Source organism: Salmo trutta, chromosome 25, assembly GCF_901001165.1.
Source record: "Salmo trutta chromosome 25, fSalTru1.1, whole genome shotgun sequence".
Classification (NCBI taxonomy): domain Eukaryota; kingdom Metazoa; phylum Chordata; class Actinopteri; order Salmoniformes; family Salmonidae; genus Salmo; species Salmo trutta.
The window spans coordinates 40,168,843-40,227,639 of record NC_042981.1 but is presented as its reverse complement, the minus strand read 5'-3'; the positions used below and the strand labels follow the sequence as shown (position 1 = coordinate 40,227,639).

Genomic DNA, 58,797 nt, shown 5'->3' with positions numbered 1-58,797 from the left:
CAATGCTACAAAAGTACCAGCAATGAGATTGGAACTAAGGTTGGAACTGGTCTGTGTGTCTGTCTGTATCAAACCTGTAGTCCCCAATACTAAGCGACAAAGTGTAAACTAATACATACAGACACAACAATCCAGCAGGCAAACAAATCTTCAAAATAAGTCAGTGTTGGTGGAGCGTTCACAGAGTTCAACCGTGGCTCTACAAACATTTGACATTTTGGTAGAGGACCTACAATACCTCCTCTCAGTGAGAGCTTATTACGACTAGAATGTCTTCTACTGACTTGAACATTCAAACACTGAACCCTGCATGTGTGTTCACAAAGACATGAAAGCTAGAGAAGCTACGATCGCAGTGCATTCCCCAATGGAAAGATCTTTGTTGGATATTTCCCACTTGGTAAGGTGAGGACAAAGATATTTAGATCTATTAATATTTTGAAGATGAGCTTTTTGTTTTGGGTCTGTGATTCATTTCTCTCTTTCTCTCGTATCTGTGCATCCTTCCCATTGCTATTTTCATCATAATGATGCCACATATTTTTATTATTGATTTAGTTCACCAGTTTACATGTTCTTTGCCATGACCTTTGAATTACAGCAGTTGACTTATCACTAAGGAAGATAGTTCATTTTACCTCAGATTCATCATCACAGGGTTCCTCTGGTGCATTCATTGTTGAGATGCTGGGTTATAGGTCTTTGAAAAACAGTATAAATAAAACATGGTCTGGTGACGAGGGATTTGAGCACAGGTGGTTGGTGGCACCTTAATTGGGGAGGATGGGTTCATAATAATGGCTGGAACGGAGCTAACGGATTAGTATCAAACACATCAAAAACATGGTTTCCACGTGTTTGATACCGTTCCACTCACTCCATTCCAGCCACTATTAAGAGCCGTCCTCCCCTCACCAGCCTCCTGTGGACTGGAGTGCACCTGTCGAGTATAAAAACCTATCGATATCACAAATGTTGCGTTGTCACACTCTGAATACTAAGAAGGCTGGTGTATTCCTCCTCACAGTGGTTCAATTCAAAAAGGTGAAACTGTAGCTCAAAAGTCAAGCTGTTGCTATGAAATGGATCTACTGTGATTTAGCGTAGCAGGCATGAGGTGGGGTGGGTGGGGTGGGTGGGGATCAGATAGGAGTGTAATTGTCCTCAGGTGAACTCTCTCTCTCTCTCTGGAACACCTGCAGTCACAAACGGTAATATCCACTACCTCAGTGTGGACTGGTCACAGCCACTTGGAGGATACGAGTAGATGTGAGTCATAAACAGGGTTGCTCAGAGGTAACATTAGGTTTTGTTTTTGTCCAAGTTATATGTCGAACATGTTATCTAAGAAGGTTTAAAGAAACAAATCAAATCTGACCATCTGGGGATTTCAAACTTCTTTCTTTCATTTTTGGTTGGATCTCTAACTTCACAGTTACAAACGTGCATACATGCACGTTTGTAACTGCATACATGCACGTTTGTAACTCACTCACTCCAACACATCAGCCAGAGAGCTAGAGTAATTGGTAACTCTCCTATGGGAACTCTGGGGCATCTTCCTTGTCCTTGGTGTTTATGAGCTAATGTGATTGGCCACGGCTTCCTTGGATTCACACTCCTTGAATAATGCACATACTTAATATTCACTCTTAAAGAAAGGGTTTTATCATGACCTGTTCTCCATAGAAAATAGAAGAGGGTGTTTAAATCAAGACCTGACACATTTTGAATATGTATTGTTACACACTAGAGACCATGTCCACAGGGTTACATATTAGTGTATGATTAGATTTATTGCAAGTGTTTACTGATGCATTTACTTTGTCCATTCCCTGGCTGTTAGTGTGATAAATGTTGTTAAGTAATGTTTCTATAGTATGAAAAAGTATGAGTATCCTAAAAATATTTACTTTGATTCAATTACTACGTATACTACTGAAATGTCCCGCAGAACTAATTCTATTTAATGAATGTCATGTGCTTGATCATTTACAATTTAACCTCCAGTGATGACGCAATTCATTTTCTGACTGAAGGATAATGTTGTCTCTACATTGTTTGTCTTCTGCTCATGGACACAGTCATACAAGAATGATACCATAATATCATGAATATGAAATTAAAAGGAGCCACTCATTATTAATAGCAACTGAACCAGAGTCATGCTTAAATTACTTGATGGATTTGACTGTATTGATCAGCCAAACATCAGCATTCACATCACAAAATGCACATACATTTTGGATGATTTCATGCACACTGCATCATACCCATTAGGTCACATTTGGCCCTTCAACAGTATAATATTTACATAATAAGTAGGGTGTGATTACATTTCATATTCAACTCTTTTTTCCACTAGTTACCACAGCCACAAAGTCCAAATTGGCCTATCATAAAAATGTATTGAAAAAAATAACATTGTTTTTTTTGGTCTTAATTTAAGGTTAGGGTTAGGCATAAAGTTAGAAATTAGGTGAAGTGTCACGACCGTCGTATGAATAATTGGACCAAGGCGCAGCGTGAGTAGAGTTCCACATTTTAAGGATAGTGAAACTTCCAACACAACAAAGATATAACGATCGTGAAATACGTAGCGCACATAGGCACTCATACAAAACAATATCCCACATCGCTGGTGGGAAAAAGGACACACTAAGTACGATCCCCAATTAGAGGTAACGATATTCAGCTGCCTCTAATTGGGAACCATACACACACACCAACATAGAAATAGAATACCTAGAAACCCCCCTAGTCACGCCCTGACCTAACACACCATAGAGAACCCCGAGGGCTCTCTATGGTCAGGGCGTGACATGAAGGCTAAGGTTAATGTTAGGGTTAGGTTTAAAATCACATTTTAAGAAGAGAAGTTGCAGAAATAGACAGGTTTTATGACTTTGTGGTTGTGGTAACTAGTGGCGACCAGATTATTGTAATTTATAAACTGGGTGGTTCCAGCCCTGGATGTTGATTGGCTGACAGCCGTAGTATATCAGACCTGATACCATGTGTAACAGTATAGGTTCCGTCCCTCTCTTTGCCCAACCTGGGCTCGAACCAGGGACCCTTGCACACATCAACAACTGACACCCACGAAGCATCGTTACCCATCGTGCCACAAAAGCCACGGCCCTTGCAACGCAAGGGGAAACCCTACTTCAAGTCTCAGAGCGAGTGACGTCACTGATTGAAACACTATTAGTGCGCACCACCGCTAACTAACTAGCCATTTCACATTGGTTACACTCACCCCCCTTTTGACCTCCTCCTTTTCCGCAGCAACCAATGATCCGGGTCAACAGCATCAATGTAACAGTGTAGGTTCCGTCCCTCTCTTCGCCCCAACCTGGGCTCGAACCAGGGACCCTTGCACACATCAACAATTGACACCCACGAAGCATCGTTACCCATCGCGCCACAAAAGCCGCGGCCCTTGCAACGCAAGGGGAAACCCTACTTCAAGTCTCAGAGCGAGTGACGTCACTGATTGTAACGCTATTAGCGCGCACCACCGCTAACTAACTAGCCATGGGTATGAGGACGTCGGGCGAGGGGCCTTCAGTACCTCGTGGACTGGGAGGGGTACGGTCCGGAGGAAAAAAGCTGGGTTCCGGTGGAGTACGTGTTGGACCCTTCAATGCTGCGGGAGTTCCACCGTCTCTGTCCGGATCGCCCTGCACCTCGCCCTCCGGGTCGTCCCCGGTGTCGGTGCGCAGCTCAGGGGAGGTACTGTCACGACTTCCACCAAAGTCGTTTCCTCTCCTTGTTCGGGCAGCGGTCGGCGTCACCGGTCTTCTAGCCATCGTCGATCCACTTTTCATTTTCCATTTGTTTTGTCTTGTTTTCCTACTCATTATTTGTTGTGTATTTAACCCTCTGTTCCCCCCATTGTCTTTGTGTGGGGATTGTTTTGTTGTAAGTGCTTGTGCACTTGTTTACTGGTGCGCGTCGGGTTTTTGAACCCATATTCTGTTGTATTTTTATGCCGTTGGTTTTTGGATTAAACTGCTCCGGCTATTACCTAGTTCTGCTCTCCTGCGTCTGACTTCCCTGCCACCAGTTACGTACCCCTTTACAGTGTGTGTGTTGAGAGAGCAGCACAGCTATTGGCTGAGTCATGTGAGCGAGAGGAGATTAGGCTACAGGTAAAACAAATTCTACAAAATAAACACTGGCTGTTGTTGACAAGCATATTTAGTTCATATACATATGTTTTATATTTAATTCAGTGACCCCATCCTCAGTAGCCTATTCCAGCAGGCTATTGGGAAACACTTCCTACCTCTTAATAGCCTCGCTATTCATGTTGAATAGATTAGTCTATTCATTTAAAATATGCAAGTTGCTAAATCGTTCAGTTTACATCTTGCCTACATCTTGTCTAGGCTACTGTATACCATCGGAAATGAGATGTAGGCCTATCAGGGGCAATAGAATACTTGCCTTTATCCAAGAAAACCATGGCAAATTTGAATTACAATCATAAACCCAGATTTTAGTCTGCAGCCTGCCTATTGAAATGGGCCATTTGTAGTCTTAATATTTGGCATATAATAACAGCACAATTGCCAGAAAATAGCCTAACATTAGTTTTTATGTTGATCCAAGTTTTTTTTGCTCATAGATTTCGAGATCCTCTGTCCAATTCTCATCACTCAAACTCTCCTGTCGGGTTTATCTATAGTTATGCACATGCGCAAAGGGATTTATTTACAATTATTAACCTGGTTCGAGCCCTGAATGCTGATTGGCTGAAAGCCGTGGTATATCAGACCATATACCACGGGTATGACAAGACTACTTTTTACTGTTGTAATTACGTTGGTAACCAGTTTATAATAGCAATAAGGCACCCTAAAAAACTAATTGGGATAGTTTTCAGGCCTTTTGGGCGGGTTTTGAGTGGTCATTAGACTATCAATTTGTTTGACCTGGCAACCCTGCTTTCGAGACATTTTAGTGGGAGGACCACACAACATGTCATCGAATAACTCCCAAGTTTATTTTGATCCAATGGTTATTGGATCAATATTTGTGCATAAATGCGTTTCCACCAACATTTGTCACATAATTAATTTTATTGACAGAAAAATATATTGTCTAGCGTATTTTATTTAGTCGACATTTGTAAAGTTTGCAGACAAATGTTATTTTTCCATTAGGCTTGTCATTACATTTTTTACAGTAATACAAGTGTTCTCACAGGATTGTTCATGAAGTACTGGTGGAGGGGAATTTGTGAATATGAAGACAAAGAAATTGGGAAAATGTAAATATCTGCCATGGTTGCTTTACAAAGACTCATTTTCTTCCGCATGGAGATCCAATTAGGTCAGATTTGATTACTATTATAAAATGTATACTGTCACAAAATCTGAAAAAAAATTCACAGGAAATGATAACGAGCATCTTCACTTTCTGCAATCAGTGATTACTAAAAGAAAGCTTAATGATGGCTTCACTCCATGCTGTGACTAAAGGGATGCAAAATATTGACTTCACCCCTACTATAATCAACAGTAGTATTTCCAATCAGAAACATGTTAGTAGATGAGATGTTTGCCAAAGAAATTGCCATCCATGATAGTACAGACACAAATTGGTCAGAAGAACCTACTATTTCCCCTTCCTCTTCTATAATGGTTCTGTTCAACATGACCAGATAATATTGGTTCCTAATACACTATTTCGGAGCATGGCATCGTTGATGGAATGGCATCATCCCAAATTAAATGTCAATACTGAATCCAAACAGTATATCACTGCACCCATACTCAGAGATGTTGGTTAGCTTTAGAACATCTTGTATCAGTATTCTAAACATGGGAAGATTGTGTTTCTATTAAACGATGTCCTTAAAGCATCAAACGATGAAAATTAAACAGTCTCCTTTGATGAACCGAGAGGGATTTATCTTCTTTGAAAGAATAGAGGGGACGGTGGATGGAAAATAATGACAGATCAGATGAAAAGCAGAAGACAAACCACTGTAATATCCTGTGATTATAGATAGAGATCCCGATGTCTACCTCCTGTGACATTACACTGACTTTGTCCCAGCCAGTCGGAACCAAGTCTTGTCTATCAGTGACACATTTAAAGCTCATACATCAATGAAATAATCAATGTTCCCCATTCTGAAACCACTGCTTCCTCAAACAGAATGAAGGGAGGCTGATAATGACCATGTGCTCCAGAGGCCACATTTAAATAATATATTGGGACATCAATTTCACATTTGAGCTTGATGAAAAGTATAATATGCTGATCTTCCTGTGCGAACAGGTGTCCTTGTTTGACAGTGCCATTAATCAATCAAAACCTAACAATGAACTCCCTTGACCTTGGGCACGGACACAAGTTGGAGTGAGAGCGATTCAATGTAGTTCAAAGGTAAACCATTTAGATGTATGGGCTGGATAGACGACAATGGGAGATGGATCAGTTTAGTCTCCTGACAAGACATGTGGCATTGGCCTTCACTGGAGAAGCTCTGCCCTCATCTTGACATCTACCATGGTACTGTATTACACCAAGGGATGTATGAAAATACTACCTCAGCCAATGACTGCTATAGCTCTGTACTGTATACTGTATGCCTCTTGGGGAGGTTTACACATGTGACATAATGAGTATCAGAGTGTCTGGTACAGTACGGTCAAAGACTCTTGGTGAAGTTGCTATGGTGATTTGCCCTCCAATGCGGGTAAAATTGTATTAGTCCTCCTCATAATCTCCCTAAATGTAATTTCAAATGGGGATTGATAATTGCATTTGTCTAGATGTTATTTGATTGGGGACATAGATAGTAGTCAGAGCCAATTGCCAGAGGGATAGAAACAGTAAGAATGTGTGAATTACTACATCACTGGGACAGCTATACAGACGCATTGGATAATATGATGATGGTAATCATCACAAAAAGGTTAAGACTATTTGAAGATTTGAACTTCTTTTGACCTTTTTTTGTCTTCTTTTGACCAGGCTCAATTCAGCAAGAAAGGTCAACACATTCACCCACCCGCTAATATATGTAATTGTTTAACTATTTGATTTAGAATTGTGTATTTTTCCCTGGTTTACATTCACCCTATTGCAGGTTTTATTACAGTGCCTTCAGAAAATATTCAGACCCCTTGACTTTTTCTACATTTTGTTGCGTTAAAGCCTGAACTAAAGATTGATTCAATTGAGATGTTGTGTCACTGGCCAACCTACACATGCCCCATAATGTGAAAGTGGAAATATGTTTTTAGACATTTTTACAAATTAATTAAAAGTGAAAAGCTGAAATGTCATGAGCCAACAAGTATTCAACCCCTTTGTTATGGCAAGCATAAAACAGTTCAGGAGTAAAAATGTGCTTAACAAGTCACATAAGTTGCAGTGACTCACTCTGTGTGCAATAATAGCGGTTTTTAATTTTTTATACCAAAATATATAGATATTTTTTACCCCTTTTTCTCCCCAATTTTGTGGTATCCAATTAGTAGTTACGGTCTTGTCTCATTGCTGCAACTCCCATCCCGACTCGGGAGAGGTGAAGGTTGAGAGCCGTGCATCCTCCGAAACACAACCCAACCAGGCCGCACTGCTTCTTGACACAAAGCCCACTTAACCCAGAAGCCAGCCGCACCAATGTGTCGGAGGAAACAGTGCACCTGGCGACCATGTCAGCGTGCACTGCGCCCGGCCTGCCACAGGAGTCACTAGTGCTCGATGGGACAAGGCCATCCCTGCCACTCGAGAGGCCCTCAATAATAGTGTTTAACATTCTTTTTTAATGTTACATACAATGTTACATACAATTATCTGTAAGGTCCCTCAGTCAAGCACTGAATTTCAAACACATATTCAACTACAAAGACCAGGGAGGTTTTCCAATGCCTTGTAAAGAAGGGCACCTATTGGTAGATGGGTAAAAAAAAGCATTATATCCCTTTGAGCATGGTGGATGGTGTATCAATATACCCAGTCAATGCAAAGATACAGGCGTCCTTTCTAAATAAGTTGCCGGAGAGGAAGGAAACCGCTCAGGGATTTCACCATGAGGCAAATAGCGACTTTAAAACACTTACATAGTTTAATGGCTGCGATAGGAGAAAACTGAGGATGGATCAACATTGCTACTTTTTGTCCTGAATACATTGTGTTGTTTAGGGTAAATCCAATACAACGGCCACTTATGTCGCTTATGCCTAGAAACGGTCAAACGGTACTGCTAGTGTACATTCAATCCTCAGACACCAGGCAAAATTTTAGAACTGTCACAACTAATCTCATTTCCCTCTCAACTGCTTGTGATATAGTATTTGTGCTGCTGTTTAGATTACTGCTCAAAACACTGAAAAAATGATATATTGGAAAACAGATTTCAAAACCAAGCTGCTAATTGCTAATTCAAAACTTCTGTTCTCTCCCAAAATCGAATGGTCTTTGTACATCGCTAGTACTTTCCACAGGTTTCTAAATCATTAAACTAGCTAGGAATCCATCCAATTGGTGCCCCAACTGTTTAGCAAACAATGTAACAAAACAAATCATTGAATTAATAAAGCCACATAAAACATGGTCTCTTTTTTGCTTTCTTGAGTAAGGCAGCTCCACAATGCAGGTGCTTCAGTCTAGCTCAGTGCTTTCTGTGGTGGTGGGGCCGCCAGTGGAAAATACAGAGTGTAGGGGTTGTTAATGTTCTCTAGTTGCGCTGTGATTGGCTCTGTTCTGTCACTCATGGGGACAGCTTGAAAATGCAAGACCCTTAGGGCTTAGATTTACATTAGAAGTGCCCATCCAAGAAGGCTCAAGGTCATTGGCTAAAGATAAAATGACGTCAAATCACTTTATATAGCTTTGATTGGACATGTCAACATCATACTTTCAATATATTAGCTAGCAAGCTAGACAAGCAGTCATCATCATGAATCAAGTTGACAATCTACTGGCAAATCCTTTTCAATTTTTATTTTATTTAACCTTTGTTTAACTAGGCAAGTCAGACGGCCTACCAAAAGGCAAAAGGCTTCCTGCGGGGAAGGGGGCCTGGGATTTTAAAAAAATAAAAAAATACAATATAAATATAGGACAAAACACACATCACAACAAGAGAGACACAACACTACATAAAGAGAGACTTAAGACAACAACATAACAGCAAAACATGACAACACAGCATGGTAGCAACACAACATGACAACAACATGGTAGCAACACAACATGGTAGCAGCACAAAAACATGGTACAAACATTATTGGGCAAAGTCAACAGCACAAGGTCAAGAAGGTAGAGAGAACAATACAACATACAAAGAAGCCACAACTGTCAGTAAGAGTGTCCATGATTGAGTCTTTGAATGAAGAGATTGAGATAAAACTGCCCAGTTTGAGTGTTTGTTGCAGCTCTTCCAGTCGCTAGCTTCAGCAAACTGAAAAGAGGAGCGACCCAGGAATGTGTGTACTTAGGGGACCTTTAACAGAATGTGACAGGCAGAACTTGTGTTGTATGTGGAGAATGAGGGCTGCAGTAGATATCTCAGATAGGGGGGAGTGAGGCCTAAGAGGGTTTTATAAATAAGCATCAACCAGGGGGTCTTGCAACGGGTATACAGAGATGACCAGTTTACAGAAGAGTATAGAGTGCAGTGATGTGTCCTATAAGGAGCATTGGTGGCAAATCTAATGGCCGAATGGTAAAGAACATCTAGCCGCTTGAGAGCACCCTTACCTGCCGATCTATAAATTATGTCTCCGTAATCTAGCAGGCGTAGAATGGTAATCTGAATCAGGGTTAGTTTGGTAGCTGGGGTGAAAGAGGAGCGATTACGATGGAGGAAACCAAGTCTAGATTTACCTTAGCCTGCAGCTTTGATGTGTGATGAGAGGGGGACAGTGTATCGTCTAGCCATACTCCCAAATACTTGAATGAGATGACTACCTCAAGCTCTAAACCCTCAGAGGTAGAAATAATACCCGTGGGAAGAGGGGCATTCTTCTTACCAAACCACATGACCTTTGTTTTGGAGGTGTTCAGAACAAGGTTAAGGGTAGAGAAAGCTTGTTGGACACTAATAAAGCTTTGTTGTAGAGCATTTGACACAAAATCCAGGGAGGGGCCAGCTGAGTATAAGACTGTATCATCTGCATATAAATGTATGAGAGAGCATCCTACTGCCTGAGATATGTTGTTGATGTAAATTGTGAGGAGCGTGGGGCCTAGGATTGAGCATTGGGGTACTCACTTGGTGACAGGCAGTGGCTAAGACAGCAGATCTTCTGACTTCATACACTGCACTCTTTGAAAGAGGTAGTTAGCAAACCAGGCCAAAGACCCCTCAGAAACACCAATACTCCTTAGCCGGCCCACAAGAATGGAATGGTGTACCGTATCAAACGCTTTGGCCAAGTCAATAAAATTAGCAGCACAATATTGCTTAGAATCAAGGGCAATGGTGACATCATTGAGGACCTTTAAGGTTGCAGTGACACATCCATAACCTGAGCGTAAACCAGATTGCACAGCAGAGAGAATACTATAGACATCAAGAAAGCCAGTCAGTTGATTATTGACAAGTTTTTCCAACACTTTTGACAAACAGGGCAAAACAGAAATAGGCCTATAACAGTTCGGATCAGCTTGATCTCCCCCTTAATAAAGGACAAACTGTGGCTGCCTTCCAAGCAATGGAAACCTCCCCAGAAAGAAGAGACGGGTTAAAAAAGTTGGAGTTAGGCTTTGCGATGATAGGGGCAGCAACCTAAAGGAAGAAAGGGTCTAAACCATCTGACCCAGATGTTTTTTGGGGGTCAAGTTTAAGGAGCTCCTTTAGCACCTCGGACTCAGTGACTGCCTGCAGGGAGAAACTTTGTAGTGGGGCAGGGGAAAAAGAGGGAGAAGCATCGGGATAGTCACATTAGAAGGGGTGGGATATGAGGAAATGTTGGACGGGCAAGGAGGCATGGCTGAGTCAAATAGGAAACCAGACTTAATGAAGTGGTGATTAAAGAGCTCAGCCATGTGCTTCTTGTCAGTAACAACCACATCATCAACATTAAAGGACACGGGCAGGTGTGAGGAGGAGGGTTTATTCTCCAGGTCTTTAACTGTTTTCCAGAACTTCTTGGGCTTAGACCCACAGAGAGAGAACTGCTTCTTAAAGTAACTAACTTTGGCCTTCCGGATAGCCTGAGTGCACTTATTTCTCATTTGCCTGAACGATAGCCAGTCAGCCTGAGTATGCGTGTGCCAAACCATTCGCCAAATGCAATTCTTGAGGTGGAGTAACTCTGCAAGATCACGGTCGAACCATTGGCTGAACCTGTTTTTAATTCTCAATCCTTGTCATATGAAGAGAAATTATAGATAAAAGGTATCGGTGCTCATCGGCCATTGGACATAAACATTGGCCATTGGAATCAGTGGCTAACTGCAAGCGTTGCAAAGCAATCACTAGCCTGCTATTCAGTGGAGTGGGTGTGTGGTACAATTCTGGGTTTAAGGGTCTCTTTTCCTTTTTAAAAGGATAAACATTCACATGCAACACCATGGCAAGAAAAAGTTGAATACATTGGCCATGCTGTCAATCCAGCATGACTTCTGCCCCGTTAAAAACAACTGGTAACTCGGAACTGGGAAATCTCCGACTTCAGTGAGTTCAAGACAACTGGGAACTCTGAAAAAAAACTAGCTCCGACTGGGAAAATACGTTTTGATCGGTCATCCAACTCTCAATTCCAAGTTCTAGGGCTCCAACCTGAAGATCACTGACGCCATGATTCAACCTTGTTTTTTTCCGAGTTCTCAGTTGTCTTGAAAGCACTAAAAATCCAGAGAATGCCAAAACTTTGATGATGAAGTTTGATTACAAAATTTTCCCACAAGAAGAATTGCTGCACCACCTTCCTGTTCAAGAGAGCACAGCACAACACGGTGAGTATAAACATGTCTTGCATGATGCTGCATAAAGGATGTAATATGCCAGGGAGATATGTATACCGCAGATAAGAAAGTAATACTAAGTGTATGTTGTGTATTAAGCTGATCATTTGGTCCCTTTCCCACTCATAACTTAGCCTACTGTTCTGACTTGGTGGTGCACATGTAGCCTATAACCTGTTTTAGAGAAATGTCATCATTGAATATTGTAAGATCTTTCATTGTCTGCTTATAAGCACCCTTTATGTATCCTATGGTTCTGACTTGGTGTACAGGAAGATTACTGAGAATACTGAATACCATGCTCTGAATCCTGTCGCTGTACATTTCAAAAGTGCTGAACAAATAGTAATATTTACTACTGTCACGGGTGTCGTAGGGTAGAGACCAAGACGCAGCGGGAAAATGTACACGCATCTTCTTTTTATTTGGAGAAGGGAAACACATACAACGTATACAAAACAAACCGAACTTGACAGTCTTGTCAGGCAAAACAGCTAAACAAGAACAATCTCCCACAAAATCCCATGAAAAACAAACTCCTAATTATAGGACTCTCAATCAGAGGCAACAATAACCAGCTGCCTCCAATTGAAGGTCCAACCCTAATAAACTAAACATAGAACTACAAAAGACTAGATAGAACATAGAAATATACTAACATAGAACAATGACTAACAAACCCCGGACTAATAAATCAAATCACCCCTCTACCTAAACACATACACAAAACACACCCTGAACCACATAAAACAAACACCCCCTGCCACGTCCTGACCAAACTACAATAACAAATAACCCCTATACTGGTCAGGACGTGACAACTACATCCGTCTTAGCTCGGTCATTCATTTCTTAATCAAAATTATGGATTGCCTCTTATCCACTCATTGTTCCTTCATGCCATAGTTTGTACATCTCAATTGTCAGTAGAAACCCCATTTGTTAAGCAAGTCAGCCATATCAGCTATGTTTCTTAAAAAGGCAGTAAATGAGGCTGAATGAACTGTTTCACTGCCAGACAAGGCTCCGCTGATAGCCAGGTGTAGCGGTGGTAAGGACTCACTCCATGTGGCTGAAAAGAAAGCTCTGCTGTTTGGGACAGCTTTATGATGGCCCTAACATTTTCTAGGCACTGTTTGTCATCGTTATAGTGCAATTCATGTATTGGTTAGTGTTGTGTTGAATAGTGGCTTTGCTGGCATGCAACATGTTTTTTTTTTTAAGTGAGTTTGCCCCACCAAGATTTACATGCTAAAATCGCTATGGCAGACAGTGCAGGAAGGCTCGCCAACATGATGAGATGATTATGGACAAAAGAGCGAGCTGTTGTTTTTTTGTCAAAAGGCAGCCAAGCATCGATCATGACGTCACCAGAATAAGACCCTCGATATTCAAAGGAGCATCAATTATCATGCACTTTCATCACCCTGTGAAATTCATCATAACTTATTTCATCTGGAGCCTAATAAACTGCATGCTATCAAAACTACGAAATAACATATGGAATCGTGTAGTAACCAAAAAAGTGTTAAACACATTGGCATTCTCTCAACAAGCTTCACCTGGAATGCTTTTCCAACAGTCTTGAAGAAGTTCCCACATATGCTGAGCACTTGTCATAGTTTTGATGTCTTCACTATTATTCTACACTGTAGAAAATAGTAAAAATAAAGAAAAACCCATGAATGTGTAGCTGTGTCCAAACTTTTGATTGGTACTGAAGGTATTTCGTATGATGTGCCTCTCTGCTTACATTTGACACAGAGTATCCCCTCCATCCTGAAACTAGAGAGACACAAATTTACTGTCCATTTCTCTCCTTACTGCCCTGTATGCTCAAAGTGCTTTCTCTCTGGAGGGGATTCTCACAAAATGTCCAGAACATTCAATACACCTAACACTTCCTCTCCTCTCTGAACTCAGGTCCTGTCAGGAGCACTCTCTCCTCGAAGCTACACAGACATCTGCAACTGTTTACATTCCTATATCTCCTTAGTCATCTGCTGTTTACCTGTAGCCTCTGATTCACTTCCAGTATATTAGGGACTTAAAGATAGTGTGTCGCTGAACTGAACTGAGCGAGAGTAGTCATGGGGAAAATCATTGGTGTCGGCACAGTGTAGGACAGAAGAATATCCCAGATAGAGAGATGTGGAGTTCTCTCTTTAGAAAAAAACACATGAATGAGGTTGATTCAAGGAATGGACACTGTTAAAATGGATTTAGGATATTTTCAGCATATATGTGTTATCATGCAGCTCTGTTAAGCAGGCCAGCAATATCACCCCACAGCCGGCTTTCACACTCTGTCACTGTCTGTCACCATCTAACACAGGCAGTGTGGAGTGCCTCACCCTAATTTGTCACCCACCGAAGGTCATACAGTGAGATCAGGGGATGAGTATAAAAAGATTTCAAAGGCCTTGAATATCCCTTGGAGCACAGTCAAGACTAAGAAGTGGAAGGTGTATGGCACCACTAAGACCAAACCTAGATCAAGCTATCCCTCCAAATTGGATGACTGAGCATGTTGGAGACGGATCAGAGAAGCTACCAACAGTCCAATGGCAACTTTGAAAGAGTTACAGGCATTTTTTTGCCAAGACTGGTCAAAGCGTGCATGTAACAACAGTGCCCCAAGCAGCCATTACTTAAGATAGACCACCTTGATTCCCATTTGAAGTACCGTAATTTCCGGACTATTGAGCGCACCTGAATATAAGCCGCACCCACTGAATTTTTTTAAAATTATTATTTTGAACATAAATAAGCCGCACATGTCTATAAGCCGCAGGTGCCTACCAGTACATTGAAACAAATGAACTTTACACAGGCTTTAACAAAAAATAAATAGGCTTTAACGAAACACGGCTTGTAACAAAAATAAATAGGCTTTAACGAAACACGGCTTGTAACAAAAATAAATAGGCTTTAACGAAACACGGCTTGTAACAAAAATAAATAGGCTTTAACGAAACACGGCTTGTAACAAAAAAGAAAAAATTAGCAGTAAGCTTTAGTTGTCTTTTTGCACTGAGTCAATTCCTCACGCTGCTGTTTCCAACGTCTTATCATCGACTCATTAAGACCAAGCTCCCGTGCAGCAGCTCTATTTCCTTTTCCAACAGCCAGATCAATCGCCTTCAACTTGAAAGCTGCATCATATGCATTTCTACGTGTCTTACCATGATGAGGGTGACAAAATGACTACCGTAATCAGAATGATGGGAAGTTTGAGAGCGCTCGATTTAATCTAAACAGTAAACAAAAAAGTTGTTTAACCTTAACCCGTTCGGCAATTTCATTGGTCTAATGAAAGCTTACATACCGGAAATTACGGTATGTAAAACAAATATTCAAGAGATTCTGTAGCCAAGTGGCAAAAAGTTTTGTGGTCTGACGATACAAACATATTTTTGGGGGGCCTTAATGCAAAGTGTTATGTTTGGCGCAAACCCAACACGGCACAACACCCAAAATTAATGGAGCAATGTACAAAAAAGTCCTTGAGGAAAACCTGTAGCTCTCTGCAAGAAAGCTGAAACTGGGGCAGAAGTTCACCTTTCAGCATGACTACTACCTGAAGCACACAGCCAAAGCTACAGTGGAGTGGCTAAGGAATAAAAAGATAAATGTCCTTGTCAGCCCAGTCAGAGCACTGACCTAAATCCAATCGAAGATTTGTGGCATGACTTGAAGATTGCTGTCCATCAATGTTCCACAAAGAATTTGACAGAGCTTTGACAATTTTGTAAAGAAGAATGGTCAAATATTGCCAAATCTAGGTGTGCAAAGTTGGTAGAGACCTATCCCAACAGACTCACAGCCATAATTGCTGCCATTGGTGCTTCCACCAAGTTTTTACTCAGGGGGATTGCAACTTATACAATTATGATATTTAAGCTTTGTATTTTCAATATATTGTTTTTCACAATAAAAAAAACATCCTTAAAAGTGTGGAGTATGGTGTGAGTGGGGGGGGGATCCTTATTTAAATGTATGAAACTCTGAGGCACTGACACAACAAAACGTGAAAAAAGTTCAAGGGGGTGTAGACTTTCTATAGTCACTGTTTAAATAGCCTTTGCTTTTATTGATTTATAAAATACATGAAAGGCTTTTGTTCACTTTCTGGCATTCAAAATAATAGATATCTCAAAATCCCCAAAACATGTCACATCACTACTGGGACATGTCATAAACGTCGTAAGGATTGGACCAAGGCGCAGCGGGTAAAGTGCTCATCTTCTTAATTTATTTAAAGAAAACACTTAAACAAAATAAACAAACAACGATAACAGTTCCATAAGGCTCCCAGGCTATACAGAAAATCACCACCCACCAAACACAAGTGAAACAAACACAACTAAATATGGCCTCCAATTAGAGACAACGACAACCAGCTGCCTCTAATTGGAGGTCATTGCCCAAAACCCAACATAGAAATAGAAAACTAGATATAAACATAGAAATAGATAACATAGAACCTAAACCCCAAAACACCGAAACACACAAGACAAACACCCCCTGCCACGCCCTGACCAAACTACAATGACAAATAACCCCTTTTACTGGTCAGGACGTGACAGGACAAGCCAATTTGCTTACCCTAAGTACTTTAAACAATTCATAAACATAACGTTTTGCAGTTTAAAGGACTGGCATTATGTTTTATCAATTATCAACAGTTCAATACAAACAAAAACATGTATGATGTGTAACAATTTGTCATTGTGTTATTGATAGTTGCAAAGGCAAGGGAGGCAAATGTCCACGCAATTCTGTTACATTAATTTAATTATTTTTGTATGAAGATGGAAATATTGTGTTTCTGCCACACATCTGCACACATGTTGCATACTTGTTACACATACTATACCCAGATGTACGGCAGGGTAGCCGAGCGTTGGACTAGTTACCAAAAGGTTGCAAGTTCGAATCCCTGAGCTGACAAGGTACAAATCTGTCGTTCTGCCCCTGAACAAGGCAGTTAACCCACTGTTCCTAGGCTGTCATTGAAAATAACAATTTGTTCTAAACTGACTTGTCTAGCTAAATAAATAAAAAAGTACAGTAAGAACCTGACATCAAAATGGTGTGACTTGGGGACACCTCATGAAAACATGACGTGATTTACACAAGAATGTGTAAATATCAGATTTTCTACTGGGTATGTGAGAGAGCAGTAATGCTGTACAGTAAGATACTAACAACCATTGGCGAAAATCTGATATCAACTTTGGAGGGGACAATTACATGAAATTTTCTCAAGAGCAATTCCTGAGGGGGACACCAAAAGTAGTGCTGTAACACATAGCCTACATTGTAATATGGTAAATGTATATTGAGGAACCAAAGAAATAAGGTGTTTGCCGTACTCCTAACTACCGGTACCCAAAACTACACAACTAATCACAACAGCAATACCATTGCCTTTAACAAATCTTAGTTCAGTCACCAGTTTAAGTTGAGAGTGGGGGTATCCATGGCATTTTCCAATTATGTTCCTATTTTACAAGTCCAAAAAATTGAGAACCTTTCATAATGTTGCCAAACAAAGACTCAACAAACTTACCTGAGACTCCCTGTCTCTGCCAGTCTGTCCCTGCATATCTGTCCCCAACTCTGCTGTCTGTGTGCCATCTGTTGCCTGCTCTGCCTAATGACATCATTGTGAAACATTTCCATTAGAATTTCATTTCTTTCTTATGAACATTTTATCAACTAGTCTTTGAGATATTAGGCTACTAGGGTTCTTACTATGCGTTTTGGTGTATTGAAAAATACTCCGTCTTTTATTTTTCTGCCATTTTTCTACCTGGCTGGCTGGCTGGCTACACACACAGTGTGTAGGTTATTTACAGTAGGAGATGGGCTTCTATCATCTTCAATCATTCTATTTGGGCTTCGATCTAAAAGGCAGCTAGCAAATGTGAAACGGATTAAAATGACAAGAGTTGACAGCTGTATGAGTTCACCATTTACACAACATATGCTGCAACCTTTTGTAATTTTAATAGTTCGTTTCATATTGGCTGGCTTCCAACAATAGCTGAATTTGCAAAGCTAGCGAGCACCAATTCAGTTTCAGTGGTGTTTGCTATAATCTTTGCTACCCGGGTTAAATAAAGGTGAAATAAAATAAATAAATAAAAGTTCACTTGCGACAATTTAGCTTTTGCAACGAGACCATTAAATATATTTAAGACAATGGTAGAAGAGAGTGTAGTTCTGTTCAGTTTGGATTTCAGTTTATCGCTAACCTTATCACAGGGACTTTTAAGCACTAACTTACATCATCTGCATGCTGATTCCATCTTTGACGACGCCACATAAATGGAATAGGTACTAGCTAGCTTAATAGTTAATATTTGCGCGCTAGCTCTGCATATTCAGCTAGTGTGTGTGCGCGATTGACTGGATTAACCTCAAGTCAGTTACGTAGCAAGCTAAGGAACTGGCAGTGGATCAAACCATTGTGAGGCAAAGGGTGGGGGGGTGCAATCTTTTGAAACTTAAAAACGCGCTATTAAGTGTCTATAATCAGCACAATTGCTTTCATTGCATATAATTAATATTATTCAAATTACATCGTTATGTTTCAGTGATATATTGGGGGGGACAAATCATATTTTTCCCAGGATGGGGGGGTCGTGTCCCCCCCGTGTCCCCCGGGATTTCCGCCCCTGCTAACAACATAATCACTTTCTCACTGCTTGCATGTAGCCACCTGTATGCCATCTCTACCTCTCTGAGGTAACAGACTGTACTCCCCTATCCCAGTCTGTCTCCACGTGGATCTTCCATTACTATGGGAGAAGAGAAATAGACTACTGGTCTATGTAGGAAAAGCAATTATCCTTTAGCTACTTATCTTAAACAGCAACAGTACTATTCTGCTGGTATAGGAAAAAGGGATAAAGATCTAGTGCCATGTCGCAGGTGGTTTGTACCCTCTAGGAGGCATGGATTGATATGACTCCAAGCATATCATGTTTTACTTCAGAGTCATTCGGTTCAGTCTGTGGTCAAGGAGAGCTGATACCTCTGTTTCCCAGGATGTATACATATGGAACAGCCTTTCACCTTATGTGAGGTCGACCACTGATAAGTGATGTATGAGGGTCATGTCTGGTCATACAGACTGTGGTCATGGGAGATGTCTTGGCAGGGCATAGGGCACTTTCCAGGAAAGAAGAAAATGTCTTGGAAGTAGGTCTTTTAAAAATAGAAAGTAGGTCTTGAAATAAAAGTAAGTCTTGAAAACATGTATTTCATTGTGATATTGTCACATGACCAAAGTGTTTTCAAGCCCTTTTACAGGGCAGAATGATGCTATTCAAGACACACTGCTGGTATGTTTTTTTTCTCCAAATGATAAGTATAACCCCATAATTTCAACAGCTTGTGACATTAACCCATTTGCTTACATTTGGCCAAAATGACTGGGAAGATGAAAATCCTCAGGTGAAACATAACTCACAATGTGGGCCTTGCATAGGACCACACATCCCCATTCACAAACTGTACCTGTCTCTGTCACCTCTTAGCCCATGGAGATCATGTCGGTTTGGTGTGCACAGGGAGATTTATTGTAATGTGAGACGACAAAATGAACTATACATTTTCTGCTGTGGGCTTTTGATATTGCGCATAGAAGCCCAAAGTCCCCTGGCGACCTTATCACCACAATATACAGTATATGTAGAGATAGGCCCCATTTCTTCCTTTTGTCCCCTAGCCTCCCACAAACAGCCTGCAACTGGAACCATTAGCCTACTAGCTGAAGACAACCGTTTTCATGGCAATAATCATCAATCATCTTTGTTTGCGCTGCCTGTTTCCAACTGCCATACAAAGAATACGAGCCAGACACAAATATGATAGCTATGATATACACAGAATGGGCGTCAAAGGCAAACTTGAGGACACTTTTTTTTTTAAAGTCCTTAGGCATTCATATTTGGACTATGAGGACAAGTGCGGTGCCTTCAGAAAGTATTCATACCCCTTGACTTATTCCACATTTTGTTGTGTTACAGCCTGAAATCAAAATATATATTTTTTCTCATCCGTCTACACGCAATACCTGTCACGTCCTGACCAGTAAAGGGGTTATTTGTTATTGTAGTTTGGTCAGGACGTGGCAGGGTGTGTTTGTTTAGAGTGTTTCGGGGTTTGTTGGGCTATGTTCTGTTTTAAGAGGGGTGTTTGTTTAGAGTGTTTCGGGGTTTGTTGGGCTATGTTCTATGTTAGTTATTTCTATGTTTATCTAGTATGTCTAGTTCTATGTTTAGTTAATGGGGTTGACCTTCAATTGGAAGCAGCTGCTCCTAGTTGCTTCTAATTGAAGGTCCTATTTAAGAGGGGTGTTTTTCTGTGGGATTTTGTGGGTAGTTGTTCCTTGTTTAGTGTTTGTGCACTTGACAGGACTGTTTCGTTTTGTTCTTTTTTTTGTATCCGTATTTATTTGTTTCTCCTTCTTCAAAATAAAAAGAAGATGAGTATACATATTCCCGCTGCATTTTGGTCAAATCCATACGACGTCCGTGACAATACCCCATAATGAAAATTAAATTCAGAAATATCTCATTTATTTAAGTATTCACACCCCTGAGTCAATACTTTGTAGAAGCATCTTTGGCAGCGATTACAGCTGTGAGTTTTTCTGGGTAAGCCTCTAAGAGCTTTCTACACCTGGATTGTGAAAATTTGCCCATTATTCATTTCAAAATTATTCAAGCTCTGTCAAATTGGTTGTTGATCATTGGTAGACAGACAACCATTTTCAGGTCTTGCCATAGATTTTCAAGTAGATTTAAGTCAAAACTGTAACTCGGCCTCTCAGGAACATTCACTGTCTTCTTGGTAAGCAACTCCAGTGTAGATTTGGCCTTGTGTTTTAGGTTACTGTCCTGCTGAAAGGTGTATTCATCTCCCAGTGTCTGGTTTTCCTCTAGGATTTTGCCTGTGCTTAGGTCCATTCCGTTTCTTTTTATCCTAAAAAAAACTCCCTAGTCCTTGCCAAGCATACCCATAACATGATTCAGCCACCACTATGCTTGACAATATGGAGAGTGGTAACCAGTGATGTTTTGTATTGGATTTGTCCCAAACATGACACTTTGTATTCAGGACAAAAAGTGAATTGCTTTGCCACGTTTTTTGCAGTAAACTTTAGTGCCTTTTTGCAAACAAGATGCATGTTTTGGAATATTTTTATTCTGTACAAGCTTCCTTCTTTTCACTCTGTCTATTAGGTTAGCATTGTGGAGTAACTACAATGTTGTTGATCCATCCTCAGTTTTCTCCTATCACAGCCAATGGGGGATCCATAATAAATACAAATACATTAAACGCTAACTGTTTTAAAGACACCATTGGACTCAACTTATTAAGCACATTTTTACTCCTTATTTAGGCTTGCCATAACAAAGAGGTTGAATACGTACTGACCCAAGACATTTCAGCTTTACATTTTTATTCATTTGTATGAATGTTGAAAAACATAATTACACTTTGACATTATGAGGTATTGTGTGTAGGCCAGTGACAAAAAAATCTAATTTCATCAATTTTTAATTCTGGCTGTAGCACAACAAAATGTGGAAAAAGTCAAGGGGTGTGTCATTACTGTTGGTGCTGTGCGAACGTGACAGGGATGAAAGTAAGCCGGTATGGTCCGGTACGGCAAAATAGTGAACCTATCCCAATAATTAACACAAAATGCCAAGAAAAATGTATTTATTACTTAACATTACCGCATATCAGCCAAATGAAAAATGGTATATGCTACAAATTGCATTGTGGTTCAAAGAGAACACTTACATTTTTCTAAGCAGAGATGAGTGGTCAAGACCGAGACGCAGGCAGACAGCTGTGGACGCATCAATTCAGGCTGCAAGTGTAGGCGTAATGACAATCGCAGAATGTCATTACAATACATGTTTAATTATTTTTTGAACGGAAGTTTCTTTCCTTTCCATTCATCAAATTGCAGGTGCACAGCGCACTGTTTGAATGCTAGAATTATTTGGAGTGGGCCAACATACGCGGGTAGCCTACAGGAGCGCCTTTGGAAGTGATTGTTTGACAATCAGATGAAAACAGGATGACTGGTTGTGTTTATGCCACATTAAAAGGTAATAGGCTACTAGGCCCACGGAGATCATATTACATTTATTTGGGTTCTATATGTAATTCTTTGATTACACCGAGGTTATAAAAAAGTTTGTGCGCCTGCTTGGGTGCCCCGTACCTGTAAGAAATTAAATCTACTTTCACCCCTGGCGTGTGGTGATGTGGGCTGGTGTTGCTGAAATGCCAGGGCTAAATTTTTGTCCCAGTCCGTCCCTGGATGTCCCTTTGCATTATGGTGCTTTTCCTTGTTAATAACACTTCAAATGTATAGCCGTAATAGAGCTGGATGGAAAGACTGTAATGTTTTCTTTGATATTGTTTCATATGACGGGAGAGACAGCATTTTCATCAATGTTATGTTACTCTGTTTGTCCATGTCTCATAGGCTACATTTGTGAGGCAGAAAAAACACGCAGAAACAAATTAATGCAGTCCTACATTAATAACACCTGACATTTTACAGTCTTACAAATGGAGAGACATGGAACAGATTATACTTAATGGGCCAGATAAAGTGTTATGAATACATTATCATTGGCATTTGAATACAGTGTTGCTTTTGGACACAGTTTCTGTGACAGTCCAAGAGTAAGTGCTGAATTCCCTCTTTGCTATATTGTAGAGGTCACATACACAATGAAAAGTGTCTGAACCTTTTCCAAAATGCTGCATCTAAAAATAGTATGTTATTATCCCGAACAGTTGTTTTTCATTTGGTGGAGGGGGTGTTTGGGATCAGGGTTCACGGTGGAAGTAATTTTGCAGCTGTGCAACACAGAGGAACTACTTCAATCTTTACATATTATTTCATAATATTTATGGGTAAAAAAGTAGTAAAAGGCGCACACACCACACAAATAATGCTAGCAAAAATAGCCACCCTCACAAACCCTGTCACCCTCATAAACCCCCATAGACTTGTCTGTTCAAAGTTTGTCTCAAAACCCAACCCTAGGCAACAGCAATGTGGTCTGAAGGCAATTTATATTATTCTGTTGGTGGCGGATGTGTTGTTACCTACCCGTACCACTTGGGGGCGGCCCGTCAGGAAGTTCAGGATCCAGGTGCAGAGGGAGGTGTTCAGTCCCAGAATCCTTAGCTTATTGTTGAGCTTTGAAGGTACTATGGTGTTGAATGCTGAGCTGTAGTCAATGAACAGCATTCTCAAATAGGTGTTCCTTTTGTCCAGGTGGGAAAGGGCAGTGTGGAGTGCAATAGAGATTGCATCATCTGTGGATCTGTTGGGGCAATATGCAAATTGGAGTGGGTCTAGGGTTTCTGGGATAATGTTGTTGATGTGAGCCATGACCAGCCTTTCAAATCACTTCATGGCTACAGACGTGAGTGCTACGGGTCGGTGGTCATTTAGGCAGGTTACCTTGGTGTTGTTGGGCACAGGACTATGGTGGTCTGCTTGAAACATGTTGGTATTACGGACTTAGACAGGGAGTGGTTGAAAATGTCAGTGAAGACACTTGCCAGTTGATCAGCGCATGCTCGCATTACACGTCCTGGTAATCAGTCTGGCCCTGCGGCCTTGTGAATGTTGACCTGTTTAAAGCTCTTACTCATATCGGCTGCGGAGAGCGTGATCACACAGTCGTCCGGAACAGCTGGTGCTCTCATGCATGTTTCAGTGTTATTTGCCTCGAAGCGAGCACGGAAGTAGTTTAGCTCATCTGGTAGGCTCGTGTCACTGGGCAGCTCTCGGCTGTGCTTCCCTTTGTCTGTAATGTTTCACAAGCCCTGCCACATCCGACGAGCATCGGAACCATGGTAGTACGATTCGAGCTTAGTCCTGTATTGACACTTTGCCTGTCTGATGGTTCGTCGGAGGGCATAGCAGGATTTCTTATAGGCTTCCTGGTTAGAATCCCGCTCCTTGAAAGCGGCAGCTCTAGCCTTTAGCTCAGTGCGGGTGCTGCCTGTAATCCATGGCTTCTGGTTGGGCTTCTGTCATTGTGGGGTCGACGTCATTGATGCACTTATTGATGAAGCCAATGACTGATGTGGTGTACTCCTCAATGCCTTCGGAAGAATCCCAGAACATACTCCAGTCTGTGCTAGCAAAACAGTCCTGTACCTTAGCATCTGCTTTATCTGACCACTTTTTTATTGACCGAGTCACTGCTGCTTCTTGCTTATATTTTTGCTTGTAAGCAGTAATCCGGAGGATAGAATTATGGTCAGATTTGACAAATGGAGGGCGAGGGAGAGCTTTGTACTCGTCTCTGTTTGTGGAGTAAAGGTGGTCTAGATTTTTTCCCCCTCTAGTTGCACATTTAACATGCTGATAGAAATTTGGTAAAAACGGATTTAAGTTTCCCTGCATTAAAGTCCCCAGCCACAAGGAGTGTCGCCTCTGGATGAGCGTTTTCCTGTTTGCTTATGGCGGAATACAGCTCATTGAGTGTGCCAGCATCGGTCTGTCGTGGTATGTAGACAACTACGAAAAATACAGATTAAAACTCTCTTGGTAGATAGTGGGGTCTACAGCTTATCATGAGATTCTCCACCTCAGGAGAGCAAAACCTTGAGACTTCCTTAGATATCGTACACCAGCTGTTGTTTACAAATATACATAGTCCGCCCAACCTTGTCTTACCAGACGCCGCTGTTCTATACTGCCGATACAGCGTATAACCAGCCAGCTGTATGCTGATAGTGTCGTCGTTCAGCCACACAGTTTTTAAAGTCCCAGGGGTAGTTTAATCTTCCTCGTAGGTCTTTGATTTTATTTTCCAATGATTGCATGTTAGCTAGTAGAACGGAAGGCAGTGGGGGTTTATTCGATCGCCTACGAATTCTCAGAAGGCAGCCTGACCTCTGTCCTCTTTTTCTCCCTCTTCTCGTCACGCAAATGACGGGGATTTGGGCCTGTTCCTGGGAAAGCAGTATGTCCTTCACGCAGGGCTCATCAGACTCGTTAAAGGAAAAAAAAGCTTCTGCCAGTTCGTGGTGAGCAATCGCCGTTCTGATGTCCAGAAGTTATTTTCGGTCATAAGAGATGGTAGCAGCAACATTATGTACAGAATAAGTTCAAAAATAAGTTACAAACAACACAAAAAAACAAACAGAAAACATTCGGTTAGGAGCACGTAAAACGTCAGCCATCTTCTCCGGCACCATGATGTTATGTTAGATTACATTATGAATGGAATAGTACAATATCGTAGAAATTATAGGACATATAGTATCATACATCTTACCCGGTCGTACAATAACATACGAATTGGATGATGTAACTTATCATACGCCTTCGAGGGGGTGTAGTATTATACGTCTTATTCTGAGACCAGGTTGCTTGTTGCGTCATAACAACAAAGGAGAATTACAGGGATAATTTTCGTTGGATTTAGGGAAACAAAACGTTTAAATATCTCCTAAGCCTGTGTTTACCACATACCTTATTTTTGGCGTTTATTCAAAAATACAAAAAATGATACAAAAGAAAAACGTGAATTTCCACTTAGGGTTTGACCAACGAGCCATGGCAGTGTTTGTGCCTACAAAAAGATGCCATTAGCCTACTATTGCTTTCTATTGAAACCAGACCCTAGTCACTATGGTCCTATGGTCCGATTTTCGAGACTAGATCAGAGGCAGCCAAATATTCTGGTGCCACTCAGGGAATTGTTGATTGCGGACATGTAACCATTTTTTTTTTATGTTGTGTTGCGCTGTATTTTTATTTTACATTGTATTGATCGCAGTTTTTTTCATATTTTATTTGATTGTTATGTTACTGGGATCAGGGCACCCTTGTGAATGAGACCCTGGTCTCAATGGGTTTTCCCTGAATAAATAAAGATAAAATAATGAACTTCCTCAATGCGAAGTAATCCTCAGACTGAATTCACATGATGGGCAGCTGACTCTAATAACCCACTTACCAGAGACATATAGCCTATTCTCTGCAATTGTCCCACTACACACCCACAACCTCATTTTAACACCTCTGCAGCTCCTGATATTATATATTTTTCTACACACTGCTACATGTGGTTAAATATATCAAACTTGGCTGGATATTTTTTTTTACCCACCCTTCCTTCCAGGCTATAGAACACATCATGCCTTTCTGCCAGTCACAATAAATGGAATACTCTACCATTAGTGATGGTTGCATACATACAAGAACACATCATACAGACATATTACCCAAGATAGGAGGATGTTATCATTTCTTATAGGTTGAAGTGAGAATCTAAACACAATAGTAATAAAAAGTGGTTAACCAAGTAAATGTTAGTGTTTTAGCATTATTTAGAATAATGGTACTCATGCTTTCGTTATCCTCAACCACACTGGTCGATAATGGTTGGGTGGGTGTTCAAAATGATGGAGGGTCTCATTATTGAGTGAGCGTGGATGTTGGGATGCGATGCGAGCGCACTATACTGGTCCAAGGCGTTGTGGCACCTCGGAGCACGTGACACAGAAGCGCACAAAGCGACCCCTTCCTTATAAATAATAATCCCATACCTCAAACAGACACATGCTGTCTCTTGACTTTACTAAACAATGATGCCGGGCTCATCATGACGAAAATTCGAATTAAAAACTACTTTTGATACACTTTGATAAAGCAACTGTTGACATCAGTAGGCTACGATTCCTGAGATTGGATATGTGGATACACTTTCTCTTGTCTTCATGTAATAAATTAAATCTGGCATATGGATCGACGCTAGTTATTTGTGCAAAGAATGTGAAGGTAAAAACAAATTTTGTTTTAATAAAATCAAATGTTGCATTAATGCATAGTCAAAAATGTTTTACTTCATTGATTTATCTATGACCTTATGACAGTGTATATTCTTATGTGAATCTAATTACTTGCCTGCAGCCTCTCTACAACCTTACTTATTGTTGGTCTTTCTTATTCGTTCATGAGTGGGACAAGGGGCATCGTCACGTTGTTGTATAGCCTATATCACAACCAGTAAATGGTTTGCTTATCTATAAACATCTGCATGAAAATGTTATCACAATTATTCTCAATAGCCTGTACTTTTTTATTAATGAAAAAGGTTATTGTAGGTTATTGTATTTTTTTACGAAATGTACAGATATATTAATTATCAAATGGAAGGGTTATGTACTGTTTATCTATGAGAGCAAAACATAGTCATGTACAATTAAATAGATTGATTCAACAAATCAATCTTGTCTTGAGAGAATATAACTACCTTGATGCATAATTAATTGAATAATTATTTTGAAACGTAATCCTTTATTAACCCTTAATTGAAAGGAGAGATTGACCTACATAGGCTACTCAATGCAATGTCTTTATCCTGGGGGCAGCACAGAAGGTTAGATATGGGTCTCATTAATTTGTCATCGACTGTTAATTCTCTCACCATTGTCTGAGACGCATCTGCTGGAGAGTCAGCTGGCTGATACAGCAGGGATGTCAATAATGTGACCCAGCAACATATCCACATCACCCACAGTTAAATACATACACGTTTGCCATCCCCCACGTCACAATTAAACTAAATAATAAAAAGGATTGATCATTTCTAAATTGTCTGGAACTTTTTCTCTAGATACTCAGCCATGAAGTCTGCTCTGGATGGAATAGCCGACACCACTTTCCGAACAATAACTAACGGTTTGCAATATCTTGGCTCCAACGATGTGAGCAACAGTGACCCGTCCATTGATTCTGGCTTTGCCAAGACTGGATTCCATTTAAAGAAGGCTAACTCTGCCCCACTTAGAAACTACTTCCCTGGAGTAGCTAGAGACGAGGAGCTCATCTTAAATGGCAACTCCATTTACCAGACCAACATCTCTGATCTGGTTGGCAATGGGACCTTTGTGGACGGCGGGGATTCTATCCAATGCGGGGAGAACTTTGTGGACATGGAGTGCTTCATGATTCTGACCCCCATCCAGCAGTTGGTAGTAGCGATCATGGCACTCACTCTGGGAACCTTCACAGTGCTGGAGAACCTTATCGTACTGTGTGTGATCCTCCACTCCAGCACCCTGCGCTGTCGGCCCTCCTACCACTTCATAGGCAGCCTGGCTGTGGCCGACCTTCTGGGCAGTGTCATATTTGTGTACAGTTTCTTGGACTTCCATGTGCTACACCGGAAGGACAGCCCCAATGTGTTTCTCTTTAAGCTTGGTGGGGTCATCGCCTCTTTCAGTGCCTCTGTGGGCAGTCTCTTTCTCACAGCCATAGACCGCTACATCTCCATCCACAGGCCCATGGCTTACAAGCGGATCGTCACCAAGACAAAGGCTGTCATCGCCTTCTGCATGATGTGGACTATCTCAATCGTCATCGCGGTGCTCCCCCTACTGGGCTGGAACTGTAAGCAACTGAACTCAGTGTGCTCTGACATTTTCCCACTCATCGACGTGATGTACCTGATGTTCTGGATAGGGATGACCAGTGTGCTGCTGCTGTTTATCATCTATGCCTACATGTTCATCCTGTGGAAGGCCCACCACCATGCCGTGCGCATGATGAGCCGCAGCTCCCAGAAGTGCATCATCGTCTACACAGCGCATGGCACCAAGGTGCAGACATTGCGACCCGAGCAGGCCCGCATGGACATCCGCCTGGCCAAGACATTAGTGCTGATTCTGGTGGTCCTCGTCATCTGCTGGGGCCCTGTGCTGGCCATCATGGTCTACGACCTGTTCTGGAAGATGAACAACTTTATCAAGACGGTTTTTGCCTTCTGCAGCATGCTCTGCCTGCTCAACTCCACCGTCAACCCCATCATCTACGCCCTGAGGAGTAAGGACCTGCGCCGGGCCTTTCTTAACATCTGTCAGACATGCAGGGGAACTTCTCAACCACTGGACAACAGCGGTGAGTCCGATTGCCACAGCAGGAGCGTAAAAGGCACAGCCACAGCCCACAAATCCATGACTAGCTGTGCAAACACCACTGTGAAATTGGCCAAAGTCACCCTGTTGGTCTCCCCCGAGACAACGCCGTCAGCCATCATGTGACTGTGAAGGAATCGACTCTGAAGGAATTATGTAGAATAGTCACTACCCCAACTAGCACTGCACTGAAAGTTTGCTAAACATCAACTTCTAATTCAGTTCTTCGAAGTATATGTAGCTGTAGGATAAGATAATGTGTTTTTTATTTCAATCTTTCAGAAGAACTTCGTTTATTTTCATAGGGAAATAATGGCGATAAGCATTGTTAAACTGCACAGTTGTGTATTTAGTGGCATGCTGATCTGCCCTTTGACTGTATGGTTTGTCTCTATAAAGTGTTTGTAGGTGAAATTGGCTGTTCTTTATATTGTAAATTAGTACATTGTGATGGTTTGTAGTTCTTGTCATAAAGCATGTTGTATGAAACTGTTTCGATTTCCTTATTTTTTGAGTGATGCATAATTGAGGGCCATGTTGTGATATACAAGAGTAGATCATGTACATCTTTTCAATGATTCACATTATTTAATCTTATGCGGAGACAGATTTCCCCCAACGAAGAACCACAACCACAAATACATGTAATGTTGTGCAGTATTAAACATGTTCTTTCCCCCTCTCCATCTCTCCATATGCATTAAATAAGTGTTTTTCTATGAATACACATTTTAATTTCTGTTTCAAATAAAAAAATTCAGGAAAGCAGCTTCTGAACCACATACAGCATAATACACATGTATTTTTTGCATCTCATGAGATTGAGGACGGCACTGCAATGCTACTGTGAAGAATAGACCTTGTTATCTCATGAAACTACAGAGACAGAAAAAATAGAAAGTATTTATGTGCAGTTACTTATTCCAAAACAGCTAATTTAGTAATAAGCAATGTATATGAATGTTTTCATCTGATCACAGCAATTAAAACACAATAGCCAGTGTATTTTATTGCAGCTGTACTTACACCAAAAGCTTTACAATCCATCACCTACCAAAAACTGACAAAACAATGACAAATGAAAGAAAATCTGCAGAGAACCTCTAAGTCAGTGAAGAACTAAAGGAATGTGCATTTTTAAGATGTCTCTGCTAGGATAAAATGTGCACATACTTCATTTATAATCCCTGTGGCTCAGTTGGTAGAGCATGGTGTTTGCAACGCCAGGGTTGTGGGTTCGATTCCCACAGGGGGCCAGTACAAAAAATATATATATATATATAAATGAAATGAAATGTATGCATTCACTACTGTAAGTCGCTCTGGATAAGAGCGTCTGCTAAATGACTAAAATGTTTAAAAAAAAAAGTAAATGTAATAATATATATTCAAAATGATTAAACACCTTTATGTGATTTAGTTTCCAAGCCTCTGAATAAAGTCAAGTGTGCACAGTACTCATAAGGCAGGCACGATATATTCTTATCAGAAGCAAGTAGTCTTATCGGACTTTTGGTTGTACATGTTTTTGTCAGTCTGGAGGAGAAAGAGGTGTTAGGCAGTGGCACACGGGATAATGTGCCATGTTGTAGTGGCACATGAGATAATGTGCCATGTTGTGTGAGGTACTGTACTGTCGCGTAAAAGTAAGTTAAACCCAAGATAAAAATAAATATAAAGTGAAAAACTAACAGAAAAGGCACAAAACCTACATGTGAAACAAGCAATTTTACCATACGGGCCCATGCATTTGCAGAGCAAAAGAGACAGGCAAAGACTAATGGAAATACACCAATCTTCAAGATTAAAGTAACAAGAATGTGTATGAATATGGCTACTGGATATATACTAAAGTATATGGATAGCAGCGCAAAATTATGTAATGTATTATGTAATTCCATAACCACACAAACGACCAACTTTTGTCTGCACTACAATTCTGCTATCCCGAATCCTTGAGAAGTCCCTACCCTTATCTAACTATTTGACCATTTTAAACTTCAACTTCAATCGGCTAATGCCAGAGTTTGGACGTCCTATGGATCCCAGATTGCAGGGACCGCAGTCCAAATCCCATCATCATCATCAGTCTCATCAGCGCATGCCCAACCGACCCGGCATGAGCGCATAGTTGAATATTTGACGTCATCAATACAAGAAACAGACGGCTCTGTTGGTCAAAAACAAGAACAAGCTGACGTTAGGCAGCAAGTTATATCTTCGTCTGAATGTATAACTTAGCTAGCTAAGGACATCCAAACAGATAACGTTATAAGATAGGTAAGAGTGAAAACAAAAGTCAACGTTACACGGGCGTCGGAGTGATAGGAGGAGGGCAACTTTTCCCCGGAAAGGTGAAGGGAATTTGTTTTAATTTGGTTGGTTAACGCTAGCTAGCTAGCGTGATAAGTTAGCTAACGGTAGCAAACAACAGTCGCAAGACTCCTTCCTGGACTTGTCGAAGTTGCAAAGCTAGCCAGCTAGCTGAAAAGCCATCAGGATAAGCTCTTTTTTAGCTAGCTAACGAACGTTAGAAAGCCATTTTCTTTTGTGTTTCGCATTAGCCACACTACACTGTTCCTCGTTCGGTCTTTGTAGACCAATCTTTGAACCCTCCTAGGTTCAAATCATGGCGTGTGGAGCGACCCTGAAAAGGACCATGGATTTTGATCCATTGATGAGTCCGACGTCCCCTAAAAGGAGAAGATGTATTCCGGTGTCCCCATCATCATCATCCTCCTCATCACCACGGAAATACCTTCGCATGGAGCCATCACCATTTGGAGAAGTGTCATCCAGACTATCAGCTGGTAAGTACTATACCGGATGAACCCAAACTCATAACAGACATCTAGTAAGCCAGGCAGTGGGCAATCTTGCTGCACGTTAAAGGTCCAACGCAGCAGTTGTTTTTAATCAAAATATCAAATAATTTATGGGTAATTAAGTACCTTACTGTGATTTTAATTTAAAACAATGGTCAACAACAAAAAATTGCTGGCAGGCCAAAACTCCATTCCACCAAAACAGGCTGAAATTTCAGGTGGTCTTTTAAAACAGCTCTTACACTAGAAGGGCATTTTTCACAATATTATTTCAACCTCATAGTGTGGAAATATAAAACACAGGAAAATCACGTTAATGGCACTGGGCCTTTTAAGTTAGCATGTTCTTTTTCCAAGATCATGCTAGGTGTTAGCCAATAGCTACTTGTGTCATTGTACTGTAGCAGCAGCTACAGTGCATTCGGAAAATATTCAGATCCCTTGACTTTTTCCACATTTTGTTATGTTACAGCCTTATTCTAAAATTGATTAAATAAATGTTTTTTTCTCATCAATCTACACAAAGTACCCCATAATGACAATTGATTGGAGTCCACCTGTGGTAAATTCAATTGATTGGACATGATTTGGAAAGGCACACACCTGTCTATGTAAAGGTCCCACAGATGACAGTGCATGTCAGAGCATAAACCAAGCCATGAAGTCGAAGGAATTGTCAGTAGATCTCTGAGACAGGATTGTGTCGAGGCACAGATCTGGGGAAGGGTACCAAAAAATGTCTGCAGCATTGAAGGTCCCCAAGAACACAGTGGCCTCCATCATTCTTAAATGGAAGAAGTTTGGAACCACCAAAACTCTTCCTAGAGCTGACCGCCCAGCCAAACTGAGCAATCGCGGGAGAAGGGCCTTGGTCAGGGAGGTGACCAAGAACCCCAATGGTCACTGACAGAGCTCCAGAGTTCATCTGTGGAGATGGGAGAACCTTCCAGAAGAACAACCATCTCTGCAGCACTTCTCCAATCAGGCCTTTATGGTAGAGTAACTAGATGGAAGCCACTCCTCAATAAAAGGCACATGACAGCCCGCTTGGAGTTTACCAAAAGGCTAAAGGACTCTGACCTTGAAAAAACAAGATTCTCTGGTCTGATGAAGCCAATATTGAACTCTTTGGCCTAAATGCCAAGCGTCACATCTGGAGGAAACCTGGCAACATCCCTACGGTGAAGCATGGTGGTGGCAGCATTACGCTGTGGGGATGTTTTTTAGCGGCAGGAAGACTATTCAGGATCTAGGCAAATATGAGCGCAGCAAAGGACAGAGAGATCCTTGATGAAAACCTGCTCCAGAGCACTCAGGACCTCAGACTGGGGAGAAGGTTCACCTTCCAACAGGACTACGACCCTAAGCACACAGCCAAGACAACGTAGGAGGGGCTTCGGGACAAGTCTCTGAATGCCCTTGAGTGGCCCAGCCAGAGCCCGGACTTGACCCCATCGAACATATCTGGAGAGACCTGAAAATAGCTGCGCAGCAACGCTCCCCATCGAGCCTGACAGAGCTTGGGAGCAGAGCTTGGGAGACTCCCCAAATACAGTTGTGCCAAGCTTGTAGCGTCATACCCAAGAAGACTCGAGGCTGTAATCTCTGCCAAAGGTGCTTCAACAAAGTACTGAGTAAAGGGTATGAAAACTTATGTAAATGTGATAGTGTGTAGGTTGATGAGGGGGGAAAAAATATGAGGGGAAAAACAATTGAATCCATTTTAGAATGAGGCTGTAACATATAAAAATATGGGCAAAGTCAAGGGGTCTGAATACTTTCCGAATGCACTGTATTTTGAAAAAATATCAGTGTTTTCAAACCCAGATGCGCGAAGCAGACTTATGGAGCGAGAGACCTGCCAAAAGGTTGAACGTACGTATTGTTAGGATCCTAAGAAAATCAATATGTAAATTGTTAGGATCGTAAGAAAAGCCGTGCGTGAAACATAAACATTACATTTAATTTGTGAACATACAAACACCATGTTACAATTACGGACTAACATTTTAGACTTGAACAAATCTTGTTGCAATCCTTACGAACAATAATACCTTTGAATTTGTCAGTTTCATATTACCAACAAACAAAAAACGCACACCAAATGGCCTGTGAGGAGTGCTACGTGAACAAGCATAACACAACATAAAAAAAAAAGAAAGTCAAGGAAACCGGAAAGAGTTATCCAGCATGTTTTCAAGTTAAGTGTCCATTCTCTATTACTCCTTAGTTAAGTTTACTTCACATTAGGTACTTAATGTAATTGATTTGTTTGCCAGCGCAAGTCTAGATAGCACTAGCTGTGTTATGCCTACACCTAGCGGACTGAAACTTCACTGATGTATCTAAAGCATGGGCATATCTCTGTGTGACGTGGACATCCCCATCCATGCACCTTATCAAAATAAGACTAATTCAATATTGCACCATCCCATTCTCTGGGCTCTGTATGCAATCATAACTAGTAGTATCTACCAGGAATAATGAAACATTGAGTCATCTATTATTGTTCTATCTTGCCAAAGCATACTCTGTAGGAGGGGTTAATAGGAATGTAAAATAATTTGACATGAGTTATATGAATCGGGTCATGAACATATGGACTGTGAAATGAATAAGGGAGAGGTGAAACATAGGTTAAGTCTGGCATAAGCTTATTCCCACACTTTACAGTAACTCTGTTGCAATGGTCTTAAGTCGTCTCCGTATAGGCTATTCCCTCCATCGTGACACTGCTGCCCAGTTGAAGAGCTTGTGATCTCCTTGCAGCACCACAGCACCATGCAACTTTGGAAAAGCACCCCTCAGCCTCAGAAGATGCCCTTCTGGAGGCATGCAGCCATAGTCGTTATACCCTAATGTAGACCTATTTGCCTACTAGCCAAATAAAGTGATGAACATGCATGATGCATGCAACTCGCCATTCCAACATATTTGAACATTGAATTCATCCTTCATTCAGTTCAGCCAGTCAGTATGCCATCCATTCAGTAATTTGTCTGAGTTGCAATAGGAACTAAATCAAAGAGAATAGAGCATTCTTATCCATTTTTTAAATTGTTTTATTTCACCTTTATTTAACCAGGTAAGCTAGGCCTGGCCAAGATTAAGCAAAGCAGTGCGACACAAACAACAACACAGAGTTACACATGGAATAAACAAGCATGCAGTCAATAGCACAATAGAAGAAAAAAAGAGTCTATATACAGTGTGTGCAAATGGCGTGAGGTAAGGCAATAAATAGGCCATAGTAGCGAAGTAATTACAATTTAGCAGATTAACACTGGAGTGATAGATGAGCAGATGATGTGTAAGTAGTGATACTGGTGTGCAAAAGAGCAGAAAAGTAAATAAAAACAATATGGGGATGAGGTAGGTAGATTGTGTGGGCTATTTACAGATGGACTATGTACAGCTGCAGCGATCGGTTAGCTGCTCAGGTAGCTGATGTTTAAAGTTAGTGAGGGAAATAAGTCTCCAGCGATTTTTTTTTATTTATTTTTTTTTATTTTATTTTTTTTATTTTATAAAAATAAAAAAAAATTGCAATTAGTTCCAGTCATTGGCAGCAGAGAACTGGAAGGAAAGGCGGCCATAGCAGGTGTTGGCTTTGGGGATGACCAGTGAGATATACCTGCTGGAGCACGTGCTACGGGTGGGTGTTGTTATCGTGACCAGTGAGCTGAGATAAGGCGGAGCTTTACCTAGCATAGACTTATAGATGACCTGGAGCCAGTGGGTCTGGCGACGAGTATGTAGTGAGGGCCAGCCGACTAGAGCATACAGGTCGCAGTGGTGGGTGGTATAATTTATTTTATTTATTTACTTTACCGTTATTTTACCAGGTAAGTTGACTGAGAACACATTCCCATTTACAGCAATGACCTGGGGAATAGTTTCAGGGGAGAGGAGGGGGATGAATGAGCCAATTGTAAGCTGGGGATGATTAGGTGGCCGTGATGGTATGAGGGCCAGATTGGGAATTTAAGGGGCTTTGGTAACAAAACGGATGGCACTGTGATCGTTTGCTGAGTAGAGTATTGGAAGCTATTTTGTAGATGACATCGCCGAAGTTGAGGATCGGTAGGATAGTCAGTTTTACTAGGGTAAGTTTGGCGGCGTGAGTGAAGGAGGCTTTGTTGCAAAATAGAAAGACGATTCTAGATTTGATTTTGGATTGGAGATGTTTGATATGAGTCTGGAAGGAGAGTTTACAGTCTAACCAGACACCTAGGTATTTGTAGTTGTCCACATATTCTAAGTCAGAACCATCCAGACTAGTAATGCTAGTCGGGCGGGCGGGTGCGGGCAGCGATCGGTTGAAAAGCATAGTTTTACTTGCATTTAAGAGCAGTTGGAGGCCACGGAAGGAGTGTTGTATGGCATTGAAGCTCGTTTGGAAGTTAGTTAACACAGTGTCCAAAGAAGGGCCAGATGTATACAGAATGGTGTCTGCGTAGAAGTGGATCAGGGAATCATCCGCAGCAAGAACGACATCGTTGATATATACAGAGAAAAGAGTCGGCCCGAGAATTGAACCCTGTGGTACCCCCATAGACTGCCAGAGGTCCGGACAACAGGCCCTCCGATTTGACACACTGAACTCTGTCTGCGAAGTAGTTGGTGAACCAGGCGAGGCAGTCATTTGAGAAACCAAATCTATGTGTATTCAAAATTCTCTAAAGGTTCTTTAGCCTATCATTTTAATAATAAAATGTTTAATTTAGGCCTATTTAAATAAAAAAGCCTAAATTGCAATACCTAAAAGTTGAAGGCCTATCATTTTGGGTACTGGTGTCATGCGGAATAATTTTAGAACTCTATTTGTGTTTTATACCTGTTTTTATCATAGGGCTCCCCTTCAAGAGACCCTAGCTCCCAGGCCTCTAAATATAGCATCTACATCATTTTTAAACAAAATAGTTGAAGCACGTGCAGTGGCTGATAGCTTAAACAGATCTGGCAATAAGAATAGGCTATAGATTGTCTTTGACTCCTTGGCTATTTCGCTCAGGACAGGTTATAGCCAAGACTTAGGCAATATTTAGTTTCATCTCATTTATTGACATGGATATAGCCTCTGAGTGATGGGGTTGTGCAATGCAAATGTCTAAAACAAGCCTACATACAAAGTGGAATTCTTTATTACAACAGTCAAAATGCCTAATAAAGGCCTACAGTCCATACTCCCAAATACTGGGAAAAATGTGATTCATTAGGTTACATGATCACCAAAGTAGCCCCATGCGGCTATAAAAATAAATTATGCAATTATATGGCCATTAAATAACACAACAGCATGGCATATTTAGATAGCGGAATAGCCCTAGCCATAATCATATTTACTTTCTATTTTGCAGCTCAGGTGGTTATTGTAGACAAGGCTCTTCTGAGTCTTTATCATTCTCACACAAGTCAAAGGCCCAAGCCAATACTACACCATCTACTGGTATAACGTTGTTATTGAATGCAGATCTAAAACAAGCTCTAGACTTTTATTTTGGAATTGAAACCAGAAGCTACAAAGCAACTAACTTCTGGGCTAGAGTTGCTTGATTGACTAGCTACATTCGGTGCATGTCCTTTGCAGATGCCACATTGCTGCCAAAAGTTTGTATGCATAAAAAAGATCTGTAACCCAGTAAAGTGAGACATAATAATTAAGTGTAAATGTTCATTTATCGTCGTAACATAGGGTTTCTACGTTTACAGATCTAATTTTACGCTTCATGTTTCATTTAATGGCTTTTCTTACGATCCTAACAATTTACATATGGATTTTCTTACAGTCCTAACGATACGTACGTTCAACCTATTGGCAGCTCTCTCGCTCCATACAGACCAGACCAGGGTTTGTCAAGTCAATGGGAGAAGTGAAATTCATCCTTAGTTGTTCATTTTCTTTCATTTTAAAGCCAAAACCTAGATTCGAGCCAGTGTCTGAAGTAGCTGCAACTGTCATTACTACAACCCTGTGAAAGTGACACTCTTTTATCGAAGGAGTGCCTTTAATTTGACGGCCTGCACATGCGCAGTTCGGCGCAACAAGACTGTTAGACCCGATGACGTGTTTCTGCACACGAGCTTTGCTAGCAAACATCATCTTGACATCGCTGACAAGTGTCATCAGGGATTTCTATTGGAGAAGCAGTTTCTGCATATCGTCATACTGTACTGTCTTTGTTAACATGTTGTCGGCCATAAGGAGTGATAAGGATTGCACTGTAGTGCGAGGCCTCCATTAGATTTGACAAGTTGTTTGACCAACGTCCTATCTGAATAATTTAGACTGTATCATCTTATTCTAGAGCAAATTCTGAACAACATCAAGCAGGAGTACAAACGCATTCAGAAGAGAAAGCACATAGATGGAGTTTACCAACAGACAGAGGGTTGCTACTCGCCAGAGTCTCCACCCCATCTTAGTGGATCCAGTATGCCAGGTTTGTTATACGCTTAGAGTGTACTATTAGCCTAAACCCTGGTGAGTGGAGGAGATCCACAATACTAAAGGAACTAGACCCCCCCCCCCCCCCCCCCCCCCCCAACATGCAAATGACCTAATTGCTTTATGTGTGTCCTCTGCAGGCACATCTGCTGGAGGTTCTTCTCCATCAAAGAAAGAACAGCCCTTATTTACTCTTAGACAAGTTGGAATGATTTGTGAACGTTTACTGAAGGAGCGTGAAGACAAAGTGCGGGAGGAATATGAGGAGACCATGACTTCCAAGTTGGCAGGTGTGGACAGTCGAACACAATTCAGAAAGTGCACCATGTGATTTTTAGTTACAGGCAAATTAAACCCATCCCTTTCCTCCCACATTTCTATTACAGAACAATATGACACTTTTGTGAAGTTTACACATGACCAGTTGATGCGACGATTTGGAGAACAACCTGCAAGCTGTGAGTATTGTTCTGTCCATTTTTCTGTTTAATTCTCAGTGCATGTACCATTCCATTGCTGAATGTGAGAAGGCAACTGTGACACCTGAATGGAAAACCTCTAAGGTGACGCTAATATGGCTGGTTTTCTGCTTTTATCTATTCATTTCCAGATGTTTCCTGAGAGACCGACTTTGCTAGGCGAGTTATCGAGTTTAAATCTTTGGAAATCCCTGCAAGAGATTGGTTTAATGAAACGTCTTACTGTGCCATATTTCTCCTTTAGGCAAAGGTTTATCTAAGCCGTTGTCAGTGGTAATCTCTCTCACGTAAGCAACTAGGTGCTTCCTAATGTCATTTTATGGACCCCCTCTACCAGTGGCCTACATTTCTCCTGCTGTACCTGTATCGATAAGTCGTCACTCTCTTACTTTTATAAAGTCATCTGGCATTCGACTTTATTCACCGTTTTATTTCTTTGTTACACATGTATATATGATCAAGGAATGTAGACAAAGGTTTGCTGGTCAATCTATTAGCAAGTGGAAGGTACTGTTTTGAGAAGAGAATTTGCAATGCCCCAGAGCCTTTTTGTATGGGACTTTACAAAGACTAACATCAATTCATTAGATTTTTTCCCACTTTCAAAATGTTATTTATTTCATTGACTGTTTTGCTTTCAAACCTATGTACTTAGTAGAAAAACCAAACAATAAAATGTTAAGTTTCATGTCGTCACAACAGGGTAATGCTCTAATTAACTGAAGTTATAATATTTCAATGGTAAATAGCTAATAATGTAATCAAGTAGATATAACACCTATGATATCAGGTTCTGTCAACCCAGTCGCTTGTGTTCGACCACAGCTCCCTGCCTCCACTATGGAGTTAAAGGCACGTGTCAATCTCATTCCACGAAGGGCCGGGATTTTGCTCCACCCTTGTACTTGATCGGTGAATTAAGGTCACTAATTAGTAGGAACTCCCCTCACCTGGTTGTCTAGGTCTTAATTGGAAAAACAAAACCCACACACTCGGCCCTGCGTGTAAGTCTTGACAATATTCATCCCAGTTGCACTTAATCTTCATTTAGCCCTCAAGTGGTGGAATGATCTCGTTTCGTCACCTGTTTTCAACCACTGCATGAAGACCCATCTGTTCATTACATATGAATGCACCCCTTAAACTTGTTAACATGGCTGCTTTTATCCTTTTTGTGATACTGCTACTTGATGACAATGTTTTATAATATTGTATATACACACTTCCCTTTGAGTGTGTTTTGTTAATGGAGTAAACTGTAAACATGTTTGCATTTGCCACACCTTTTAAGAACACACTGGAGCAAATCATGATAAACTCAATTGAAATCACCTTTTATTAAAAAACAATTGACACATACATACTATACAACAAGCTCAGAGACTGAATCAGCAGCCTCCCCAGGTCAGACTTCTGCTTGGTGGATTTTATGAATCGCAGGAACTCTAGCTCAGAAACAGCCTGGATAAAAAAAAAAAAAACTGGTTGCCTTTGGCAGGAGGCTGAAACTTGGACCCAAGTGAATCTTCCAGCAAGACAATAACCCTAAGCACACATCGAAGTCCAAAGAAATAGTTAATTGACCACAAAATCAACGTTTTGCAATGGCCATCTCATTCTCCGCACTTGAACCCCATTGAAAACCCGTGGTTTGAATTCAAGACGGCTGTCTTTCTGAGCAATTGTATTAGTATAACAATATAATACAACATAGCTCACTCGGTATTTGTGCTATTCATTTTCTACAGTCTTTTGTTGCTCACCTTTATTAAGGGTGCCAATAATTTGACCTGACTGTATATCTAGGCTATGGAAGAGGAAAAAGACTGCAGTAGGACATGTGGTATGAAAAGCAATATTCAAAATATATCACGATCAAGTATTTTAAGACTTCAACAGTTAAAGGATACCGTTTGAGTTCATCCACTTTGCCATAGTCAGCATCCTTGCCCTCTGCAGCCGAGACCACTGTAGCATAAGCCTGCAAATACATACAAATTCACTCAATGCAATATGTAAAGTGTTCTTGTTCAGTAAAGAATACCAACAATAGTGTTTCATTTGATTCTTTATAAAAACCTACCTCCTGCCAGTCACAGGTTGACGAGCCTCCCACACTCCATATGGAGTTTGTACACAATGCAGATGTCAGGAGCAGCATTGGAAATTGTCCCGTCCTCGGTCAGCAGGTTTTCATTCTGAACCACACAACATTAGCATCAGTATCAGCTGCTGTTGTAGCTTTAACACTTAAAGTTTTGGCTGATACTCAGTTGTCTAAAGAGACTGGCTTACCTCCTTTCCTTTTCCTTCATCTGCACTGAAAGAATTGTGAATAGGTGAAAGTAAGCCCACTGATAGTAGTCCACCATATTGCTTACACCCATCAAGTCTTTCCAGATTAGGGAGAGGATATGAGGAAAGGAGTTTACTAGACACTATTGAGACAAAGCCTCTGTGGTAAGTTGTTTACCTTCAGGTAATGGTAGGGGTTGCTGAGGGCAGTCTGGATGGCATGGCGTTGAGGTGGGGTCCCAGGACAGCAAAGGAGCTATAGTAGCACACCTCATACTGGGATTCGGGTAGGGGTACTACTGTACATATTAGACGTGTATTAAATCGGTCTTTCTCTTCCATTACAAAAATGTTACCTTTTGCAGTTGGAACAGGTCTGTTTTCTTCTGGAGACCTTTCCCTGGAGAAGAGATGATCTCCCCAGCTGCACCCGCTGCAGCAGCAACATCTGATAGGGTAGAAGCAATCGAAAAGTACATTTCACCACCATAGAAATATAATTAAAGTCTGCTATTTTAATGTGTCAGAGATCCATTTAAAAATGGTAAAGCAAAACCCTCATCATCATCGCTACTTTCTGTCCGACTGGTCAACTTTGGCGAGTAAATCCTCCAGTTGGAGCAGCGCTCATTTTCTTGGTCTTGCCAGGTTTTCAGGATCTCAGTGCACTTTTGCAGCGCTGCTACAAGTTCATCTTTGGCCATCATCCTGGGGTGAAACGTAGAGTGTTGTCAAAAGAAAGGAGCGCAAGCAAACTGAACTTTCTTATCTTAGCAGGTGACTGAGTACATGGCAACTTCTATAGAACTTTGAAATATGTTGCGTAAGGCAATGTTTGTGCTTTATATCGACGTTAAACATCGATTTTGGAATCAATCATTACCTCAGCTGCATGGCAGACACACACTCTTCATTCTCCCACACATTCTTCTCCAGACAGGATATGTGCAGTTCCCTTATCTGAAAATCGAGGCATATGTGGAACAGGCGAGACAGTTGGTGCCATGCTCTACAATTACATTCCTAACATGAGGTATTATTTCAATGGCAACCTTGATAAACAAAATGTTCAAACCTGTTTCCCGAGAGGGTATTTAGGTAGAGAAGACGTTAGAACGTGGAGATACCTCAGAATGGGGTAGTGGTTCTTATGGTATTTGCGAAGAACTTTCAGTAGTTTCTGACACACTTCCTAAAAAGAGTGTCAGGACACACAATCACCCAAGACCAGAGTCAATACATTACACTAAGCTCATAATTCAGTCTTGTCAATACAAGGTTCAGAACCTCTCAACAGCACTCAATATTTACCTTCACATGGTCATCACTGGTCAACAGCTGCATTTGCTCCTGGGGAGCCTGCTTCTCTACGTACCTGGGGGAAAGGGTGCGAGGTAAACACCAAGAATCACAACAAGTTTTAAACAGACGAACCACACAACATTTAAATAATGTTACTCAACCATCATATGGGTAGAAGTGTGTGTGTGTGTGTGTGTGTGTGTGTGTGTGTGTGTGTGTGTTGGAGACTTGTGTGCATGTGTGTGAGACAGTCACCTCATGAAGGATGGCAGCTGGCAACTGTTGGATCCTCTCTACATCCCGTGGCTGAGCTCAGTGGCGTGGCCTCCTTACAGCACAGCACGCTCAGAGGCTGGCTGTGAAAGTGCTCCAGCAGAGCCAACTGGTAAGGGGGCCCCATGGTCAACACACACACACACAAACCTGAGAACAAGCAACGCTAAGGATAAGGTAACTATTCACAGGAATAATCCAAAATAATACATCTGGCCCACATCTCAAAGTTAGTCTTTGAAAGACAATACAGAGCAGTTAACATTGTGTTCAGTCAGTTATTCCACTTCAACACATTTGAACAGTTCTAAAACAGTCACACCAACAATCAGAGGGCAGTACTCACCTGTGGTGGAGGAAGATGCTGACCAGCACCTGCAGCACCTTGCCACTGGCTTAACAGGAAACAGTGGGGTTAGGATCACCTTGAGACTCAGACGGGAAAGCAATACTCACACTAAAGTCTGAATTCTAACTTGAGATTGACGTGTAACAAAACAAAAAAAATAATGTCATCAATGGGGATTAAGAGTGAAAATGTGCGTTATGTGTGTTGATCTCTAGTTGGTATTCAGCTGCACCTTTAGAACCCTATTGGGTTTAGGAATGGGGCACAGAGGAGCATGATCACTGTGTACCCAATACAACTACATCAAAGTGAATGGATGGATCCATGGTAGCTACAGACCTACCTTGTCTATGACAGTAGTCAGGTGCCGGGTGCAGGACAGGGACTGGAAGAGCTCAATGCACAGCAGAAAGAATATGGACTGGGGTAGCATGTGCTGAATGGTGCTGGGAGACGTGGTGATGTCAAAGACGAACATCAGAGGAAGCTGCTCCACGTACCGACTGTTGCAGAGAACGGGGAGATTATACAGCATGTCACGCATTAGCATTTTTAACATATGTTAGAGGTACCCTCACACAAGTACAAGTGCATTTTCCTCATTCAATCAATCTAACAGAGGTCAGGGATCATGTCCCCCCCCCCCCCCCCCCCCGCAGATGATGAAGTTTTGCAGCACTCTAGGGTTGAACGCCTCTAGGTCCTTGAAGATCACTAAAATGGGAGGATGCTGTTGCATGTCTTTGCCAACAGAAGTATGCTTTTTGCCTGGGATGCCAGACAAATTATTAGGACCAAACAAATTATTTGTGCACATAAGACTCATGAGTTGTAATGAGCATTTACATAATGTAGAGATAGTAAGGTCAAAATCTATAAAATGTGAGTGTTTTACATAAAAGCATTATATTAGTCCTCAATTGTGTGCAGTAGCTTTGTACCTTTGTCACAGTCTATCTATCCTACCCTGCCTTTCTAAGGTCTTCGAAAGCCAAGTTAACAAACAGATCACCGACCATTTCGAATCCCACCGTACCTTGTCCGCTTCGCAATCTGTATTCCAAGCTGGTCATGGGTGCACCTCAGCCACGCTCAAGGTCCTAAACGGTATCATAACCGCCATCGATAAAAGACAATACTGTGCAGCCGTATTCATCGACCTGGCCAAGGCTTTTGACTTTGTCAATCAACACATTCTTATCGGCAGACTCAATAGCCTTGGTTTCTCAAATGACTGCCCCGCCTGGTTCACCAACTGTTTCTCAGATAGAGTTCAGTGTGTCAAATCGGAGGGCCTGTTGTTGGGACCTCTGGCAGTCTCTATGGGGGTGCCACAGGGTTCAATTCTCGGGCCGACTCTTTTCTCTGTATACATCAATGATATCGCTTTTGCTGCTGGTGATTCTCTGATCCACCTCTACGCAGACGACACCATTCTGTATACATCTGGCCCTTCTTTGGACACTGTGTTAACTAACCTCCAGATGAGCTTCAATGCCGTACAACTCTCCTTCCGTGGCCTCCAACTGCTCTTAAATGCAAGTAAAACTAAATGCATGCTCTTCAACCGATTGCTGCCCGCACCTGCTCGCCCGTCTAGCATCACTACTCTGGATGGCTCTGACTTAGAATATGTGGACAACTACAAATACCTAGGTGTCTGGTTAGACTGTAAACTCTTCTTCCAGACTCACATTAAGCATCTCCAATCCAAAATTAAATCTAGAATCAGCTTCCTATTTCGCAACAAAGCATCCTTCACTCATGCTGCCAAACATACCCTCGTAAAACTGACTATCCTACCGATCCTCGACTTCGGCGATGTCATTTACAAAATAGCCTCCAACACTCTACTCAGCAAACTGGATGCAGTCTATCACAGTGCCATCCATTCTGTCACCAAAGCCCCATATACTACCCACCACTGCAACCTGTATGCTCTCGTTGGCTGGCCCTCACTTCATATTCATCGCCAAACCCACTGGCTCCAGGTCATCAGGTTTTTGCTAGGTAAAGCCCCGCCTTATCTCAGCTCACTGGTCACCATAGCAGCACCCACCCGTAGCATGCGCTCCAGAAGGTATATTTCACTGGTCACCCCCAAAAGCCAATTCCTCCGTTGCCCGCCTTTCCTTCCAGTTCTCTGCTGCCAATGACTGGAACGAACTGCAAAGATCACTGAAGCTGGAGACTCATATCTCCCTCACTAACTTTAAGCATCAGCTGTCAGAGCAGCTTACAGATCATTGCACCTGTACATAGCCCATCTGTAAATAGCCCATCCAACTACCCCAACCCCATACTGTTATTTATTTTTGCTACTTTGCACCCCGGTATCTCTACTTGCACATTCATCTTCTGCACATCTATCACTCCTGCGTTTAATTGCTAAATTGTAATTACTTCGCCACTACGGCCTATTTATTGCCTTACCTCCCTAATCTTACCTCATTTGCACACACTGTATATAGACTTTTCTATTGTGTTGTTGACTGTACGTTTGTTTATTCCATGTGTAACTCTGTGTTGTTTGTCGCGCTGCTTTGCTTTATCTTGGCAAGGTCGCAGTTGTAAATGAGAACTTTTTCTCAACTAGCCTACCTGGTTAAATAAAGGTGGAAAAAAATAAGTAATGTACCAGTCACAGAGCGTGCCAAGGGAGCAGTGCACCCTCTTCTGGTTAACATTGGTACTGTGTTGCTTAGGCTCTTCCTCCTCTTCAACATCCACTGACACACAAGCACCCATCAGTCTCTCTAAAACTCTCTGCATCAGGTGCTTCAGGGCTGAGGACAGAACCAAATGAAAATATTATGATTTGAGTTAGGTAGTATCCATGTGTCATAAAAAAAAATGCCATTCAGATACTTATTACATCAAAGTACAAATAAATTAAATGTACCAATTACCAACCTCAAATAGCGGTTGTACAAATTCCCTTGTTGACTAATAATAGAAATACGAGTTATTTCCCAAGTACCACATACATGGGACTGACCTGCACACTCTTTGGCTTATATGGAGACAACAAAAGGAGTCACCGACTGCTGCAGCTGGTCAGAGGCGCTCTGGAAGGTAATTTCATGATTTGGCACATTAACTCCTACACAGTAAGAAGAGACGAGACATACAGTTACTTAGTTCATCTCTATCCCATGGACAACATATCAAAATACACTAATTTAGGCATTTCGCATGAGCCCTGGTCATGCCAAAGACTTTTGCATGTGCACCCTCTCTTTTGAATAACATACCACGCACTAGGGCAGCCGTGGGAATCTCATTGGCTCTCATACCTGATGCCCAGTCATCCGTGCCACGCTGGAAAGTGGAGGCCCTCTTTCTGCTCAACTCCAATAGGCTGTCTAAAGTTATCCTGTTCAGCTCATTCCGCAGAAACTGTAAAGAGTAAACAATGTACATTTTCATGCCTGATAAAAGCCTGTAACTTTTTCAGTTGGTGAAACGTTCACAACGTTACAGATAGAAATGTAATAGAGCCGACACAATTCCCTATTCCGCATGACAATTATATATGTTCAATATTATATATTTATATGGGAACATTGCTCCCTCCTAAACAGGGCACAACTGATTGGCATAAGCACAATGATGCCAATGCCAAATGTCTGCCTTCATTTTCTCCAATAATGTCTGCTATTCTCTGTGTCCTCATTGCCATGAGCGAAATAATCCTCTGGAGAAAATATGGCACTGGCAGAATATTCAGTTTTGACAAAACAAAGTACACATATTATTCAATTACTGTGTTTAAATATGACCAGCGACCCATATAGTTATCTATAAGATCACTCACCCACAGTTGGCCTCTTCTTTCTCTTGATGACACGATCATTGTGTCTTCAGTGGGCTGTCAAGAAGCAATAACTTAATAAACAAGTGTTGTGGCGCGATAAAAACATTATAGGTAAGGTCGTTTTGCCAAACTAAAGTTAGTAATCCAGCTGACATACGTGGGAAAGACGTAACGTTATTTTCCACGGTGATGTATTCATTCACCGCTCCCAACAGGAAATCTCAGTAAAACAAATTGACTGTCATTAGCCTACCTTTGAAATTGACGAAGTTGTCGAAATGTGACTGTCCCAGACAGACTATGTTCTGTAAAATATGTTTTATTCTTTGACAGATTGTCCGAAGCACTTTAGTGGTCATGGTGGTGGGGGGGAGGACGGCCAGATTAATCTAGTATCAATTCTCCCGATTTTGTTATCCTTTCACTGATTAAAAAAAAAAAGTAATTCGTGTTAATAATCTGCATGTTTTTTCCATTCATTGTGTATGCACCCCTAAACCAGAAACATGCTGCTGATAGAACCATAGTCTGGAATCGATTAAAAACAGGTCATTGATTTCTAATTTCTTATGTTGCAAGCTGACTGACTCAGCTGTGCTAGCTCGGTCGCAGTGTAGCAATTTAAGCAATAGGCTCTATGCATTATACTCTATACTGCCTCCAACGTTGTAATTTACTTCGATCATGGAATGTGCATAAGAGCTATTTGCTTTGTTGCTATGACAATACGTTCACCTGTAACGTTATACCAGTTGATAGCCAGGCTGGGATACGTAGCCAGAGCTAGCTTTTGATCGATATCTAACCAGTCTGCCCCCCTCTATCCTCTGGAGTATAGGCTAGCTAAGAGATGGAGCAGAGCCAGGAATTGCTGCGCTTTTTTGAGAGATCGAGGGTTTGCTGAGGATCTCGTACAGACCTTCATCAATTAAAAAGGTAGGCCTACGTGATAGCTGACTTTTAGGGGTTTCGTGACAAACTAGTTATAGCGCAGGGATGAGCGCGCACCATCATTGACATTTGCACCTGTTAACACCGGAAGCCTCCTGTCCTAGAAGTTATTCCTTTCTGCCTCTGACAATTAGACACATCAAGGCGTTTGCCTGATGCCATGTTTTACTGGAAAATCAAAGATGTCACTAAGCAAACACATTTAGCGTAGTTCCGGGTGGAGAAAGTTGCGTTCTGTGCATGGTTTAGCTCTGTATTTACAAATCAGCAATCGAATAATGTAGTTGACAGTACGGTAAGGAGCAGGCAAAATAAACTTTCCAATTACCTGAACCAGTCATGACAGCGCTATTATTTCATGGTGTAATCTCAATTATCCAGCAGATGGCGCTGTTCATGTTGTGCATGTAGCATGAATCCGAGTTTGCGCATAGTGTCTTTAGTTTGCGTCGTAAACATGCATAATTCAGTTATGACAGCTAGCGAGGGTCCTGACTTTTCAGGTCATTGAAATTACTAAACTTAAGTCTACTTAAGGTCGCCGTTCATAGAGCTACACAAATCCAGAGTAGACTCATGTTCAACTATAAAGTCAGCCATATTACCCATGGTTCTGAAAAAGGAGTTAAAAAGGCAGTACAAGGAGTTTGTCTCAATAATATATTACAATACTATACAAACAATGAATTCATAGGCTATTATAATAACCGTCTCTCCTTCCAGTTCTCTGCTGCCAATGACTGGAACGAACTACAAAACCTCTGAAACTGGAAACACTTATCTCCCTCACTAGCTTTTAAGCACCAGCTGTCAGAGCAGCTCACAGATCACTGCACCTGTACATAGCCCATCTATAATTTAGCCTAAACAACTACCTCTTCCCCTACTGTATTTATTTATTTAGCTCCTTTGCAACCCATTATTTCTATTTCTACTTTGCACTTTCTTCCACTACAAATCTACCATTCCAGTGTTTTACTTGCTATATTGTATTTACTTTGCCACCATGGCCTTTTTTGCCTTTACCTCCCTTATCTCACCTCATTTGCTCACATTGTATATGGACTTATTTTTCTACTGTATTATTGACTATGTTTGTTTTACTCCATGTGTAACTCTGTGTTGTTGTGTCGAACTGCTTTGCTTTATCTTGGCCAGGTCGCAATTGTAAATGAGAACTTGTTCTCAACTTGCCTACCTGGTTAAATAAAGGTGAAATAGAAAAAATAAATAAATGCAGTTCAAAGTGTCAAAGAAAAGTGTCTCTCAAAACAACATTCTAGCCAGATAAACTGCATCAGAGGAATGTTGTCCATATATATATATATATCTCAAACCATAAATAACTAGAACCATAAATAACTAATGAGCTTCACGAAAGAAAATTGATATTCAAGCCACTAAAGGCTGTCATGTTACTGCAAGGCTGCTATCGGTGCACATAACAGCTTCCCGGTAAATACAAACAATGACAGATAAATCAACAAATAAATCTAGGTTTATGATGAATTTAAATAAAATTTAGAATGCCTACTTATAAAGGAAGTTAAAGACGCATGCATGACAAACAAAGCAAACTCAACCAAATAACGTCAAACTGACATTTGGGGAACCCTGGTCAACTCTGTGGTGCTGAAAGGACAGCGCCGCTGCCTAGCCAGATTTACAGTGCATTCGCAAAGTATTCAGACCCCTTCACCTTTTCCACATTTTGTTACGTTGCCTTATTCTAAATAGTTTTTTACCCTCAATCTACACACAATACCCCATAATGACAAAGTCCCCCCCCTAAAAAAATTTAATAAACACATTTACATAAGTATTCAGACTCTTTTCTCAGTACTTTGTTGAAGCATCTTTGGCAGAGATTACAGCCTCAAGTCTTCCTGGGTATGACGCTACAAGCTTGGCACACCTGTATTTGGGGAGTTTCTCCCATTCTTCTTTGCAGATCCTCTCAAGCTCTGTCACGTTGGATGGGGAGCGTCGCTGCACAGCTATTTTCAGGTTTCTCCAGAGATGTTCGATCGGGTTCAAGTCTGGGCTCTGGCTGGGCCACTCAAGGACATTCAGAGACTTGTCCCGAAGCCACTCCTGCGTTGTATTGGCTGTGTGCTTAGGGTCGTTGTCCTGTTGGAAGGTGAACCTTTGCCCCAGTCTGAGGTCCTGAGCGCTCTGGAGCAGGTTTTCATCAAGGATCTCTGTACTTTGCTTCGTTCATCTTTCCCTCGAGTCTCGCAGTCCCTGCCGCTGAAAAACATCCCCACAGCATGATGCTGCCACCACCATGCTTCACTGTAGGGATGGTGCCAGGTTTCCTCCAGATGTGATGCTTGGCATTCAGGCCAAAGAGTTCAATCTTGGTTTCATCAGACCAGAGAAATCTTGTTTATCATGGTCAGAGTCCTTTAGGTGCCTTTTGGCAAACTCCAAGTGGGCTGTCGTGCGCCTTTTACTGAGGAGTGGCTTCGTCTGGCCACTCTACCATAAAGGCCTGATTGGTGGAATGCTGCAGAGATGGTTGTCCTTCTGGAAGTTTCTCCCATCTCCACAGAGGAGCTCTGTCAGTGACCATCGGGTTCTTGGTCACCTCCAGTGGGACCGTATATACAAAGGTGTGTGCTTTTCCAAATCATGTCCAGTCAATTGAATTTACCACAGGTGGACTCCAACCAAGTTGTAGAAACATCTCAAGGATGATCAATGGAAACAGGATGCACCTGAGCTCAATTTCAAGTCTCACAACATTTTTAAAAACATTTCTAAAAACCTGTTTTCGCATTGTCGTTATGGGGTATTGTGTGTAGATTGAGGAACAAAATGTATTTAATACATTTTAGAATAAGGCTGTAATGTAACAAAACGTGGAAAAAGTTGAGTGGTCTGAATACTTTCCAAATGCACTGTATAATTATGCCGCTTTTGGGCAGTGGATGGTTGGGGCACAGTTTGTCACACCATTTTGGGACTTGTGATTTTATATATAAAACACACACACACACACACACACACACACACACACACACACACACACACACACACATTGATTCTTGAAAAATAATAAACTTAGAAATGCCTCATGAGCTTAGTTCAACAGAACCCAAATTTGATCTTGTTTTTATTTTGATATAATGGATGGTCAGTCCTTGCATCCATAGCTCTGTGTATGAATTTGAGAGTTGTTACATTACTCCAGGCCCATTCTTCAGCTTTTTACCAAAACAGAGGCAGGGTTGGCCGTTTTGTTATTGTTTCAATTAAGGATTCTTGCTTTAATTGAGCTATGTATTCATACATCCACTATAACCATCCATCAAATCAAGTTAATTGCACAAGGTTGTAACTACTTTCCTCTTTTGTTTTCAGATTTACTGCAGTGCCGTCGAGGTCATGACGGATGCCGAACTCGCAAAATGCGTGCCCAGATTTACTGATCGTATTCCCGTAAGGCAGTACTGCAAAAGAGAAGTGGCCGCTCTCCAGGGATCCAGTGTGTTCAAAGCTGCAGATCGTTTTTTTATTTTTTATTGTTCCATAAGCCTAAAGAAAGGTCATAAGTAGTCAGCAAAACGTTGTGGAAACTCCAACGCTAAGAAAACAGAACGTACTTTCCAAATTGGATGGCTGGAACAAGTTGGAGTCGACTCATTCTGCCAAGTTAGAGAGAAAAAAAGCTGGTGGGACATGACAATTAAAGGCACCAAAGACGATTACTATGGCAGAGCTGTTGGAGGTCACCAAGTCACTTTTCTTTCCAAATGGAAAAGGAAAACTAGGGCATGTCAATGATTTGGAATTTAAGATGCGAGGCTTTACTAAGGGAGCGCTAGACCCATCTACTTCATTGGTCGAACAATACGAACTCAGAAAAGAAAATATTTTAAGTATATCTTTCCAGCAGATGAAACTCATGGCAGCTGCCTCTATTTCCAAAGAGAAGAATAACAGAACCAAGTACAGCAGAATCAAATCAAATGTTTTGTCACATGCGCCGAATACAACAGGTGTAGACCTTACCGTGAAATGCTTACTTACAACCCCTTAACCAACAATGCCGTTAAGAAAATATTTAGTAAAACAAACTCAATAAAATAAACAATAACGAGGCTATATACAGGGGGTACCGGTACAGAGTAGGGTACTTTCTAAATGTAATCCGTTAGTTACCTGTCCAAAATTTTTATCAGTAATGTAACCTTTTGATTACCCAAACTCAGTAACGTAATCTGATTCCATTCCGTTACTTTTAGATTACTTTTCCCTTAAGAGACATTAGAAGACAAAAATGTATGTTACCAATTGAACGACATCTATTGCAGGATAAATCTATGTTAAAGTTTACAGTGGCCATAAATGGATGTTACATTTTACTTTCTGGGGTGGTTATGTAGGCTTCTTCTAACTCATAGCGTTCTAGTACATATAATAATACGATTAAATTATCTTTACATTAAAACCAAAGTCTATCAGAATTCCAGTAATTCCAAGGCCTATGAATTTTTTTATCAGCATGAATTAGATTGATCAATAAAAGCCCCACTTTTATTCCGTAGGTTTTGATCCGCGCCATTTTTCACTGGCTGTCCACAAGTTTAAAAAACAATGATTGATAGGCAGCTTAAACTTCTTGAATTCAACCATTTAGACAGCCATTCACAACAACCACAATCCATAAGGTGCAAATAGCTAAATCAGAGAGCAGCAGTGTGATTCACATCAATGTGCTATGTAGATATAAAAAATAAGTGATATCCGTATCACCGTAGACTACACCACTGCTGTCATCCTTACCTCCAAGCATTTATTAAAGTTGAATAATCTTTGGAAGCCGCACCATTGGAAGACATAGCTTGGACTGTAGCCTTCAAAAAAAGTATATTCCTGCTCTTTACCCACGATCCATTAAGCACATTTGATATCATCATAGTGGTCTCTGACTTGTGGTCAGACTCGTTCAGGTGGAACAAACTTAAACTTGAGCCTTTTTTCAATGCTCATTTGCATGTCATTGAGAAAACAGTGAAGTGTCAAAGATTTTTTTCCGCAAACATCAATGAATTTAAAAGTAATCCTCGAAGTAATCTAGTTTTTCAAAAGTATCTGTAAACTGATTACAATATTTTTGCTGGTAATGTAACGGATAACAGTTACCGTTTTTTGTAATCCCTTACATGTAACCCATTACTCCCCACCCCTGACAGAGTCAATGTGCGGGGGTACAGGTTAGTCGAGGTAATTGAGGTACTATGTACATATACACTACCGTTCAAAAGTTTGGGGTCACTTAGAAATGTCCATGTTTTTTAAAAGAAAAGCCCATTTTGTCCATTTAAAATAACATCAAATTGATCAGAATTACAGTGTAGACATTGTTAATGTTGTAAATGACTATTGTAGCTGAAAACGTCAGATTTTCTTATGGAATATCTACATAGGCGAACAGAGGCCCATTATCAGCAACCATCACTCCTGTGTTCCAATGGCACGCTGTGTTAGCTAATCCAAGTTTACCATTTTAAAAGGCTAATTGATCATTAGAAAACCCTTTTGCAATTATGTTCCCACAGCTGAAAACTGTTGTCCTGATTAAAGAAACAATACAACTGTCCTTTAGACTAGTTTAGTATCTGGAGCATCAGCATTTGTGGGTTCGATTACAGGCTCATAATGGCTAGAAACAAAGAGCTTTCTTCTGGAACTCGTCAGTCTATTCTTGTTCTGAGAAATAAAGGCTATTCCATGTGAGAAATTGCCAAGAAACTGAAGATCTAGTACAGCGCTGTGTACTACTCTCTTCACAGAAAAGCGCAAACTGGCTCTAACCAGAATAGAAAGAGGAGTGGGAGGCCCCGGTGCACAACTGAGCAAGAGGACAAGTACATTAGTGTCTAGTTTGAGAAACAGACACCACACAAGTCCTCAACTGGCAGCTTCATTAAATAGTACCCACAAAACACAAGTCTCAATGTCAACAGTGAAGAGGCGACTTCTGTAATTTAGTGTTTCTTTGTTCTGTTCGGTCTTACTTTCTTACACAGGTGCAGATGAAGAGTGACGACTTCATGATAAGCCCCCAATCACAGACCTGCGGATGTGTTTTGGAGATCCCCAACACCTACATATCATACCTTGATGTCAGAGGAATTCACCTAGGTCTTGGATTCCAAAGTGTGGGTGATGGACATCATTTTCATGTGAGACATTTTCTCTCACACACAAATTAACTTGCTCAAATCAATCATGTAGAATTAGGGGTTGAATTGTCAAAAGTTACCAAGGAGGATGGTAGTTACAGTGAGGTAAAAAAGTATTTGATACCTGCTGATTTTGTACGTTTGCCCACTGACAAAGAAATTATCAGTCTATAATTTTAATGGTAGGTTTATTTGAACAGTGAGAGACAGAATAACAACAGAAAAATCCAGAACAACGCATGTCAAAAATGTTATAAATTGATTTGCATTTTAATGAGGGAAATAAGTATTTGACCCCCTCTCAATCAGAAAGATTTCTGGCTCCCAGGTGTCTTTTATACAGGTAACGAGCTGAGATTAGGAGCACACTCTTAAAGGGAGTGCTCCTAATCTCAGTTTGTTACCTATATAAAAGACACCTGTCCAGTCGTCGTGGTAAAACATTGAAAGTGTAGAAGTTCAAAGACGGATGCTGGAGTGAGTGGTCGTGCTACACCTCGCTCCGCGGGTAATATTACATTTCATTACATTGGAACGATTTGATTAGTGTATTGTTAGCTAGCTACATAGTTGTATCTGCTGTCTTTGTATCAAGGATAAAGATGTAGCTCTGAGGAACTAACAAGGTTAGCTAGCCAGCTGTATTCGTTCATTCGCGCCGTTTTCGAAACAGCGTCAACACCATAACACCACAGTTAGCTAGCCAACTTTACCAATTAGCAGTACTGTACAAACTATATACTTTACAACGGAACGATTTGACTAATGTAATGTTAGCTAGCTACATAGTTGTCTTTGTATCAAGATAAAGGCGTAGTACAGAGTAACTATCGAGGTTAGGTTAGCTAGCCAGCTACATTTTCTAATATAGCAGCATTAGCTACATTAGCTAACCCTACCAGCTAGCTGTATCATTTTTAGTCAATAAGATTTTTGCAACGTAAGCTTAACTTTCTGAACATTCGAGAAGTGTAGGCCACTTGTGTAGCTAGCAGGACTGACTTTGTGTTAGCTAGCCAACGTTTAATTACTTCTGCGTTATGAACTAGACACGGACACAAATGATCCATTGGTAGCTTGTTGTTACCAAGTATTGGTGCTAACCGTGTGTTTATAGGATGCTAGCATGCTAGTTAGCTAGTTAGCTACGGCGTCATAGGACACGGTGCACTAGGTGGGTTTTCATGGAAGAATACTGTACCAAGTTATCTAGCGGCATAAACTAAGTTTGAGCCTATTCCTGGAAACATTGAACCACTGTAGTTTACATCAATTTTAATTTCTAGTGGTAGCTAGAAAAGTTATATTTTAGCATTTTAGTGTTTCAGTGAATTGTTAGTGAGGGAGGCCCTGCTCTCTCGCTTCCCCAGTTGTTTAGTTAATTTTCATGCCAATCTCCTTTGCATTAGCGTAGCCTCTCCTGTAGCCTATCAACTATGTGTCGGTCTATCCCTGTTCTCTCCTCTCTGCACAGGCCATACAAATGCTTCACATCGCGTGGCCGCTGCCACTCTAACCTGGTGGTCCCAGCGTGCACGACCCACGTGGAGTTCCAGGTCTCCGGCAGCCTCTGGAACTGCCGGTCTGCGGCCAACAAGGCAGAGTTCATCTCAGCCTATGCTACCCTCCAGTCCCTCGACTTCTTGGCGCTGACGGAAACATGGATTACCACAGAAAACACTGCTACTCCTACTGCTCTCTCCTCGTCCGACCACGTGTTCTCGCACACCCCGAGAGCATCTGGTCAGCGGGGTGGTGGCACTGGAATCTCTCCCAAGTGGACATTCTCTCTTTCTCCCCTGACCCATCTGTCTATCTCCTCATTTGAATTCCATGCTGTCACAATCACTAGCCAATTCAAGCTTAACATCCTTACCATTTATCGCCCTCCAGGTTCCCTTGGAGAGTTCATCAATGAGCTTGACAAGTTCCTTTCCTGAGGATGGCTCACCCCTCACAGTTCTGGGTGACTTTAACCTCCCTACGTCTACCTTTGACTCATTTCTCTCTGCCTCCTTCTTTCCACTCCTCTCCTCTTTTGACCTCACCCTCTCACCGTCCCCCCCTACTCACAAGGCAGGCAATACGCTTGACCTCATCTTCACTAGATGCTGTTCTTCTACTAATCTCACTGCAACTCCCCTCCAAGTCTCCGATCACTACCTTGTATCCTTTTCCCTCTCGCTCTCCTCCAACACTACTCACTCTGCCCCTACTCAGATGGTATTGCGCCGTCGCAACCTTCGCTCTCTCTCTCCTGCTACTCTCTCCTCTTCCATCCTATCATCTCTTCCCTCTGCTCAATCCTTCTCCAACCAATCTCCTTATTCTGCCTCCTCAACCCTCCTCTCCTCCCTTTCTGCATCCTTTGACTCTCTATGTCCCCTATCCTCCCGACCGGCTCGGTCCTTCCCTCCTGCTCCGTGGCTTGACGACTCATTGCGAGCTCACAGAACAGTGCTCCGGGCAGCCGAGCGGAAATGGAGGAAAACTAGCCTCCCTGCGGACCTGGCATCTTTTCACTCCCTCCTCTCTACATTTTCCTCCTCTGTTTCTGCTGCTAAAGCCACTTTCTACCACTCTAACTTCCAAGCATCTGCCTCTAACCCTAGGAAGCTCTTTGCCACCTTCTCCTCCCTCCTGAATCCTCCCCCCCCCCCCCTCCTCCCTCTCTGCGGATGACTTCGTCAACCATTTTGAAAAGAAGGTCGACGACATCCGATCCTCGTTTGTTAAGTCAAACGACACCGCTGGTCCTGCTCACATTGCCCTACCCTATGCTTTGACCTCTTTCTCCCCTCTCTCTCCAGATGAAGTCTTGCGTCTTGTGACGCCGGCCGCCCAACAACCTGCCCGCTTGACCCTATCCCCTCCTCTCTTCTCCAGACCATTTCCGGAGACTTTCTCCCTTACCTCACCTCGCTCATCAACTCATCCTTGACCGCTGGCTACGTCCCTTCTGTCTTCAAGAGAGCGAGAGTTGCACCCCTTCTCAAGAAACCTACACTCAATCCCTCCGATGTCAACAACTACAGACCAGTATCCCTTCTTTCTTTTCTCTCCAAAACTCTTGAACGTGCCGTCCTTGGCCAGCTCTCCTGCTATCTCTCTCAGAATGACCTTCTCGATCCAAATCAGTCAGGTTAAGGCTGGTCATTCAACTGAGACTGCTCTTCTCTGTGTCACGGAGGCTCTCCGTACTGCTAAAGCTAACTCTCTCTCCTCTGCTCTCATCCTTCTAGACCTATCTGCTGCCTTTGATACTGTGAACCATCAGATCCTCCTCTCCACCCTCTCCGAGTTGGGTATCTCCGGCGCGGCTCACTGTTGGAGTGCGTCCTACCTGACAGGTCGCTCCTACCAGGTGGCGTGGCGAGAATCCGTCTCCGCACCACGTGCTCTCACCACTGGTGTCCCCCAGGGCTCAGTTCTAGGCCCTCTCCTATTCTCGCTATACACCAAGTCACTTGGCTCTGTCATATCCTCACATGGTCTCTCCTATCATTGCTACGCAGACAACACACAATTAATCTTCTCCTTTCCCCCTTCTCATAACCAGGTGGCGAATCGCATCTCTGCATGTCTGGCAGACATATCAGTGTGGATGACGGATCACCACCTCAAGCTGAACCTCGGCAAGACGGAGTTGCTCTTCCTCCCGGGGAAGGACTCCATTGTGTCCTCGTCCTCCCAGAGTGCTAAGAGCCTCGGCGTGACCCTGGACAACACCCTGTCGTTCTCCGCTAACATCAAGGCGGTGACCCGATCCTGTAGGTTCATGCTATACAACATTCGCAGAGTACGACCCTGCCTTACACAGGAAGCGGCGCAGGTCCTAATCCAGGCACGTGTCATCTCCCGTCTGGATTACTGCAACTCCCTGTTGGCGGGGCTCCCTGCCTGTGCCATTAAACCCCTACAACTCATCCAGAACGCCGCAGCTCGTCTGGTGTTCAACCTTCCCAAGTTCTCTCACGTCACCCCGCTCCTCCGCACACTCCACTGGCTTCCAGTTGAAGCTCGCATCTGCTACAAGACCATGGTGCTTGCCTACGGAGCTGTGAGGGGAACGGCACCTCCGTACCTTCAGGCTCTGATCAGGCCCTACACCCAAACAAGGGCACTGCGTTCATCTGCCTCTGGCCTGCTGGCCCCCCTACCTCTGCAGAAGCACAGTTCCCGCTCAGCCCAGTCAAAACTGTTCGCTGTCCTGGCACCCCAATGGTGGAACAAGCTCCCTCACGACGCCAGGACAGCGGAGTCAATCACCACCTTCCGTAGACACCTGAAACCCCACCTCTTTAAGGAATACCTGGGATAGGATATAGTAATCCTTCTAACCCCCCCCCCTGCCCCCCCCAAAAAATATAGATGTACTATTGTAAAGTGGTTGTTCCACTGGATATCATAGGGTGAATGCACCAATTTGTAAGTCGCTCTGAATAAGAGCGTCTGCTAAATGACGTAAATGTAAATGTAAAAATGTCCACGGAAGCAATCAATCAATCAGATTCCAAACTCTCCACCATGGCCAAGACCAAAGAGCTCTCTAAGGATGTCAGGGACAAGATTGTAGACCTACACAAGGCTGGAATGGGCTACAAGACCATCGCCAAGCAGCTTGGTGAGAAGGTGACAACAGTTGGTGCGATTATTCGCAAATGGAAGAAACACAAAAGAACTGTCCCCTCGGCCTGGGGCTCCATGCAAGATCTCACCTTGTGGCGTTGCAATGATCATGAGAATGGTGAGGAATCAGCCCAGAACTACACGGGAAGATCTTGTCAATGATCTCAAGGCAGCTGGGACCATAGTCACCAAGAAAACAATTGGTAACACACTACGCCGTGAAGGACTGAAATCCTGCAGCGCCCGCAAGGTCCCCCTGCTCAAGAAAGCACATATACATGCCCGTGTGAAGTTTGCCAA

At 41.9% G+C, this 58,797-nt stretch overlaps 2 protein-coding genes, 1 long non-coding RNA gene and 1 pseudogene across 5 annotated transcripts; 3 read left to right on the top strand and 1 right to left on the bottom strand.

Moving 5' to 3' along the window:
• Positions 1-26,376: 26,376 nt before the first annotated feature.
• LOC115162558 (cannabinoid receptor type 1A) lies at positions 26,377-29,425 on the top strand. The gene is made up of 2 exons (XM_029713985.1): positions 26,377-26,797; positions 27,636-29,425. Exon 2 carries the CDS (start codon positions 27,646-27,648, stop codon positions 29,059-29,061), a length of 1,416 nt encoding a protein of 471 aa, XP_029569845.1. The 5' UTR covers positions 26,377-26,797; positions 27,636-27,645; the 3' UTR covers positions 29,062-29,425.
• A 1,624-nt stretch (positions 29,426-31,049) lies between these two features.
• On the top strand, positions 31,050-39,383 carry LOC115162556 (akirin-2). 3 transcript variants are annotated; one of them, XM_029713984.1, is made up of 6 exons: positions 31,050-31,289; positions 31,534-31,745; positions 38,069-38,203; positions 38,349-38,498; positions 38,595-38,666; positions 38,819-39,383. In XM_029713984.1, the coding sequence occupies exons 2-6, from the start codon at positions 31,565-31,567 to the stop codon at positions 38,827-38,829; spliced, it is 549 nt and encodes a 182-aa protein (XP_029569844.1). In that variant the 5' UTR covers positions 31,050-31,289; positions 31,534-31,564; the 3' UTR covers positions 38,830-39,383. The 3 variants fall into 3 exon arrangements, with proteins under 3 accessions (XP_029569844.1, XP_029569842.1, XP_029569841.1); XM_029713982.1 differs by having other exon boundaries at positions 31,051-31,289; positions 31,556-31,745; XM_029713981.1 differs by having other exon boundaries at positions 31,051-31,745.
• Positions 39,384-40,005: 622 nt separating this feature from the next.
• LOC115162555 (origin recognition complex subunit 3-like) lies at positions 40,006-46,939 on the bottom strand (annotated as a pseudogene).
• Positions 46,940-47,541: 602 nt separating this feature from the next.
• Positions 47,542-51,433, top strand: LOC115162557 (uncharacterized). The gene is made up of 2 exons (XR_003869576.1): positions 47,542-47,659; positions 51,041-51,433. It is a non-coding gene; the product is annotated as an uncharacterized LOC115162557 (long non-coding RNA).
• The last annotated feature ends 7,364 nt before the right edge of the window (positions 51,434-58,797 follow it).

Excerpts from the sequence above, each read along its gene's own strand:
- LOC115162558 (XM_029713985.1), top strand. The coding sequence starts at position 27,646 with ATGAAGTCTGCTCTGGATGGAATAGCCGACACCACTTTCCGAACAATA.
- LOC115162556 (XM_029713984.1), top strand. The coding sequence starts at position 31,565 with ATGGCGTGTGGAGCGACCCTGAAAAGGACCATGGATTTTGATCCATTG. Across the intron at positions 31,746-38,068 it reads GTCATCCAGACTATCAGCTG|AGCAAATTCTGAACAACATC; the intron begins GTAAGTACTATA and ends ATCTTATTCTAG. Across the intron at positions 38,499-38,594 it reads CATGACTTCCAAGTTGGCAG|AACAATATGACACTTTTGTG; the intron begins GTGTGGACAGTC and ends TTTCTATTACAG.